This window comes from Cryptomeria japonica, chromosome 6 (assembly GCF_030272615.1).
Source record: "Cryptomeria japonica chromosome 6, Sugi_1.0, whole genome shotgun sequence".
NCBI lineage: Eukaryota > Viridiplantae > Streptophyta > Pinopsida > Cupressales > Cupressaceae > Cryptomeria > Cryptomeria japonica.
This window is the reverse complement of record NC_081410.1, coordinates 487,456,903-487,528,991: the sequence shown is the minus strand read 5'-3', so window position 1 is coordinate 487,528,991 and position 72,089 is coordinate 487,456,903.

The following is a 72,089-nucleotide window of genomic DNA, read 5'->3' as shown; positions in this document are numbered from 1 at the left end:
GAGAACTGTGGTCAATGGGACTTCCTCAATCCACTTTGTGAATTACTCAGTGGTTGTGATGAGAAACTTGTGACCATTTGATAAGGAAGGATGAATATTTCCTATGAGGTCAAGTCCCTATTGGAAGAAAGGACATGATGTGGTGAATGGTTGTAGCTCCTGGGCTAGTGAATGTATACGATTGCCATGAATTTGGCATTTTGGACATTTTCTGGCAAACTGATATGATTCTTTTTCCATGGATGGCCAATAATAGCCCATCCTTAGAAGTTTATTGGTGAGAGTAGGACCACTTGAATGTGTGCCACAAATACCTTCATGAAGTTCCTACAAGGCAGTTTCAGATTCATTACGATCAAGACACCAAAGAAGAGTACCATCAAGACCTCCGTGGTAAAGTGTGTCAGCGATTAGGGTATAACGGGCTGCTTGCCAAATAAAGTTGTGTTTCTAGTTTCAAGATAGGTCTAGTGGAAGGATATTGTGTTTTAGGTAGGTGTAGATCTTTCCATAGAGGGGTGAGTCAGAATCGACTATGTGGCATATGACTTGGGATTCAAAATTGTCATAGGTAGACAAAAACAATTGTTCCACCAGGGACTCATAATGATTCTATTTGTTTGGTATTTGCAAGAGTGAGGCAATGGTTGCCATGGCATCCAAAGCTTTGTTGTATAGCCTTGGAATCTTCTCAAATGTGATGTGTACACAGTATTTCTTAAAATCATCCACCATGCATTTGTAGGGCATCAACTTGTTGTCCTTCATTTGATAGTCATCATTGACCTAATTGATAACTAATTGAGAGTCCCCATAGACTTTCAATTCTATGATTTTCCACTCCATGACTACTTTGATACCTGTCACTAGAGCTTAGTACTCAGCGATATTATTGGTGCATGGGAACATCAACCTATAGGATCTCAAAATTGTGTGTCCTTCTGGAGTGATGAACAAGATGCCAACACCTAATCCATGCTGTGTATAAGACCCATCAAAGTATAAGATTCAGTGCTTTGGTGTAATAGTGAGTACATTCGTATCTAAAAATTCCACATGTAGTGGGTGTTTGTCTGGTAGTGGTGCTTCTACCAGTTGATGTACTATTTCTTGTCCTTTGATAGCCCTCTGTTCTGTGTACTGAATGTCAAAATTGCTTAGGATCATGACCCATTTTGCTAACCTCCCTATGAGAGAGGCTTTGCTGAGTATATATTTTAAGGGATCAATATTTTCTACCAACTTGATTGTGTGAGATATCATGTAGTGGCACAACTTTTGAGAAGCAAACACCACTACCAAACAAGCTTTTTCAATGAATGTGTAGTTGAGATCATATCCATTCAATGTCCTGTTGATATAGTATGTTGCCCTTTCTTTGCCTGCTGAATATTCTTGTGCTAACAATGCTCTTAGTGATTCCTTTGTAGCTAATATGTAAAGAATAAGAGGTTTGCCTACTATTGGTGGTACCGAGATAGGTGGATTCATCAGATATTGCTTGAGTTGATGGAATGATTCTGCACATCGATCTTCCCATCTAAAAGAGACATTCTTATGGAGTAGATGAGTGAATGGAAGACAGTTGTCAGATAGTTGAGAAATGAATCTTCGTATGGATTGTAACCATCCTTGTAGAGATCTTAATTGGTTGATATTTCTAGGAGGTGGCATCTCCATGATCTCTTGTACCTTTGTGGGGTCCACCTTAATTCCTTTTTCTGAGACTATGTATCCCAAGAGTTTTCCTGATGTTACATCAAAGACACACTTCTTTGGATTTAGTCGTACATTGAATTGCTCCAACCTCTAAAATTTTTTATCCCTAATCTCTAGATGTCCTTCTCTTATGAATGATTTAGCCAATAAATCATCTACATAGTCTTCCATGAATGTGTGCATCATGTCATGAAATATTGTGGTCATTTCTCTTTGATAGGTCGATCCTCCATTATTCAAGCCAAAAGGCCTGACATTCTAGCAATAAGTACCCCATGGATAGGTAAATGCTATTTTATCTTAGTCCTTTGGTGCTATTTTGATTTGATTGTAGCCAATGAAACCATCCATCAGTGATAACATAGCATTTCCTACTGTTAGATCTACAATCGTGTCGATGTTGGGTAAAGAAAAGTCATCCTTCAGACAAGCCTTGTTGAGATCCCTAAAGTCTGTACAAATTTTGATGCTTTTATCTAGTTTAGATATAGGTACAATATTGGAGATCCATTCTTCATTTCTGCTTTTACCAGTATAGTGACATGTGGGTTCATTTTCCTTAGTTTTTACTTGATAGGTTTAGCTATGGGAGCTATAGATAAGTGATGCATGATCAGATTTTGATCTACCCCTGGCATATCTACATAAGACCAAGCAAAATGGACTTTCTTTTCTTTGAAGAATTTGATGAAGTCAGATCTTTCCTATTCTGTTAGTGATTCTGGTAGATGTATGGTTTTTGTTGTTGCTTTAGTGCCGATATTGATTGATTGAGTTGGTTCAATCAAAATTGGTGATCTCTCTTAACAATGTTTAGATAAAATGTCAAGCCTCTCATCCTCAGGCACCTGAAAGAGGTTTTCACCGTCAGATAGATCCTTTTTAAAATTTTTTTTATGATCTAATACTGCCATTAAATGGTTTTTACCATTAGATCAATTTTTGATTTTATTTTTGTGACTAAGAGATTTGGCATTCTCTTGATTGAGAACTTCGTTATGAGATTCCCTGGTGGAACATATTTTTGGGCTTAGAGAAAAAATATATTGGACAATAGTTTCATCATCTAGGAAGATAGGTATGTTAATTTATTTAGGTTGTTTCGAATCTATGAGTTCAAGATGTATGAGAGGTAAGGGATCATCTGGCAGGTTAAGGTCTATAGCAGTGAGAGTCATGATGGATATGTTGTCAAAATTGGCATCAATGAGGCCAAAGTCTATGATGATACCCTCTTCTAAATCTATTTCGCTCGAAACCTAATCGTCCTCACTAGAATCATTGATATGTTGTGATCCAACTTCACTAGTCTAGTCCCCAAACCTTGTCCATCATAGGGTATGGGTTTATATGAGTGGATTGTATCTACCTCAATTTCTTTAGTGACATGAGAGAAAGTATCCCATTCATATTCATTTGAGTGTCTTAGAATCACTTTCGAAGGATACACCACTATATCTGATAGGAATATTGTATGGTGAAGAGTTCGCTGATAATTGATACAATTTTTGTCGCTTGTGTTGATTCAGGTTCTATGCTTGCTTATACTCTTTGGATTTGTTCATAAAAAGACTCCTTTTTAATGGAAAGTTATTCTTTTTGTGGTTCATATTCATCTTCTCTTTGTTTTCTAACTATTCTTTTTGTTACTGATTCTGTACTGGCTTGATCAGGTTCTGTTATTGATTGCACATGATGTATCTATTTATAGCAATATTCCTCTCTTTTAATAGCAAGTTCCTCTTGTTGTTTCTCATATTCTTCATCCTTTTGTTCTTTGTTTATCTTTTCAGTTGCTTGATTTATCACTTCTTGCCATGATTCCTCTTTATGTGTTACATTTATTTTCCATCGGGGGTTTTGATGATGATCTTGTTTTTGTACAAGTTGAATATGTTGGTCATACCCAAGTCCATATTTATCTTTGTTAATTTATGAATGTGGTTGAATTAGTTATGTGATGTCTTCTTGACATTTTCCAATAGGACCCTTTCCTTGATATCCCATCCGTTGCATGATTCTAAATCCATTGCCATACCGTTATGTGGGAATAGTGATGTTAATGGCTAATGCTCTAGTTTCTTCTTTATCTTTGTAGAGACAATTCAAAACATCCTTTTCTTCGGTTTCATCTACTAGTGTTCCTGCTTGAATGAACATACCATCAAAATTTCTGATAGGTTGTGAAGATTGCTGTTTTGAAGTTGATGGTTGTCCATGAGACCTTGGTGAAATTGACAACTTCGATAGACATAGGGATTAAAAAGAGTATTCCCCCATGCCTTTGTCTTTCAACTTCATACTTTTCTCAAAATCTATGGATAGAGTTTTGAGTTGATCCTTGTTGTTTGATGATGTGGAAGTGAGAGATTCCCTTTTATGGGGTACAAGAAAATTTTGAACTTCTTTGAGATTATTGCAATATTGGAAAGGATTAGTGTTTGCTGTGATAGTAATTTCTCATCCATCATATGGGAATTTCAGGTACTAATGATATGTGGATGGCATCACCTGCATGTCATGGATCCAAGGTCAAACCAAAAGAATGTTATAAGACAAGTCTATGTCCAAGACTTGACATAGAGTATCTCTCTGAATTGGCCCTACTTAAATGGGTAATACCATGAGCCCTTTTGATGATATTTCCTCATCATCATATGCCTTGATTGTTATCCTTTTCTTAGGATCAATGGCTATTTATGATAAACCCATTGCACATATAATTTTTAGAGGGAAAATATTTAGACTGGCTCCTCCATCTATTAGTACTCTTTTCACTTGATGTTTATAGACTGGGAATTTGATATGGAGTGGAGTATTATGCAGATGATTAAGAGAGACATCATCATGCTCTGAAAATGATAGATTGTGAGGCACAGTTAAATTTCCCACCATGGCTTGGAATTAGTCAATATCCAGGTTATTTGGAACTGTAGTGTCAACAAGAGCCTTTTCCAGAATATTCTTGTGTGTGGGTGAGATCTTGAGAAGATCTAATATGGATGCATGGGCAGTTGTCTTCTTCAATTGGTCTACCAAGTTGTATTGAGTGTTTGGAGATGTTGTCATTGGGCCCATGTAGTCACATTGACCAGGACAAGTTCTTGTTTGTTGTTTATTGTAACGATGTTAATCTGATTGTCAGATGCCGATATGTGATTGATAACATTGTTGTAAACATGATTAATATGGGATCCTTTTTTGTTTGAGGATCATGATGCACCTTTGTAATAATTTAAAAGTGGATTCTTAAAGGCTTCATGATCATCATTTGTCTTATGACCGTTTACCATTATGTCACTGTTATCTATCAAATCTTGAACTAAGTTCTTCAACCTTAGGCAATCATTTGTGTGATCCCCTTATTTTCTATGATATTCATAATAGTGTGCATCATTCCACCATGACAGTTTGAATTGAGGCTCAAAATCCCTCGTGTTTGGAAATGTAATGAGTTTATTTGCCAATAGTTCTCAAAATGCTGATTCAAGGGTTTGTCCTAAAGGTGCGAACTTTTGTTGATATGGTGCTTATTTTGGGTTAGTGTTATTCTTATTCTCTTGGTTGATGTTTCCATGATTGTTCATTCCTGGATTGTTGGTTCTTTGATTGGTATTGCTTTGAGTGTTGGTTCTTTGATTGATATTGTTTTGAGTGTTGGTTGGTGGAGTAATGCTGGATAAGTTTAACATGAATTGTTTTGGTTTAACATTTTCCATTACACCATCATTAACAACATTCTTATTTCTCATCTGAAATATGGACTTGTCTGAGTTGTTATAGTAATTGTTGTTATAGGTGTTGTTTAATGAGCTAGCACCATCTTTAGAGAACTTCAAAGTTCCTTTCTTGATTGAGGCTTCTCCTACCTAGATGTCATTTTCGATCAACTTTTTAAAACTAGGTAGACATTGTATTTTAAGTTGATAGCTCAGCTCATCATTAAGATTGTCTATGAAGATTTCCATTTTCTCTTTTTTAGGTATAGTTCGGGGATATCTAGATATCAATTTTCTCCATCTTTGCAAGAACACCATGAATGTCTCATTGTTCTTTTGTTTTATGTTGCAAATATCAAGCATGGTAATTTACTGTTGAATGTTATAGGAATATTGGGAAATAAATTTGTTTACCAACTCCGAAAATGATCTGATGGGAGGTGTGACTTTTGAAAGCCATTCCATTGTTTGTCCTCCTAGGATTCTTGGAAATAACTTCATAATGTAAGTGTCATTATGGGTGAACTCCAATATCATCATGCAAAAATCCCTTACGTGATCATGAGGATCATTCTTACCATTTTGTTTGTCATTCTTTGGTATTTCAGAGTTAGGTGGGAATGGTGCCATGTTCAAACTTTGATCAAATGGATAAGGAAAAATATCCTCTAGGGAATATCTTGTGGTTGTTCCTTATTGAATGTCTTCCATTTGTTGTTGAAGTTCTTGTAGTTGTTGCATGAGTGTAGAGAGAGGATTGTTTCCAGTGTTCGTATCTTGATGGCTAGTGTCACTTTGATTATTAGTATTAGTATGATCATGTTTATTGGAACTGTGTGTTCTTGATTTTGTCCTTTTGAAGTTCTCAGTTTGTTTTGGTTATTCCATATCAAAATTCTCAAGGATTTCGATACCTTTGCTAGATAGCAGGAGGAAGTATTTTTGTTTATCAGTTTTGATGACTTTTTCAAGAAGTTTGTGTAAGCTAGGGTCTTGTTGTTCCTCCTCAATAACTTCATCCATTATTTCTTCCTCATATAGATTCATGTAATGTTCCCAAGTGTTAACTTCTTAGTGTCTCATGCTTGATTCTGATTCTTCTTCCCACTCAATGTTTTTATAGGACCGTGTACATGTGAGATTGACTTGATTTGACTCAACATGTGATTGGATTCTTAGGCAAGTAAGCCAAATTTGATCCTTCCACCAAAGTTGATATCTTGTGATAGTTTTGACCTTTACATGAGGACACATTCCATCAAGGATTCTTCATCAAAATCAATATTTTTACCGTGGAGGTAATCATGGAAATGATGTAAAATTTTCCCCTGTTTTAAAAGGAGTTTGTGGTTGATATAGAGAAACTTTCTCCTTTTGATAAGCTCCCTAAGACTAGGTTGTCTCTTCTTCAACTTAGTCTTTTGACGAAGACTTCTTCTTCTCAAAATATGAGGAGTGGTCATACAAATGATCACAATGTTGATGTTGTTGGTTGATAGGGATACTTCATTTTGATACTCAAGCTTACTAGTCCTAATAGAGGGTTTTTTAGATATGCCCCTATGACAAAGTACGTCAAATGATATGGATAAATTTCCCAATATGGAAACCAAATTTGACAAACTTGAATACCTAGCTAGGTATTGTTGTTGAGATAGTTTGGATGATAACTTGTGATCACTTGGTTTGATACTCTAATCTCTTTGGATGAAAGTATTGCCTAAAGATAGTTGAAAAGTTGATAACCACCTCAAAAAGATGCTTTGTTGGATTTGAAAATCTCCTCCACTTATGATTTCTCTTTGTTTGAACTAATTTTTGAGTTGGTTGATTGATATTTTTGCAAGATGTTTTAATATTTGTGACAAGAATACATAGCACACATGAAGGCAATGGTCATCCTAATGCTAAACATTTAGTGTATGTTCTTTAAGGATGTGTTCAAATCCCCAATTTTTTCATTGGTTTGGATACAAATAGGACACACCAATTAGACTTTTTATTCAAGGGTCATTGACAATACCATAGCCCACATCTTGATACTCCTTCGGCTCAAACAACCATGTCACTCCTAGGGGTGCCCATTTTTTTGCCTTTTTGGAGAAATTAACCCAAAGAGAATTTCTCCTCAATTGAGTAGTTATCTTGGGAGATGTATGGTGAGTGATCTTGGGGGCAAATTCTTCCCCGCCCTTGCACCATGATATTGCCAATATATGGAAACTGACTCAGCTCAAGGTTTCTACATCTATGGTTCACAGTAAAGGTTCTGTTCGACGTGGAAAATGATAAATTCAATTAAGAGACTTCCCAACCTTTAGAATAAATTCTTTTCACATCACAAGAATACTAGGGGAAGGCTATAAACTACACACTGCTGTTGGAGGGGATTTTCATTAGCCTTCACATTTGATTATAGTGGGTTGGTAAACATGGCTTTAGCCATTGCCCACTTGGGTCGTTCCCTTCTCACTAGCCCCCTCAAGGAATTTGGGAAGGCAGGCCCTCTAAAGGTTTTAAATACTTGAAAGTAAATACAACATGAAAAAAGTGGGCTTGGATTTTTGGTCACCCAATTAAGGGGAGAGCATATACCTATCACTCAAGACAAAGCACACAAAGTTCTTTTTACCCTTTCAAAGCAATTGTTTTCTAAGTCCTAATTGGAGATGTTGCTCCAATCAAACATGGTGTTCTTTTAGTCCTAAATAGCAATGGTTTTCTAAACTAGGAATTGGAAATCCTGGTCAACAAAATGAAAATAATTGTAATAAAGTAAATCAATTTGCAAAAGCGACAAGTTGATTGTTCTTTTTAACTTGAAAATTGTTGGCAAATGCACACTCCAATGAGAAATTGTAGGCGATTGAAGGTTTTGTCATTGATGGAAACCTTGCAATTATATGATACTGGCAAGACAAATATACCGGCACCGACAATGACAAACTCTACACCAACACACAGAATACCGCCAGTGAAAGGATGGATACCGACACTCTGGCTGACAGAATTTTTTTTGATAATATATTTTGTAACTAATTATAAAATCATTGTAAGCCAACATGGCGAGTTGTAATATGACTCATATATTTCTGAGATCATTGTAGAACATTTAGTATGAATGTGATAGGCAAAAGTAAGCAGACCTAATTATGCGAATTATAGGTTAAGGGTTTATATATGAAGCAGAGCTAAAATCAGTACTGGATCTGGCATAACAGATGCTAATTTGAAGCAGTACAAGACATTGGATTTGTATAATTCATTTTTGTAAGTCAGTGTGACTTCCTTTGTAATTGAGCAGTGAGCTCTAGGCACTTGGCCTTCCTGCATGTGTAGACCCCTCTTGTAAAATAGTAATATTCCCTTATTGGCCAGTAAGTGAATATTGTGGGTCACAAATCCCACCGAGGTTTTTCCCACACCAGGTTTCCTCGTTAAACTACTGTGTTATGGTGTGCTTTTCATGTGGTTGTTGTTATTCTTGTTTACTGCATTATTTTTGGTTTACCGGTACAAAGTATTGATATGCGTTACATGTTTTAATTCAAGTAAATTCAAAAACCAGTTAGATACTAATTCACCCCCCCTCTCAGTATCTTTGGGAATCCTAACAATTGGTATCAGAGCCTGGTCCTCTATTTTCAGAAGCCTAACAGCTTGAGGAAGATCTTGACATTGGTAGAGATGGAAAACTTGAAGAAACAACTCTTTCAGACTATGATGCAGAAAAGTTGAAAAATATCAAACTTGAAGATGATCTAAAGGCTGCTCAGGATATTATTCAAGCACTTCAAGAAAATCTTACCATTGCAAGAAATAAAGGAAGAGAACTTTGTGAAAAAGATGCAAAATGAGAATGATGATAAGGAAACTCTTAATGATCTAGTAAACAAGCTAAGAGTAGAAAACATTACAACAAATAATGAGATGCAAGATATGACTATGAGATTTTGCAAAGAAATTGAAGATAGGAAGAAAAATGAAGAAGACTTGACTAGAAGACTGAAAGATGCTGCAAATGAAAACACAAGACTTAGTCATGAAAATGATATGTTGAAGACAGATCTGATGCATACACAAAATGACACAAATGAGCTCATGAGACAGAAAGGAATCTTGGAAAGAGAACTGGCTACTGCAAATCAACACAAGGAGAAATTCAAGAAAAGCTCAGAAGAACTTGGTGACATGCTAAAGAATCAAAAACCTAATGGTGACACTAATGGCCTTGGCTTTGAAGTTGGTGAAAGCTCCATTATTGCAAACAATCATGATCATAGCAAACTAGTAAGATAACCTACTGCTTACAAGTTTAACAAGTATGGTCATAGAGTAGATCAGTGTAAATCTAGAAATTATCAAAGCACTAATACACCCACCGGTCAATGTTCTAAATGCAACAAAGTTGGTCATAATTCAGAAAATTGCAGAATGAATATGAGATGTTATGTTTGTGGAAGATTTGGGCACTTATCTAATCAATGTAGAACACATACTGACATAGGATATGGGAAAGCTATTCAAAAGAACAATGTGACTTGTTATGCCTATAACAAGATTGGACATATTGCTAAATTTTGCAGAAGTAAGGCATCACCGACAAATAAGAAAGGTCCTAGTTTGAAAGGTAAAGAATAGCTGAAGAGGTAAAGCAAGAATTTTCAAAACAATGGATCAGAAAGTCAGATCATTATGTCGATATGATCACACCTCCACTGGCAGAACATAGTAACACTCCACCGGTAGGAGACTCCTCATCTAATTGAAGAAAAATCCTTTGAGGGTTTAGCAACAAATGAAATACATGCTATTATTCCCTCAGTTGATGGTGAGAAGTTGAAATTACTTCTATACCGGCAGATGAGTTAAGTTGTAACTTAACTGACAAGCATGAAATGTGGTAGTTGGAAAAAATAACATTATAAAGCAAGTGTTTTGGCCCTTTTTATTCACTGAGCATTCAAATCTTTGAGAGCGCAAAAATTACTGAGCGAAGGTATTCCAAGCAAAGAAGTGAAGAAATCTATCAAAGCATTCATCCTTAAGGTAGATTGAGGTATTTACAGCTATGGCATCTTCATCCACTCCTGAATTTATTGCAAACCCTACTATTGTTGAAGTTGTTAAGCGACCTAGACCCATTTTTTAGCTAGTTATCGAAATTGCTAAGAAAGATGACATCGTAGGTGCATTCTCCCAAATCCCTAAAGGAGTAGTATATGATCAAGACCCTAGAATGTATAAACATTGTCATATTGATGAACTAGGTGATGATGAAATTAAAAATATGTATGAAACTGTAATCTGTGATGAAACCAGAAATGTCAAACCTGAACACAAGATAATAGAAACCCTAGGTTTCACACAAATTCTTAGTATCCCAGATTTTCCCAAGGATATAATAAGGATTGTGCTAAGCAGGGTACATGGTGAATTTTTCTGGTTAGACTCTATTCACAAGATCACAAAAGAAGCCGTAAAAGCCGTAATAGGGTTACCCTCCACCGGCAGCAGACTTGACAAAACTAAGAAGGTCTTAAATGACTTAGTGACAAACCTAACCGGTGCAACATTTGATAAAAGATCACTAAGGGTAAACGATGTAAAGGATACAAATATTAGATTTATCAGTATGATCTTAGGTTACAAGGCTACACATCCAATTAGGTTAAACTCAGTTTCTAGCCTATGTATTAAGAGTGCCTATGATATGGTAAATGATAATGCAAGGATAGACATATGTGAATGGATTAAAGATGAGCTAATAGACAATCTAGGAAAGATCAAAAGGGAAAAGAAAGGAACATTCAGATTTGGAAACCTACTTGTTTACCTGATGCTATACATAACCAAACAAGTATCTGATATTGGTGCCAAAGATTTTGGATTTGATATACCAGTAGGAAAACAACTATCAGAATTACTAAACAATATGGGAGAAAACAAGGAGAAAACCATAAATGAGCACTTTCAGGCACTAAAGGCTCAAATGAAAACAAGAGTAAGGTTATCACAAGCTATTGTGGATAAGTACCAAAAGGAAATCTATTTTGTAATAAAGAAAGATGAAATTTGGATGGAGGGAGTTATTCCTAGAACCATTTGTGTTACTGAAATGGGGTATGAAACTGATGACAACATAATAGAAACTTATGCAAAAGCCCTACTGGAAGCTCCTAAGGAACCTGAAGAAAAAGTATTTGGTAGTGCTGAAACTATAGAAAGCAAAATTCAATCAAGGAAAAGAGTTAAGAAGGTTGAGGCAACAGTTAGAAAAGGAACCCGATAGGCAAAAGCTATTAAAGAAGATGTGCTAAAACAAACTGATATAACTAAAAATAAGTTGGAAGCACTTCAATCGGAAACTCACCTTTCACCAGTTGGAACTTCTTCAGAAAGTGAAATACCTGCTGTATTTAGGAGAGTTGAAAGGAAAAGAAAACTTTCACCAACACCTTCTCCTACACCGAAGAGGACAAGATAGAAGCAACAGGCAGTGAGGCCCCCAACAAAGAAATTAACTCCAAAGAAAAAGAAGATGAATCCTAAGAAGAAGACACAACAAACTATTGCTCCCATTGATAAACTTCTCAGTGAGATTACAAAGGATGGAAAGTGAAGAACATCAACAAATTATATGACACACTATCCGCTGATGACAAAGAAAAGGTAGAGAAAAGTGTAATCTTACACTTAGATATTTTCAAGAAATTTTTGATGCAAGTTGTTGATGAAATACCAATAGATCTATATAATAGACTAGAAGCTAGAAGAGTAGCTATTGTTGAGCTAGATAAGAAAATAAAGATTGAAAAACTACTTGCAGTGAACCCTATTAACTCACTTGATGAGATAGATCAATTAATCTCTGAGGCTAACCGGTTAGTATTCTCAATTGGTCACTGATATGTAGCACTGATGGCAGGAAGAGTGAATCAAGTAGCAGAGGAAACAAAAGATGCATGGGACATATTCCTAGTAGAAAAAGAGAAACAATAAGAGTATCAAAAACCGTAAACCTTTAAGGTATATCAAAAGGATAAGGACAAAGGAAAAAGTAAGGTAGGTGGACCTCCTAGTATAAAGATAACAGACAACTTAACCCCACCGCCTCTAGATACTCCACTAGTAGACACCACTGACAATCAATCGACAACTGAGAGTATGGACACACAACATGAGGATACAAATACTGATTCTAAGGTGTTGTATACAATGAACATTGACACTCAGGAAGTCAATATTATGGTGGATAAGGAATCAACTAAGAAATTAGATGTGGCAACAGAGCCACCAGCAGGAAATATTGCAGTAGAAAACATTGAAATTGGGGAACTAAAACAAACTGAAGGATCAAGTGAACCCCCAGACACTGGAAAGGAAAAAACTATAGATGTGCATACTGATGCATCCACTGAGCCACTGACAACTACTGAAACTGAAAAACCAATTGAGTCACCGGCAATAGGCAGCACAGAGGAAAAACCAACGGTGGACAACACAGAGAAATAGGTAGAGCAACAGTCTCCTTCACAGGTACAGACAGAGACAGTGCCACCGACCCAAAATGAAAAGCCTAAAATTTTGTTTGTAGAAATGCAAACTCAAACAGATCCTCCAGAGAAAGAGGAAAGCAAAGCTATAACTACAACCGGTAGATTACAGATTGTAAAAACTCTTGGACAAACATCCGGTATAGCCATGACAAAATTCAGACCTACTAATATAACTGAGGTCTTATTAGATTCAATAAAGAAAATAACAGAGTGCAATGCACAAGCCTATAAGGCTATAGATGACACTTTACCAATTTTGAAGATGATAGCTCCAAAGTGTAACATAGACAATAAAGATTCTTTGAGCCAATTAGACACATTGTCTAAGTATATAACTAGTAACCTAATAACACTGGACAAAATAAATGAGGATACATTTAAGGAGAGATTGATAAAGGAAAAAGAAAAATTCTTTGAGGATATAATTAAGAAGAATAAGGAAGAGATGGACACCCTTTTATCGGAACTCACTGAAATCATTTTTGACTTCAAGAAATTGTACAAGGACACTTGCAAAATGGATGTATTAACAAAGGATCTTGACAAAGAAATCAGAAAAGCACAGGATAAGATTAATAATATTTCTAATAATCTAATTGGAACATCAGACTCGTTTTTGGAATTAGAGAAGAAAATTGTAGAGCAGGAAGAGAAAATCAAGAAACTGGAAAATGAAAAACAAAGAATAAAGGATAAAGAAAAGGACTTAAAATGTAGATTTGGTCAAAGGCTAGAGTATCTTATTTCTTTGAGAAAAGAAATATCTGAGGCTCTGAGTCCCAGACTAAAGACACCAGAAGAGAAAATGCACATACTCACCAGTACAGTGCAGAGGACTCAAGAAGCCATAAAAGATTGCAAAACATTCAGCAATGGAATAAATTGTTTTGACAGACATTTTTCAGATTGTAACCCACCAATTACAAGAATCTAGGCATGACTCCATTGACAGCGAATGATAACCGTTGTCATTGATGTCAAAGGGGGAGTAGAAGAAGGAGAAAAATGGTTCATTTTCTTAGGGGGAGCACATAGTTTTGGTAAGACACTTTTGGTAGACTAATTTTTGGGGATGTCAGTTTTGGACACTTTTTGATTTTTCTCATGAGTGTTGCCATCAATGCCAAAGGGGGAGATTGTTGGCAAATACACACTCCAATGAGAAATTGTAGGTGATTGAAGGTTTTATCATTGATGGCAACCTTGCAATCATATGATACCGGCATCGACAACGACAAACTCTACACCGACACACAGAACACCGATAGTGAAAGGATGGATACCAACACTCTGGCCGATAGGAATTTTGTTGATAATATATTTTGTAACTAATTGTAAAATCATTGTAAGCTAACATGGCGAGTTGTAATATGACTCATATATGTATGAGATCATTGTAGAAAATTTAGTATGAATGTGATAGGTGAAATTAAGCAGACCTAATTATGCGAATTATAGGTTAAGGGTTTATGTATGAAGCAGAGCTAAAACCAGTACTGGATCTGGCATAATAGATGCTAATTTGAAGTAGTACAAGAGATTGGATTTATATAATCCATTTTTGTAAGTCAGTGTGACTTCCTTTGTAATTGATCAGTGAGCTCTAGGCACTTGGCCTTCCTGCATGTGTAGGCCCCTCTTGTAAAACAATAATATTCCCTTATTGGCCAGTAAGTGAATATTGTGGGTCACAAATGTCACCGAGGTTTTTCCCACACTGGGTTTCCTCATTAAACTACTATGTTATGGTGTGCTTTTCATGTGGTTGTTGTTATTCTTGTTTACTGCATTATTTTTGGTTTACCGGTACACAATATTGATATACTTTACATGTTTTAATTCAAGTAAATTCAAAAACCGGTTAGATACCGATTCAGCCCCCCCTCTCAGTATCTTTGGGAATCCTAACACAAATAAAGATTGATTGTGAATTTTACCTCTGCCAAAAAATGAAAGATTGTTGTTCTTTTTAGAGCCCAAATTGAGGTGTTTTTGCTCCTAACTTGCAAGAAAATGAAGGTTTGATTTGTGATTCCTTTTAACCTTTGCAAGTGTTGTTCTTTTTAGAGCCTAAAGACAAGTTTGATTTATTTTAGAGCACCAAAACAAAATTGTGAGGTTCTTTTTACCAAAAAGGAAATATGAATTCTTTTTAACCAACTTTAAAGAAAGCTAGAAAGAAATAAAAAATACTAATTTAACTCCTTCAACCTACAAGAATTTGTTAGAAACTTGCAAGAAAAGAAGTTATCAAATCATAAAATCTCCTTGTGGACTTAGACAAGCCTAAATTCCAAGTTTGGGTTACAATTTTTGCCTCTGTTACAAATGCGCTACAACAGAGGATGTATGCACTAAAATATTTTACATATGCACTAAAGCAAAGGAAAAATGCACTACAAAGTACTTCAAATGTGCTAAAACAAACTACATATGCACCAAAAAAAGTTTATTAGACAAAAAGCCAGAAAAGACAGAAAAATCCACAGGAAAAAGATGCACTAAGAGAATGTTCATATGCACTGTAATAGAGCACATATGCGCTAGAACTGTGCACATATGCACTAGAATAGAGTGCATATGTGCTATTTTGTGCCATGTATGCAATAAAATAGTCGATGTATGCGCTAAAAGATTCTGTCAAATTTTGGGCCGGACCTGTGCAAAAAGGTTAACATTTTGATAAATTTAGGGGCCGAGCCCCATAGTGGGCACCAAAAATGTATGTTGATAAGTGTGGAATCTGCAAAAGAGAATCAAACAACATCAAACACACACATGAAACATTGTGTTAGAGTTAGAAATCAAAATAGAAACTAAACTAAGTTAGCTTCAAAATAAAAAAACCCCAAGCACGTCTCATGTTCCTCTATCTCCAAGGATCTTCAAGATTCAAGGTGTCTCTCACTTGGAAGAGCACTTGATCTTTTAGATGTCAACCTAAATAATAAGATTGAAGGATATGCCAAGATCAAAATGAATGTAAATAAGATCCTAGATAGATGATCAAATGATATAAAAAGATGAAATGCAAGATGGAATGCAGGATATGAGACTAAGATTGATTCCAAATTAAAAGATTAGGTGTGCTAATTAAACTAACAAGGATATTGCTATGAAATTGATATACAATGGCTATGAGTTAAATTATCATGAAAACGAGATTAGCATGATATTATCAACATGATGAAAGCTAAACTAGCATGCAACTAAGATGATCTAAGTGCTTCAAGATGACAAATTGAGCTCCTTGATAACCTGCAAAATGATGATAAGTTTGATGCACAAGATGATGGATCCCCATGTTGGCATGATTAGCATAATTGATGTTGATGAAGAATGTTGATGAACCAGTAAATGACTATTGGTAATGATATAGTGATGAAGAGATTGAGATTATTGTCTTAATGACTTTGATCAGTTATTTGTGTTGTCATTGATGGAAAACTATGTGGAAACTATGTTTTTCATGTTTATTGTGTCATCTAAGTCTTTTTGGTCTACCAAAAATGCCTTACTGGTAATGAAGATAATGGACTCAAAATCAGGACTTTAACCGGTAAATGTGGAAATGTTTTGATTGGTTCCAAAGATTGGTAATGAGTCAAGTGTTGAGGTTTGGAACATGTATTTGTATCATTGTAATGTATCTTTGATCAGAACCACATCATGCTTTGATTATCGGAAGTCATGTTTATGATTTCTGTTGTATTTTCTATAGGGTTTAAGAACCGGTATTCAATTCTTATAACTGGTAATGATTTTGAGTTTGGTGGTGTCTTAAATTATGTTTTTAAGTTGGTGATGACATGGCTAAAACCACGTGAAGTGTTTGAATGATGTTTTGGCATGATCAAAGAGTGAATTTCTTGTGAATGTGCGAAGTGCTTAGCGGAATGAGCTAAGGGTTTGAAAGTGTATTAGATCAAGGTGCGGTGATCATTTAATGACTGTAATTGATTTATAATTGATTGTAATAATCCATATAATGATCTGTGATGAGTTGTAAAGATCTGTGATGATCTATGTTGTAAGTCTTAGTGTTTTATAACAGACTAAGATGTAAAGGTTATTTTGGTTGGTATAGTTGATGTTTGGTGTGGACCGATGATTTGAGAAAATAGTATGAAGCCGAACTAGTGTGGTGTATCTACAAGAGTGTAGTAGATTGGAGCTGAATTGGATCTGAACAAGCAAGTAGTTAGTAGTATTTCCAGATCATTCATCTGTTGTTCTCTAACAGTTGCAGTAGATAAAATCCCTTAACCGGGTAGGCTCCAACATACCTTAAATTGTAAATCCCTTAACTAGGTAGCTCATCATCTGAGTCTTAAATCCTCTTGTGAGGTTTCTTCTAACAGGGCAAAGCTCCCGATAGGGCTTATCATAGCAATCCCTTAAGCGGGTGACTCCTAATAGGGTTTTCTCCTAACAGGGCATCATTGTAAGCTCCTAGCCAAGCTAGGCTCCTAACATGGCGCATTCCGAAAGAGTGCACAATTTTTGTGGGTACCAATTCCCATTGTGGTTTTTCCCTATTTGGGTTTCCACTTGAAAATTCTGGAATTCATGCGGTGAATGTTTTTGATGTGTTGATTTGATTTAATTTCAATTCATGCATGATGATGAACACTTAATGAGAAGTTTTGATAAATAAGTTCAACAGCTAGATATCAGTGATTATCGATACTGGTAAATAGTTTATTACTGGTTTGTGATTGATTTGGTTAAGTTTTATCAGTTTAAGTTTAAGTTATGAATTGTTGTTAATACTGATTCACCCCGTCTCTCAGTATAACTGGATCCTCTTGAATTAATAATTGGTATTAGAGCATTAGGTCCTCTGTGTGCAAAAGCTTAACATCTTGAGGAAAAGATCTTGACAAAGATGATGAAGAAGGAGGGTACCAAGTTTACCAAGGACAACTACTGGATATGGAGTGATCAGATGTAGATATATATCAAAGGAATGGGTTCTTAGTTTTTGCATAAAGTGACAAACAAGTATGTGGCTCCTGCTACCAGTCCCCTAACACCTAATGACCTTAAGGAGCACCAAGAAAACATGCAGGTACTTGAAGCAATTGGAAGTACTTTGTCTAAATCTAAGTATATAGATGTTCATGGATTAGAGACTGCATTTAAAGTAATGGAGAAGTTAGGTTTGATTTATGGAGGTGATGAACATGTACAAAGGGCTAAGGAAGAAAGTCTTAGAGGTAAGTTTGATGATATGAGAATGGTTGATGGTGAGAATATAGCACAATATGGACAAAGGATTAAGGAAGTTGTAGGTGGTATTAAGAGTGCTGGAGGTAAAGTTGAAGAAGATATTGTTGTTAGTAAGATGCTTAGAACTCTCTTACCACAATATGCTATTAGGGTATCTGCAATACAAGAATTGAGATATGCTTCTAAAGATATGCTTTTAAGGCTTCTGTAACTGGTACATCTATGAAGAAAGGAAAGGATATTTGTCATAATCATGACTGCAGGTCTAGTCATGGCGGTAGCAAAGGAGATGGTGATGATGAAGATCATCTGATGGAACTTGAGGCACTATTGGCTAAAAGATTTCCTAGAGGCACCGATAAGTACAAAGGTAAACTTCCTCTGAAGTGTTTTTCCTGTAATAAGATTGGAAAAATTGCTGCAAATTGTCCTAATGGTGATAAAAAGGAAAATTTTAGGAAATTTAAAGGAAAAGGAAAGAAACATTGCTATGTTGTAGTGGATGAAGGTGTGATAGATGAGGAATCTAAGGAAGAGGACAATGAGGAAATTCTCTTTGTTGTTGTGAAGGAATATTTGACGAATGAAAAAGATTTTGTATCATACATGGATAATAGATAGTGGTTGTTCACACCACATGACTGGTGATAGAAACAAGTTCTTATCCCTTGAAGAATTTGATTGTGGTGTGGTAAGATTTGGTAACAACTCACCCTGCATAGTTATGTTAGACACTTGATCAATCCCAAAGACACTTAGAGGGGGGGGGGGGTGAATCAGTGTCTAACCGGTAAATGAAATATTTAAATTTGTTTGCAACTTTACAACCCAAATTAATGTACCGGTAAACAAGCAATAAAGCAGTAAAGAGAAATAATAGTATAACCATCAATGCACACCATAACACGGATATACACAGATATTTTGGTGAGGAAACCCAGTAGGGGAAAAACCTCGATGGGATTTCTGACCCACAATATTTACTCACTAGCCAATATGAATAAATATTACTGATACAATAGGGGCTTGCACATGTAGGAAGGCCAACAGCCTAGAGCTCACTGCTCAATCACAAAAAGGAGTCACACTGACTACAAAATTGGATGATTAAATCCAATGACAATGTACTGCTCAAAATAGCATCTACAATGCTTGATTTAGTATCGATTTAAGCTTTGTCAAATACCTCTACCATAAACCTTTCTTCACTCTGCTCTGCTCTTATTTTCTCATCAAAATTATTACATCAAAATGCATATACATATATTCACTCTCATTACACATCCTATCCTTCCTTCGGTTATATATGATACATACTTTCCACATTACAAAATGACCTATAAGATCTCATACATATATGAGTCTTTACAATACATCATGTTGGCTATACAATATAATTACAATACAAAACAATATAATTTCCATGTTGGCTGGGGTGCCGGTAAGATCTTCTGTCGGTGTAGACTGGGTGCCGGTAAGAATAATCTTGTTGTGCCTGCCGGTGTTGGTAGATGATGTCTATTTCCGGTGTAAGCTGTGAACCGTGTTACTAGTTGGTTTCCATCAATGACAACATCAACTATTCTCATCTGAGTGTAGAATGCCAACAATCTCCCCCTTTATAATTGATGGCAACACTCATGAGAAAAATCCAAAAATTGATATCCAAAAATGAAGTCCAAAACTGATTCAGAAATAGGAGTGCTCCCCCTGAGCAAATGATCTCTTCTGTACATTTTTCTCCATACTACTACTCCCCCTTTGACATCAATGACAAAGGATGTCAAAAAGAATCAAAGAATTTAAAATTCTACCTCATAGACTGTATCCGGTTATGTACAAATTGAAAGATATCTGCCAAAATCAGATTAAGACTCTACATGAATTTGGTTCTGTCAGAGATAATGGTTTCAGTCTATTGGATCATACCGATCAGATAATGCATATGTTGCTCCGGTGATCTTTCTCCTTGAATTGTTTTCTTAGATAGCTCAGTTCGCTAAGTTATAAGGTTATCCAATCTAGGACCAAGTTTTTTTTTCAGCTCACATGCCTTCATTCTTATCTTTGCTTTTTCTTTTTCTAGTTTCTCAATCTTTTCCTCAAAAACTACCATTTCTTGATAAAAAACTGAGGTAAGTTTTGAAGAACCTATCATATTGTCTTCTATATCATAAATATCTTTTTGTGTTTTCTTTATCTCTTCCTAAATGTCTTTTGTCAAGTTGTGAGGCTTGCATTCTTCCTTATACAATTCTTTATATTCCAAAATAGTGGAATTAAGTACCGGTAATAAGGAGTCAATATGCTCAGTACAATCCTTGATAGTCTTATCAAAGAATTCACTTTTCTCCTTGTTTACCCTTTCCTTAACAGTCTCCTCATTAATCTTATCTATAGTTAGCATATTTGAAGCAATAAATTTGGACAATGTGTCCAATTTACCTAAATATCCATCAATATGATCTATCTTACAAGCCGGTGCAATCATTTTCAATATAGGTAATGTATCATCAATGGCCTTAAATGCTAAGGCATTGCAATCTATAATCCTCTTTATTGAATCCAAAAGTACATTAGTCACATTAGTAGGCCTATAAAATATGGTGGAAGTGCTAGGCTCAGCAATAGATTTCTTTTCTTTAGATACTTGTCCAATTGCCTTAACCACTTCTTCCTTGTTTCCATCATTGACCTCTTCTTTATTCACTATTTCTGCCTTTTTCTCATTCTGTGTTTCAATTTTGTTTTCAAGCTTACTGCCATTCTTACTTTTTGCCATGCTGACAGTCGGTTTAGCTAAACTCTATTTAGGTTCTTTCTCTGTTGGTTTTTCTACCTTCTGCTGAGTGTCAACATTTATAGGTTCAATTTGTGCTTTTACCTCTACTTGTGCTTGTGCTTCTGTTGGTTTCTCAATGTTAGGCTGAGTAGCATCTAGGATGGTATCAGGTTTCTCAACTTCTGCTAGTATCTCAATGTTTTGAGAGTCAACAGTGTTGATCAGTGACTTAGAGATCTCAATATTTGTAGCATCAGTTTTATTTACCTTTGTGGTTTCCTTGTCCATGACAATGTTGAAGTCTTGTGTGTCCACATTCATGGTAAAAATAACTTCAGATTCTAGATTAGTGTCATCTCTTGTTATTTCCTCTACCTTCTCTTCTGGTTGACTTTTAGTTTGTATTGGTGCCTCTACAGCTATTGGTGGGGTGTCCTATGCCGGTGGAGGAAGGTTATCCTTGACCATTATATTAGGTACACTACCAATTTTGTCTTTACCTTTATCCTTTTGATATACCTTTACAAAAGACATCCATTTTCTAGTCTATCCTTTTCTTCGTTCTTTTCTCTTTCCATAAAGAATATGTCCCATTTGTCTACTATCTCATCTAAAATTTCCTTTACTCTCCCTGCCATAAGGTTAACCTGTCGGTGATCACTTACATAAACTGTTTTGTTTGCCTCTGAGCTTAAGTCAACAATTTCCTGTTTGGAGTTAACAGGATGCACAACAAGGAGAGCCTCTACTTTCAATTTATTATCTAATTCCATAACTGACATTATTTTAGCTTCTAACCTCAAATACAAATCATTAGGCAGATCATCTACAACCTCAATGAGAACTTTCTTGTAGATATCTAGGTGCGGAATAATGCTTTCCTCTATAGTGTTTTTATTTGAATATTTGAAATAATGATACAATTTATTTACATTGCTAAGGTTACCTTCTTGTGTGATTTCATTTATCAACTCTTCTAGTGTAAGAGTATTCAGTGCCTTAGGTTTTGATTTCTTCCATGGAGTTACCTTCTTCTTCGGACCACTAGGCTCTCTTACAACCCGTTGCTTCTTTCTTTGTGTCCTTGAATTCTTGGGAGATGGAGTAGGTGCCGATGAAGGTTTTCTTTTCTTCCTTTCAACTCTTTTAAATTCAGCTACTTCACCTTTAGAATGCCTTTTCTCAATTTTGCTCTCTTCGAATTCTTGGATGTTTGGTGAATTGAAATGAGAGGTTACAATGCGTTTATAACCAAAATTTTGACTTATAACCGTAATAAATGCTTGCCGGTGAAGTGAAAAACTCCACATATCTGTTAGTAAAAAAGAAATATATCTTCTTACCATCAACCGAGGGCAAATGCATTATTTTCAATTTGTTGCCTTACCCCTAAGGATTATTCCTTAGTTGGATGAAGATTCTCCTGCCGCTGCAGGATTACCCTGTTCTACCGGTGCAGTGACAAATTCATCACCTCTCCGATCTCTCTTCCTAATCCATTATTTTGAAAATTATTGCTTGATTTTAATCACCTTTTCTTTTCCTTTGTTATTAGATCCTTTATTGTTTGCCGGTAGAGTCTTGCTTCTACAAAATTTTGCAATATGCGCAATCTTGTTACATGCATAACAAGTTACATTGTTTCTCTGAATAGCCTTTGCATAACCTTGACCGGTTTGAGTTCTGCATTGATTAGATAAATGTCCAAATCTACCACAAACATAGCATTTCACATTCATTCTATAATTTTCTAAGTTATGACCATTTTTATTGCATTTGGAACATTGACCGGTGGGTAAGTTTGTATTCTGATTATTCCTAAATCTGCACTGATTTTCTCTATGACCAAATTTCTTGCAATTAAAACATTTCCCATTAAATTTATAAGCATTAGGTTTCCTTACCGGTTTGCTGTGATCATGGTTGTTTGCAGTCTCGAAACTTTCTCCATGTTCAAATCCAAGTCCAATTATTTTTCCATCAGGTTTTTGACTTTTCAATATATCATCAAGATTATTTGAACTTTTCTTGAATCTATCTTTGTATTCATTTGCAGTGACCAACTCACTTTCCAAAGTGCTAACTTGTCTCAAAAGTTCCTCTTTGTCATGTTGCATGTGAATCAAATTAGTTTAAGCATATCATTTTCATAACTAAGCCTTTGAGATTTATCTGATCTTTCATTTAGTCTTCTGGCCAAATCTTCTTCATTCCTATTTCTATCTTCAATATCTTTGCATAGTCTCATGGTTAAATCTTGCATCTCATTCTTCATGTTACTGTTCTCTTGTCTCAATTTGTCTGCAATATCTCTGAGAGTTTCTTTTTCTTCATCATCTTTATTTTGTAATTGCACATGTAATTCCTTTCTCTTATTCTTTTCTATAACCAGGTTATCTTGAAGTGCTTGAATAAATTCCCGAGCAGTTTTGAGTTCATCTTCCAGTTTGATATTCTTCAATTTTTTTGCATCAAAGTATTCAAGAGCTCCTTCCAATTGTTGTCTCAAGCTTTCCATTGATACCAGTTTTAGAATTTTCCTCAAGCTGTTAGGCTTCTGTAAATAGAGGACTAGGCTCTGATACCAATTGTTAGATACTTGATCAGTCCCAAAGACACTGAGAGGGGGGGAGGGGGTGAATCAGTGTCTAACTGGTAAATGAAATATTTAAACTTGTTTGCAACTTTACAATCCAAATTAATGTACCAGTAAACAAGCAATAAAGAAATAAAGAGAAATAACAGTATAACCATCAATGCACACCATAACACAAATATTTTGGTGAGGAAACCTGGTAGGGGAAAAACCTCAGTGGTATTTCTGACCCACAATATTTATTCACTAGCCAATATGAATAAATATTACTGATACAATAGGGGCCTACACATGCAGGAAGGCCAACAACTTAGAGTTCACTTCTCAATCACAAAAAGAAGTCACACTAACTACAAAATTGGATGATTAAATCCAATGACAATGTACTGCTCAAAATAGCATATACAATGCTTGATTCAGTACCGGTTTAAGCTCTGTCAAACACCTCTGCCATAAACCTTTCTTCGCTCTTCTCTGCTCTTATTCACTCACCAAAATTATTACATCAAAATGCATATACATATATTCACTCTCATTACATATCCTATCCTTCCTTCACTTACATACCATACATACTTTCCACATTACAAAATGACCTATAAGATCTCATACATATATGAGTCTTTACAATACATCATGTTGGCTATACAATATAATTACAATACAAAACAACATAATTTTCATGGTAGTTGGGGTGCCAGTAAGATCTTCTGTTGGTGTAGACTGGGTGCCGGTGAAAATAATCTTGTTGTGCCTGCCAGTGCTGGTAGATGATGTCTATTGCCAGTGTAAGCTGTGAACCGTGTTACCAGTTGGTTGCCATCAATGACAACATCAACTATTCTCATCTGAGTGTAGAATGCCAATAAGTTAAAGGTAAAGGATCTATTTCATTCAATGGAAAAAGTAATGCATATGATATCTTTTGGGTAGATGGATTAAAACATAACTTATTGAGTGTTGGACAATTAAATGATAAAGGATATCTTCTTGAATTTAAGAGTGGAGTGTGCAGGATCCTTGGAAGTAGAGGAGAGTTGATTGCTACTGGAAAGAAGACTAGAGGTAATCTTTTTCATCTGAATACTAATGTGAATATTTGTTTGGTGGCTAAGATTGAAGACAACTGGCTATGACACAAGAGGGTTTGTCATGTGAACTTTGACAATTTGATAAAGGTTAGCAAATCAAGTATTGTGAGAGGTATGCCCCAACTTGTGAAACTAGACAATGTGTTGTGTAAGGATTGTCAGATGGGTAAGATGACTTCTATATCTTTTAAGAGTAAAACTTATTTTGAAAGAATATCCTTGATTTAGTTCACACTGATCTATGTGGTCCTATGAGGACTAGAAGCTATTATGGTGATAAGTACTTTATGATTTTTACAGATGATTTTTCAAAGATGATACGGGTAGCTTTTCTGAGAGAAAAGTTTGAGGCTTTCATTAAATTCAAGGCATTTAAGCTTTAGTTGAAAAGGAAACTGGAAGGTGTTTGAAATTTCTGAGATCTGACCTAGGAGGTGAGTTCACTTCTGATGAGTTTGTGAAGTTTTGTGATGAATAGGGAATTAAGAGGCAAATGTTAGCACCCAAAACTCCACAACAAAACGGATTGTTGAGAGAAGGAACATGACAATTGTGGAAGTTGCTAGAACAATGTTGATACAAGGTGCAATACCTAAGATGTTTTGGAGGGAAGTAGTTAGTACAATTGTTTATACTTTAAACCAGGTCTTGTTAAGAAAGATAATGATAAAACACCTTATGAACTTTGGAATGGTAAGATTCCTAATGTCAACTACTTAAAATTTTTTGGAAGTAAATGTTTTATTAAGAGAGATGATGTTAATGGAAAATTTTATGCCAAGTGTGATGAAGGGATATTTCTTGGATACTCTACCAAGAGTAAAGCATTCAATTGTTATAACAAGAGAACTAGGAATATAATTGAAAGTATAAATGTTAAGGTTGATAAATTCTCTGAGAAACCTGATAAGACCAATAGATCTGATCTTGAAAATGATGAAGAAAAGCTTGTGTTTATAGAACCCGAAGTGTAGAAGAATGAGGAACAAAACAATGCAAAAATAGGTGCTCAACTGGTAAATGAAGAAAGTGATCAAGAAGATGATGAACAAGAAGCAGAAGGCACATCACCAAAATTGGTAATACCAAGGTATGTTATATTAAATCATTCAGAAGACCAAATTATAGGAGATAAGAATGATGGTGTACAGACTAGAAGGAAAATCAGAGAAAAATCTTGTCTAATTTCTACTATTGAGCCTAAAATAGTAAGAGAAGCATTAAAAAATGATGACTGAATTAATGCTATGAATGAAGAATTGGATTAGATAGAGAAAAAAAGACCTAGACACTTGTTCCTAGACCAGAAGATTGTTGGAATTGAAGGAATCCATGAACACTGAGAGGGGTGGGGGCGTGAATCAATGTTCAGCTGGTAATGTAAGATTTTACCTTATTATAACATACACATATAAATTGGTAAATGAAGAAACATATAACATGAAGTAAATAAACCAACCACATGAATGAACACCATAACATACTAAATTTAGTACGTGGAAAACCTCAAAGAGGAAAAACCATGGTGGGATTTGTGACCCACAATATCAATTCACTGGCCATATAAAAGATATTACATAGCATGGAGGCCTGCACATGAAGGAAGACACATTGCTCAACACAAAAGAGTCTCACTGACTACAAGCTTCTGCTGAGATAAAACAATAATGGTGAACACACAAAATGCATCTGCAATGCCAAAAGAGTTTCGATTATAACTCTATTCTGTACTGGTTCATAAACCTTGAACCCTTTTATCGGTATCTCATTTCCTCCAAGAATGTTTTACAAACCATCTATTGATTATTGCATGATATAACTTTCACATACAAATGACCTACATACATATCCTTCCCATCACACTATTCTACTTCCTTGTCCTATATCAAAATGACCTAATAAACTGACTTATATACCCTTTACAAACAATATGCCTTATGTCGGCTTACAATACATTACAAAAGATATTCAATGTCGGCCCTGTACAATAATTACAAAATGATTTTACAAATAAAACCTTTCAGATCCCAAACTGATGTCGGCTTCATTGAAGTGCTAGATGCCAGTGCCGATGATGACCCTGAATACTCCAATGTCGATATCTGTTGGTGTATGCCTCCAATGCTAGTATCTGCCATTATATGCCTTTTATATAATCTTGTTGCCATCAATGATAACATATTAATCCAATGAGTGTCAATTTCCAACAATCTCCCTCTTTGGCATTGATGGCAACATTCATGTGAAAAATGGAATCCCTGCCGATTCAAGTGAAACTGAAACATGCTCCCCCTGAGCTGATTGATTATGTTTGCAATATACTCTCTGTCCGATATCCTCCCCCTAGGATTATATACATATTTTTCACATACATATACTCCCCGTTTGGCATCAATGCCAAAGATCGGTGAAAGAATTGTTAGGAATCTGTGCAAAAGAATGAATAATTACAGATTACTTACTAGAGCTTGACCAATTTCAAGATTTTCTAATAAGATTTCTCTAGTAATTGTATATAGGTATCCCAGCCAGTTTTGAATGTTTTAGATATGGATACAAGTCCACTCAGCAAATGTGCAAGTGATTCTTTCTTAGTGAATTCTACCGGTGTGGGCTTCACAAGCATATCCATGCATTCCCTCTTATGTACACCAAGTGAATCCAATATTCGACTCACCAAACCTCTGAGACTCCTTGCTCTTCAAATGATCTTGTCTCTTTCCTTTTCAAAAGAAAAAAATTAGTTCTCCAAAGTCAAAATTTGTCCATCAATAGATGTTGTAAGTGAAGTTAGTCCATCAAAAGAATTAGTAATATTAGCAATCTTTTCTTGTAACTAATTTATCCTCTTATCTACATTTGCTGTAAGAATTTCTATATTACAACAAACCCTGTAGATGTTAGTACACTGTTTCAAAGAATTTTCAATAAGTATAAGTTTCTCTCCAATCTTCCTTTTCTCTATCTCAATAATCTAGTTAAAAGCGACTTTGTTAGCCAAAGTAAATCTTTCAAGTGCTTGCCGGTCAAAAATCTGCTGTAGTGATTGAAAGTTTTTAGAGATGTTCTCTATCAATACCTTAAGCTTGCTGGAAGGGCTTGCTTCATTTTCAATCATACAATTTTGAACGAGTATGTGCAAAATTGTTATTGACTAATCTATTATTCCTTTGTCTGCAGATCCCTCCATTATCTTTTGAGCATCCATCATCATTATCTCTATGGGACTCATCTCTGTGATGGATTTCTTCTCAATTTGAGAAGTGTCAATTGCCAAAAGTTTTGTTGAGGAATCAACTATTGGTTTAGTACTGGTGTTTTATCAGTCTCCTCTTCCTTTTCTTTCTTTTCCTTATCCTCTCCTGGTGTATCCCTTTTCTCATCCTCTTTTCCACCGGTGGCTTCACTACTTGATGCAGTATCTGTTACTGCAAGTGGATTATTATCTATAATATTATCAGTATCCTGTACATTATCTACATTACCTTGCTTGGACTGTACAAATGTTGTCTCTATCTGTATAGTCTGTACACTCTTATTATCTACCGTTTCATTCAAAATTTGATCTGAACTTCCCAAAATTCCTTTCCCTTTAGATTTGTTCAGAATGGTGGGAGTTATTGCCTTAGCAAATTATTCTTGGGAAGTAAGGAAATTAGGATTCTTTTGGAAGAATTTAGCCCAACCATCTCTACTCTCATTTATTATTTCATTGACTCTACCCATCATTAAGCTTATTTGCCGAGGTTTGTTGCTAACGATTGTTCTATTTGCAACTTCTATACATCTTTTCATTTCCTCATTATTTATAAAACCACAAATGCCTAAAAGTTCAATTTCTTTAATCTCTTCATCCCTCTTGATTGCATCTAATCTCCTTGCATCCAGCTTACCATACAATGATAAAGAATTTTCCTTCAAAATTTCTACCAAAGCCATCTTATATATGTCTAAATGTAACAAATTGCTTATTCCATTTTATTTTGTTCATTGTCATCTAAATGTTCATAGACTTCAAAATTCCATCTTTAGTTACCTAATCTATCAATCCTGCACAAGTCATTAGGGAGATGATAGTAACATTACCAGATTCAATTGCTTCATCTATCTCACTCTTTTTCTTCTTCTTGCTGGGGGTTGCAGGAGCGGATGAAGCAGACTTCCTCTTCTGAGTAGGTTCCTTGCCAGAGGTGTGGATGTTGTTGTCACCTTTCTTACTAGCTTCCTCCTTGGTTTCACCTTCTTCTCTTCTACCAGAGGCTTGTCAGCTTTCTTCATCTACAACCTTCTAAATGCAAGAGGTTGATTATCCTCTGTATCAGAAACAATAGGGGATATGAAAGTCTTAGGCCTCTTTACCTCTGGAGCACTAGCCACTACTGGTTGATCTACCGGTTTAGATCCAAAACCTAGTTCTGTATCTATCCTGTGAATTACATTTTGAATGAAGGCAAACATTTTGTCTATTTTCTTTTCCCTCCTTTTCTTATTGAAGCTAGTTTTAACTTCAAGAGCCTTTACCTCTGTAGTGCCAAAGTGTTTAGCCTTATCATCCAAAGGAGCAGCAATAAACATTTTAGCATATAGTTCCAGAATGCTATCATCAACTTCATACCCCAATTCAGTGACCCATATTGTTCTTGGCTCTACCTCTTCCATGAGAGTCTCATCTATTTTTACCATGAAGAAAATTTCAGTGGAGTATATCTCCACAATGTGTTTGGAGATTCTCTCCCTTAGTCTCATGTTCTCTTGAAAAGTTTTAAAGAAGCCCCATAACTTTTCATCCCTGTTGCTACCAAGACTGGTGATTGCATCTTTAATATGCATGCCTACCAATATGTCACGAGCCCATTTTTCTTTCCCAAACCCGATATCTCATTCATGAAATACAACATCAAGCAAACAATAAGATTGCCAAACCGGAATGTTCCTTTCTTAACACCTTTGATTTTTCCAAGATTTATCATTAATTCATTTCTTAACCATTCACACAAATCGTACTTTCCATCACTCTTTGTCATTTGATATGCAACATGGATACAAGAACTGGCAACAAAGTTCAATCGACTTGATTGAGTTACCTTGTAGCCGATGATCATGCTAGCAAATTTTACATCAATATATTTAATGGTGCTTATCCTCATTGACCTTCCATCATGGGTTGCGTCGGTGAGATTTTCAACCTTAGTGTTGGAGATCTTCTTCCCTTATTCTTGCCCGACTTTGGGTAAGCCGGTGACCACCTGAATTTCTTCTTTGGTGATCATGTGAGGCCGGTCCAACCAAATGAATTCATTATGGACCCTGCTCAGAACATATCTAATCATTTTGTCCTTGAATTCCGATATGTACAGGATTTCGGTTAACCCTAGGTCTTCAATAATTTGATATTCTGAATTGATTGTTCCAGAGCTGCCCAGTATCACAGATTGATACATTCCCTTGATTTCCTTAGTGAATAAATCCTCCAAAGTGTAGTGAATATAAGCCCTAACATCTTCCACATAAACTATGCCATTGAGAACCCTCGAGAATGCGACAGCAGAGTCTTCCTTCATTGCAATTTGAGGAACTTCCTTGAAAATAGGTCTAAGCCTATCCTTAACCTCAACAATAGTGGGATTCACAATGAAAGGAGTAGATGATGATCTGGATGCCATTTCAAAGGAATACCTAGATAACAATCACCGGTTTGAAAGATCTAGATTACTTCTCAGATAACTGCTAAAATATTTTTAGAATGCCTTTGCTTGCTCTTGATAGCCTATGATTTGCCTTTGCTTTGCTATGGTTTGCTTGAGTGTTGAGTGAGTGAAAATGATTCCATTTTCCCTTTTTATCAGCGAGTAAATCCTAATCCTTCACTGTCATAAATGCTTAGCAGTGCGCCCTATCGGATGCCAGTTTCAGAGTTTTATGCCAGATGAACCTCCAAAAATGATCAATACAACTCTCTAGATCTCTTCTAGGGAATATGCAATATTTGCAATGAATTTTCCAACCCCTAAGGCATATGCCTCAGTTACCGGCTGAATTTCCTGCCGGTGCAGGAATGCTCTGTTATTTCGGTGGAGTTACTGGTGTAGTTGTATCTCCACTTTGTTCTTTAGACTTTCTAACCCATCTCTTGGTGTGATCTTGTTGTATTTCATCTACCTTCTACTTTCCTTTCTCATTTGCTTTGTCATTGCTAACCAGTTTAGTCTTTCTTCTGTAGTACTTAGCAATATCACCTATTTTATTACATGCATAACATGTAACATTGTTCTTTTGAATTGTTTTGACATATACAGTGTCATTCCTTGACCTACATTAGTTAACCAAATGTCCAAACTATCCACATGCATGACATTTAACATTCATTCTGCAATATTTTGACTTATGATCATATTTATTGCAATTTGTGCATTGATCGGGAACTGAATTGTAGTTTCGATTTGCTCTATTTCTAAATTGTTTAGCCATATGCCCAAATTTATTACAAACAAAACATCTACCATTGAATTTGTAAGAATTAGATTTCCTTACTGATTTCCTTTGGTCTGATGAGTTCTGCATACCATTTGTCTGATCTTTATTTGTAGTACTGGAGCTTTCACCTTGTTCAAATCCAAGTCCTTTAGAATCATCAATCTGCCTTTGTCTTTTCAATAAATCATCCAATTGTGCAACACTAATCCTGAATTTTTCTTTATACTCACTTGCAGTAGTTAGATCATTTCTCAGAGTCATTATTTGTCTCTCAAGCTCTTGTTCTTTATTTTAGGATTTTACCAAATCAGTTCTCAACATATCATTCTCATGAGCCAATCTGCCACATTCTTCAAATTTGTTCTTCAGAGATACATCAAGATTTTCTTCCTTCTTCTTTCTATCCTCAATATCTTTTGACATCCTCATAGTCAGGTCTTGCATTTCATTCTTCATGAGCATGTTTTGTTGACTCAGCTTCTGACATTGCTCCTTAAGTGCATTTTTCTCTTCATCATCCTAGTTTTGCAAAAGTTCCTTCATACTAGCTTGAGCTGATGATAACCTTTCTTCCAGAACAAGAAAACATTTCATTAGTAGAATTCAATTCATCTTGCAACTTTAAGTTCTTCAACCTTTCAGCATCATAATCCTCAAGTGCCATCTCAAGTTTCTTCTCCATAGCCATAGTCAATGATTTCGGTTTCAGGATCTTCCTCAAGTTGTTAAACTTCCTTCGAGGCACCAAGCTCTAATACCAATTGTTGGAATTGAAGGAATCCAAGAACACTAAGAGGGGGGGGGGGTGAATCAGTGTTCTACCAATAATGTAAGATTTTACCTTATTATAACATACACATATGAACTGGTAAATGAAGAAGCATATAACATGAAGTAAATAAATCAACCACATGAATGAACACCTTAACACACTAAATTTTATATGTGGAAAACCTCAAAGAGGAAAAACCATGGTGGGATTTGTGACCCACAATATCAATTCATTGGCCATATGAAAGATATTACATAGCATGGGGGCCTGCACATGCAGGAAGGTACACTGCCTGGAGTAAACTGCTCAACACAAAAGAGTCTCACTGACTACAAGCTTCTGGTGAGATAAAACAATAATGGTGAACTCACAAAATGCATCTGCAATGCCAAAAAGAGTTTCAATTATAGCTCTGTTCTGTACCAGTTCATAAACCCTGAACCCTTTTACCGGTATCTCCTTTCCTCCAAGAATGTTTTACAAACCATCTACTGATCATTGCATGATATGAATTTTACATACAAATGACCTACATACATATCCTTCACATCACACTATTCTACTTCCTTGTCCTATATCAAAATGACCTAATAAACTGATTTATATACCCTTTACAAACAATATGCCTTATGTCAGATTACAATACATTACAAAATATATTCAATGTCGGCCCTATATAATAATTTCAAAATGAGGCAAGATTTATACAATTTACCAGCTTCATACAATGTGTCAGAAATAATATGCAATTTCTTATTCAGACTTACCCTATCATCTTCAATCATCTTCTAGAATGTTTGTTTTCTAACATCCTTAAACCTATCCAAAAATTTATGTGTAGTCGTCTTCTCCAAAGAATCAAAACTGGTATTTACACTATTAACCAGTTGCAATAATTTACCGAAGGGCCTAGTATTTGAATCTAACTGTACACTAGGAGCCACCTTCTGCAAAGAATCTATAGACATCAAAATTAGCTATTTATCCTTTGATTCAGACTTCGCCTGATCTTGGCTAGCCTGAGCTTGCACATCAGCTGTGAGCATAAGCTTCTCGGCAAGAGACATCTTCCCAAGATCAATAGAACCATCAAGATTAATCAAAATTTGAGGTGGGGTCTATAACTAAAGGAGTGGTAATTTCTGAATCAACTATGCCTTTTCCTTTATCAGCCTCAACAACCTCAACCTCTATTGTCTTAGCATCCTTCTTCTCTCCCTTATCCCCTTTATCTGTTGCATCGATGTCGCCACTTGGTGTAGAATCAACCTGTTGAATCTCAGGGGCTATAGAGCTATCTACCGCTGAAGGGGCATCACCAGTCTCAACATCAAGTGTGGTATTACCTTGGTCTTCCAGTTGATCTTCAAACTAAGTCTCAACCTTCTGACTTTCAGAAACACCTTTCTTATCTTCCGACTGAGGTGGTTTAAGTGTGCATCTTTGTACAAAGGGTCATTTGCAATTATCTTCCTCCATATCTCCTTTGTTTCTTTCCTCACCCCCTTCACATTTCCAATCATTAATCTATTAATCTTGTTTTTACTTCTAAATTCCTTTTTGTTTGCCTCTCCAATCAATCTTTTAGCTTCACTTTATGAAATTCAAGTGAATTTTTTTTATCAATTCTCTCTCCTTCATCTCCCTATCATTTTTGCTTGCAGTCATCCTTCTAGCATCTATCAAACTGTACAAATCCTTTGGAATGGTCTTTTCTAATTATATTAATGTCTTACTGAAATTATGTAAATATAATACAACGGCTTCCTCAACTTTTCTCTTATCTCCTTCATCAAAATTTTCATAACAAACTCCAATATTCTTCAAATTGTCATCAACTATTATTTCATCTATCATCTGATCCACTGTCAATGAGGGAACATATTTAGATTTACCTTTTTGTGCACTAGACTCTGGTTGAGTCTTGACTTTCCTTTCTCTCTTGGGCCTTGCAGTAGGAGCAGGATCTGATTTTGCCTTTTTCCTTTGCTGGGCTCTATTGAATTATGGCTTTCTCAGTACTCTAACAAATTGTCCCTTCTTCTTTGCCTTTCCTGCCTCCTCCTAAGACTCAGTTTCTGAGGCCACCGAAGATACTGCAACATAGGTTCTTTTTGTCTTTTACTTCTACTTCAACACACCTTTTTCGGATGGGCTAGGTTTTGTAGGCTGTGCCACTGGAGCAGGAGAAAACTTAGTCTCTTTAGGTTTGTCCTTGGAGGGAAGCAGATCAACCTTGGGTTTCTTGGTTTCCTCTTTGGTCTCCTTTTGTGCATATTTCTCCCTTGCTTGCTTCACCTCCTCCTTGGTGAAACCCATTTGAGCAACTACTTCTTCTGCCATCTTAGTGACTTTTCTCTTCTGGGAAGGAGCAATGAATTGCATATGGAGTTCAGGTATTTCTCCTTGAATGTATCGAATCTCCCTTCTTTGGGATCCATTGGTTGACTTAGAAGGTGTTGAGCCTATGCCTCAAGTGTAACAAAGTCAACTTCATACTGCATGGGCATGATCCATACTATCCAAGGCTTCATTGCTTCCATTAGACATTGATCCTTGTCTACCATGAAGCAAATGGTTTTCTCATATTTTTCAACTACCTCCTTAGGAATCCTTTCCCTTCTCTTCATTGCAACTTGGAAGGTTTTGAGGTATCCCCAGAGGGAAGATATCCTCATGGTTGCATCTCCAAATCCCCACAGTCCTTCCTTGATTTGCATGGCTACCAGTCTATCATAGGCCCATTGGACCTTACCTTTGATACCGGGTATCTCGTTCAGGAAGTATAGTGCATAGATCATACCTTTTATCTTCCTTAAGCATCTGGTACGTAGAGTAAATAGTAGTACTTGAGACAAAGTTGTACCGAGTGGATTGGTAAACTTTGTATCTAACTACCATTGATGTGAACTTCACATTATTTTGCAAAATATCATTAATAGTTATGGCTCTACTATCAAATTTGGATCCTGTGGTGGCTATGACGATGTCATTTGACACTTTCCTCAAACTAGGCACATCACCAGTTTTTGCTAGACCAGTTATAGTACGAATTGCCTGCTTGGTGATTTTGTGCAGTCTGTCAAGCCATATGAACTCATCATGCACATGGCTAAGAATGTAGTGGATCCATACGACCTCGACAAAAAATGGAAAATGCACAAACTGTGAGAAACCCTTGTCCTGAAGAACCTTGAATTCAGATTTGAGATTTCCCAAACCATTAGCCAAATGCTTGGTGTATAAGTCCACATGTCTGTGTTTCCAAGCTCTTCAAGGGTAGAATGAATGTAGGCCCTAATATCCTTGTTATGTAGCATGTCATAGGGAACCAATGAAAATGAACCTTCTGGATCATCCTCAACCGACTTAAAAGGGTGTTTCTTGAAGACTAGATGAGATCTATCCTTAATCTCAAAGAGGAGTCGCAATACCAGAAACTGAAGCCATTTCAAATGATAGGGTTTGCAATGTGACCGGTTTTGTGTTAGACAGTTCAAATAATAGGAAGACGACTGAGAGTGGGGAGGGGGGGGGGAATCAGTTGTAACCAGATAACCATTACCCAAAAGATCAATATCAGAATGCATAAACCAATTACCGAGATAGAAGATATATCAATAGTACACACAATAATTAGAAAATAAATACCATCTACATGACACCAAGATTTGTACATGGGAAACTCGGTAAAGGGAAAAACCACGGTGGGAAGCCTACCCATGGTTAGATAATACTTCTCTAGTAAGTATGTGATTACAAATGAGGGGCCTGCACTTGCAGGAAGCCCAACAACCTAGAGCACACTGCTCATCACAAAAGGAGTCTCACTGACTACATAAAAATCTAGACTATAATCCAGAAGATAGAATGAACTACAATGATAGCATATCCTATGCTTGAGTACAGTTTTAGTTAAGCTCAATACTGGAGGACTAAATCCTCTTACATAAACCCAACTCAATCACCAATGATCGACCAAGTCCTCTGCATAAATTATTATTACATTATTCACTCCTTATATCTTTTTCATCCTCACAAATGATCTACAATGAGATCTTACATCATATATATACAAACCCTCGACCACAAATAATAAGGTCAACCACCAAATAATAAAACAATTACATAATTACAAAACTTGTCGTCTTGAGACCAAAAACATAATATCCAACCCATAAGACATTCCAAAAACACATCGAAAAGTGCAATAAACATGTTGCATTAAGCTGGTCCATAATGTAGATAAACTGAGACCCAATTTAGGCCCACACATGCTAAATCAATGATCCCAATCATCCAAGTCTTGAACACGATCACCATTAGCATCATGAATCTCTACTAGAATCCGCACCAACACCACTTATGCATAACATCAAAGATCTTCAATAAAGCTTTGTCGGTGAAACCCTCACTAGAACAACAAACCAAGCTTACCGGCATACAGGATAGCATCTGATCACTAGATCAAAACCAATTGACTGAACATGATTCTGAGTAGCATATCTAAGCTAATTCCATAAGCCAAACATATCGAAGCATACCAAATCATCATGATCTAATCCAACCAGAAACCAAACAACCTACTAGGACCAGAGGGATACCGGTAAAGCATCCAAAATAGCTAGTGTTGACATCAATGACAAAACATCAGTGCAACACATAATCAATTCCTCCGAATGACCAACAATCTCCCCATTTTTCATTGATGGCAACACTAGATGTGAAAAACATCCAAGTGCCAAGAAATACCAACCAAATCTCCCATAAAATAATATAGCAATGAAGTTCTAAAAATTCTCCCCCTAATGTATATATCCCTTAGTTTTTTCACATGAATATCTCTCCCCCTTTGACATCAATGCCAAAAATTTGACAAAAATATCAAAGAAAAAACAAAAACCACTAAATCATAAAACTAAATACTCCCCCTAAGTAGTAGCATCCCCACATTAGTCCAGAATGAATAATATCTCTGAAACTGCATACCAAACTGATGCCAAATAACATCAATTAGTTCTCTGCCGGAAGGGCAGAAACCTCTAATCTGTCTCTGAGGTACTCAAATGATTATTTAGGAAAAGGTTTAGTGAAGATATCTACAATCTACTCTTTAGTGTTTACATAAACCAGTCTAACCTCATTTTCTTTCACCTTCTCCTTCAAAAAGTTATACTTGATAGATATGTGCTTTGTCTTAGAGTGAAATATCAAATTTTTTGATGTCTATAGCAACAAAGTTATCACAGTGAATAAGTACCGGTCCAATGCAATGCACTTTAATGTCCTTCAACATTTGCTTCATCCATAGAAATTGTGTGTATTTTGTAGCAGCAACAACATACTCAGCTTCAGTAGTAGATAAAGAAGTGCACGACTATTTCTTGGTGATCCATGAAACAAGTTTCTTCCCAAGAAAGAAAGCTCCACCGGAAGTATTTTTTGGTCATCAACATCACTGCCCAATCTGCATCTATATATGCACATAAAGTAAAGTCATCATCTTTAGGGTACCACAAACCATATTCAGATGTACCTTGCAAGTATCTAAAAATCCTTTTCACTGCACTCTCATGATTTTCTCTAGGATCACTTTGATATCTTGATGCAATGCAAACAACATTCATTATATAAGGCCTAGTCTAAGTCAAGTATACTAGACCTCCAATCATAGACTTGTATCTTGTAGGATTTACTGGTGCAGATTCATCTTTCTTTGTCAATTTCTCACTTGTAACCATAGGAGTACTTACCGGTTTAGAGTCTTCCATACCAAATTTCTTCAACATCTCCCTAGCATATTTAGTTTGACAGATGAAAATATCTTTATCAGTCTAAGTAATCTGCAAACCTAAGAAAAATTTCATTTCCCCAATCATAGACATTTCAAATTCTTTCTCCATATTGTTAGAAAATTCCATGCACAACTTATCTTCACCTCCAAAAACAATATCATCAACAAAGACCTCAATAATCAGTATATCATCATAAGTGACTTTATACTATAGATTACTGTCAACATTACCTTTAGTGAAACCAAGCTTCAAAAGATATTTATCTAACCTTTCATACCAAGCTCTAGGTGCCTATTTCAATCCATATAAAGCTTTCCTTAACTTGCAAACCATGTTTTTATCATCTGAAAGTGAAAAACCATCAATTTTATTAATATAAACTTCCTCATCAAGATCCCCATTCAGAAAGGCACACTTAACATCCATCTGATAAACCTTGTAGTTTTTATGTGCAACATAGGCAAGAAATAATCTTACAGCTTCAATCTTCATTTAATTTATTCCTAAAAACCAATCTAGCTTTATTCCTTACAACTTGTCCATCTTCATTTAATTTATTCCTAAAAACCCATTTAGTTCCAATAACATTTTTATTTTTAGGCTGGGGAACCAGGGTCCGTGTTATTCTTCTCTATTTGATCTAATTCTTCTTCCATAGCTTTCAACCAACATTCATCTTTACATGCTTTAGTTACTGATACCAGTTCAACTTGAGAAATTAAACATACCTCATTAGTTGCCAATTTTCTTCTTGTCATCACTCCATTGTTCTTATCCCCAATGATCTGATCTTTTGAATGATTCAACCTTACATACCTAGGAGTCTTCTAACTCTCTATTCCTCTTCCTAGTTCTTCAGTTACTGTTGAATTTTCTAATACTACTAGAGTAATTGGTTCAACATTCCGTTCTGGTAAAGGTGTTACCAATTCAATTATGATCATTTCCACTACCGGTTCTTGCTCATAAACTTTGATTTGACTTCCATTCAGCTCATCCACCTTGACATTAGCACTCTGCACAATTATCTATAATCTCTTGTTATAACATCTATATGCTTTTCTCTCATTAGAATAACCAAGAAATATTCCTTCATCACATCTAGGATCAAATTTGCCTATGAAATCATCTCTCTTGATATAACATTTACTACCAAAGATTCTGAAATACTTAATAGTAGGTGTATTGCCAAACCATAATTCATAAGGTGTCTTACCAGTTTCTCCTTTGATATGTACTCTATTGAATGTGTAAACTATTGTGCTCACTACTTCTCTCTAGTAGATATGAGGTATATTAGCTTCCATCATCATGGTTCTAGCAGCAACCAAGATAGTTCTATTCTTCCTTTCCACAACTCCATTCTGCTGAGGTGTCCAGGGAGCAGAAAATCATTTCCTTATGCCTGATGGTATGATGAACTAATAAGGATCTGGTCAACTACTAAGGGGGGGGGGGTGAATTAGTGGATAGAAAACTAACAAAATTTTCACCAAACAAAAAATAACCTCTCAAGACAAACTCAAAAACTGACTGGTTCAAATACTGAACTATCAAATGCAATATCACTATCAAGTAAACCTATTGACTGTCATAACAGAATAATAGTAAACAATTCTTAAACTCTCAAAACCTTTTAACCAAAATATCCAAATACTTTACTGACAAAAGTAAAATCATATTTCAAATTGTTGTCAGTCATCATATCATAACTAAGTGGATTTAGCAATTAAGCAAATTAACCATAACAAACATAACCACAAAAACATTCACCACTTGAGACAATGATTTTTACGTGGAAACCCAAATGGGAAAAACCACGGTGGGGATGAATACCCACAAGTATTCTGAACTCTTCTGAAATTTGCCCTATTAGGAGCCAAGCCTGTTAAAGCTTTACAATAAGTCCTGTTAAGAACATATTTTGTTAGGGACCACTCGGTTAAGGGATTGACTATAATGCCCTATTAGAAGAAATGCCCTATTAGGAGTAACCTCACTAGAGGATTTGAAATCCAAACTAATGGATCACCTAGTTAGAGGCTTTAGATAACACTAACCTTGTTAGAGCTTACTTGGTTAAGGGATTTGACTATTGTAATTGTTAGAGAACAACAGGGGTTTGTTGATCTAGTAAATAGCACTACTCTTCTTGATCAGATCCTTTTCATTCTCCTATCTGCCTTTACACATATTGCAGATACATCTCCAGGTTCGACAACCAATCACTCTTACATTCAACCAAAATTGCCAACACTACAACAAAACAACTCATCGACCTTATAAGCAAAATAATAGGTCGGTAACACATCACAAACCTAAGATCTCATAGAGATTACAAACAAATCGGTACAAGTATGACCATTGGATTACATAATAATCATTGCACATCAATCAAGACAACCTCGACTGCTCCTTGATCACCACTTCATTGATCCATGTAACCCATCATGCGGTTTCCATTATATGCAATGTACTTTCTCATTCCCAAGACAAAACCATTATCTCTACGCACCAAAAACCACTTGAAACTCTTCTCATACAACATGCATACATGGCATAATCATTACTACTCATCATTTGATCATAAACCAATATAATTGATTCACCAAGATCCATCGGTTAGGGTTTGGCACATCAACATGTAGGGTTTACCAGTTGATCTTACCATTTCTCTAGTAATAATGGTTTCCTTAACAAGCTCACTTACCAGTTTCAAAACAACATTATTACAACATCATTACTGGTTACAATTGACATCAATGACAACATAATAGTTCATTAATGAAATCTTCATGCAAATGCCAACAATCTCCCCCTTTGGCATTGATGGCAATACAAGTATCAATACCCTTGATTGTTATGATTGTGAATAGGAATCTTGGTTTAAATTTTACCATGTACTCTCCTTCAACTGAGTCTCCATGTCTTCAGCTGGTAACTGGCTATAGATATTCTCTCTGTCAATCATATGGTTCTTATCCCCAATCATATAGTTCTTCTCCCCCTTTGACAATAATGCCAAAGTGAAAGTAAAACATGCAGTGTCATACTTCACTATTTTGCATTATCAATCTACAACTTAATGCTCCCCCTATGGAATAACTCCACTCTACACCAATCCTGCTTCAAGATTATTCAATTAGCTTTGGGACTAATGTATTCGACATCCTGCTCAATTGATCTCGTTTAGGGGCACAACCCCTAGCTGACTTCTAAGATACTCAAAATTAGTCTAGGCAGAGGTTTATTAAAGATATCTGCTAGCTGCTCCTTGGTGGATACATGCTCCAATAACACATCTTTACTCTACACTTTTTCTCTCAAGAAATAATATTTTAGCTCAATATGCTTGGTTCTAGCATGCAACACTGGGTTCTTTGAAATATTAATTGCACTAGTGTTGTCACATAAAATCTTTACTGGATCTGTAATCTTCAGGTTGAATCCTTCCAGAATGTGTTTCATCCATATTTCCTGGGTACAATTCATATACGCTGCAACATACTCAGCTTCAACAGTGGACTGTGATATACAACTCTGCTTCTTGCTGCTCCTAGATACAAGTCTTCCTCCAAGAAAGAATACACCACCAGTTGTGCTCTTCCTATCATCAACATTACTTGCCCAGTATGCATTCATATAAACCTTCAAATCAAAGTTACTTGCATATGGATACCATAATCCATAGTAAATAGTACCTTTAAAATATCTAAATATCCTTTAGGTTTCTATCAAGTGTGTCTCCATTGGATTCTTCTAAAATTTGGCAACTAAACCAACTGCGTGAGCAATATCTAGTCTACTGTGAACAACATAATGGAGTTTCCCTATCATTGACCTGTACTCCTTTTCATCAATAGATGTGGTTTCATCCTCCTTAGATAGTTTACAAACTATAACCATTGGTGTCCCAACTGGTTTATAATCACTCATTCCAAATGTCTTCAATACCACTTTCACATACTTAGACTGTGTGATAAAAATACCACTCTTCATCTGTTGAATTTGCAAACCTATAAATTTTTTTATCTCTCCTACTAGAGACATTTCAAATTCACTTTTCATCTCATTTGCAAAGTCATCACTCATGTCATCATTGCCTCCAAATATGATATAATCCACAAACACTTCACTTGCTAGTATCTTATCTCCTTCAGATTTGAGATATATATTGTTGTCTTCACTAGTTATTTGAATACCTATCTTCATCAGGTGTGAATGTAGCCTTTCATACCATGCTCTTTATGCTTACTTCAAAGCATATAGTGCCTTGTGCAGTTTACACACCATATCTTTTGCATCAGTTAGAGCATAACCATGTAGCTACTCAATGTATACTTCTTCTTCTAGTATTCCATTCAGAAATACCGACTTCACATCCATCTGATATACTTTAAATCCATTATATGCTACAAATGCAAGTAGAGTCCTAACACCTTCCAATCTAGAATCAGGTGCATATGTCTCACCATAGTCTTCTCCTTCTTCTCATGCATAACCTTTGTATACCAATCTAGCTTTATTTCAAACTACTACTCCATCTTCATTCAGTTTGTTCCTGAATACCCATTTAGTACCTATCACATTTTTATTCACCAGTCTGGGTGCTAGGGTCCATGTATTGTTCTTCTCAATCTGGTCAAGCTCCTCTTCCATAGCTTTAATCTAGTGATTATCTCCAAATGCTTCCTTAGCAGTTCTAGGCTCAATAGTGGAGATCATGCAAGAGTTCTCTCTGATTCTTCTTCTAGTTAACACTCCAGCATCTTTATCTGCAATAATCTAGTTAGGATTATGATTGAGTCTCAAATACCTTGGAATGACATGATCATTATCTTTAGGTTCTTCTTCCTCACTTTCATCATCTTCTAAATCTACTTGTTCCAGTTGAATAGGTACTATAAAATTCACTTCATCGGCTTCTGGCTTTACTGATTCTAGTTCCAAAATTAGAATGCAAGGTTATTGTTCCTTTTTCTTCTCACTGGTTTCTTCTGAGACTTTAAGATACTCATCCACTTAGACATCAACACTTTCAATGATTCTCTATGTCTAGTTGTTGTAACATTTATAGGCCTTACTCCTGGTGGAGTAACCAAGAAATATGCCTTCATCACTTTTAGCCTCAAACTTACTAACATAGTCACCTCTCTTGATAAAGCATTTACTACCAAAAATCTTAAAATAACTGACATTAGGTGATCTACCATACCAGTATTCATAAGGAGTTTTATCCGTACCTATTTTTACCAATATCCGGTTCATAGTGTAGATAGCTGTGCTGATAGCCTCTCTCAAGAAAGGTTTGGCTACTCCTCCTTGTATAAGCATTGTTCCAGCAACTTCAACAACTGACCGATTGTTTCTCTCTACAATACCATTCTACTGTGGTGTCCTCGGTGCAAAAAGATGCCTCTTGATTCCATTGTCTTCATAATATCTAGTGAATTCCTCTGAAGTAAATTCACCTCCTTGATCAGTCCTTAGGCACTTTATCTTCTTACCACTTTCCTTTTCACCTAAGTCCCTGAATGCCTTGAAATTACTAAAAGCTTATGTTTTTTCCTTCAAGAATGTGACCCACATCATTCTTAAGCAATCATCAGTGAAGATCATAAAATATCTATCACCCTGAATACTTTTAGTCCTTATTGGTCCACAAAGGTCTGTATGAACCAAATCTAACAAATGTTCTGTTGAGAAGGATTTGCTCTTAAAAGTTGAGGATGTCATCTTTCCTAACTGACATTCCTTACACAAAGCATTCATTGATTTGTCCAGCTGAGGAAAACCTCTTACCGACTTGGACTTACTGACCTTAACAATGTTATCAAAATTTATATGACAAAATATCAAATGCCAAAGCAACTATCATCTACTTTAGCAATTAAATAGTTGTTGACTTTAGGATTCTGGCGAAACATGTTCCCTTTTGTCTTCTTGTCGGTTGCAATCAGTTCACCTTTGCTCCCATAGATTTTGCATATTCCATTCTTGAATTCCAATGGATAACCTCTGTCATTGAGTTGAGATACACTTAAAAGATTGTGCTTTAATCCTTCAACCTAGTAAACATCATCTGCATTTCTCTTTCCATTAAGAGAAATGGTTCCCTTTCCTTTTACCATGCAGGGTGAGTCATTTCCAAATCTCACAACTCCTCCATCAAATTCCTTCAAAGTAAGAAATTTACTCTGGTCATCGGTCATGTGGTGTGAACAACCACTATCTATGATCCAATCATCAGAACTATCCATGCAAGAAACTAATGCCTTCTGATCAGATGTCTCCTCTTTAATGGCAACAAAGACAATGTCTCCATTAGCATATCCCTCATATTCCTCATCAGTGATACCACCATCAACTGCAATGAGACAATCTCTTTTTCCTTTTCCCTTGTACTTCTTGTACTTCTCACACTTATGCTCATTGTCACCATTAGGACAATTGGCTGCAATGTGTCCAATTTTGTTACATGCAAAACATTTCAAAGGTAATTTACCTTTGTACTTACTAGTACCTCTAGATAACTGCTTGGCCAACAAAGCTTCAAGCTCAATCAGACTGTCTTCATCATCTTCTCTGCTGGATCTAGATTCATAACTGTGACTAACATCTCCGCTTTTCCTCATAGGTGGGTTAGAAGTTGAAGCTCTAAATGTAGATTCAGATTTCTGAGCACTACCATCATAACCATTTAATTCAAATGCAGTAAGATTACCAATGATGGAGTCAAGAGTTACCTTAGTTTTATCAATAGACTTTGGCTCATGAATGGCTGCAACTTGGATAGCCTAGACCGGTAGAAGGGTTCTCAACACCTTACTAACCACTGTGGCATCTTCTACTTTACCACCAACACTCTTGATCTCACCAACTATCTCTTTGATCCTCTGACCATACTGTTGTATATTCTCTCCTTCAGCCATCCACATGTCATCAAATTTACCTCATAGCTTCTCTTCTTTGGCAATCTTCACATGCTCATCACTGCTATAGATTTCCTCAAGTTTCTTCCACACCTCATAAGCAGTCTCTAGACCATGGACATCAACATACTCTGAATCAGACAAAGAACTGATAATGGCCTCCAATGCTTGATTATTTTCTTGTTGCTCTTTCTTTTGATCATCAGACATAGTTCCACTAGGTGCAACATATTGAGTAACAACATATTTCCAGCATTGACTTCCTAGACTCTTGATATATATTTTCATTCTATCACTCCATATTATGTAGTTTTCCCTATTAAACTTTAGACCTTCTTTCTTCATCATGTTCCTTCAAGATATTTACCTCAAGCTATTAGGCTTAGACCTTAGAGGACCTAAAATACTCTGATACAAATTGATGGTATGATGAATCAATAAGGATTTAGTCAACTAATGAGAGGGGGGGGGGGTGAATCAGTAGATAGAAAACTGACATAAACTTTTCACCAAACAAAAACAACCTCTCAAGACAAACTCAGAACTGACTAGTTCAAACACTGAACTATCAAATGCAATATCACTGTCAAGTAAACCGGTTGAATGTCATAACAAAATAATAGTAAAACAACTCTTAAACTCTCAAAACCTTTTAACCAAAACATCCAAATACTTTACTAATAAAAGTAAAAGCACATTTCAGATTGTTGTTAGTCATCATATCATAACTAAGTGGATTTAGCAGTTAAGCAAATTAACCATAGAAAACATAACCACAAAAACATTCACCACTTGACACAATGATTTTGACGTGAAAAACCAAATGGGAAAAAACACAGTGGGGATGAATACCTACAATTATTCTGAACTCTTCTGAAGCTCGCCCTGTTAGGAGCCAAGCTTGTTAAATCTTAACAATAATTCCTATTACGAGAAGATCCTGTTAGGGACCACCCAGTTAAGGGATTGACTATAATGCCCTATTAGAAGCAATACCCTATTAGGAGTAACCTCGGTAGAGGATTTGAAATCTAAACTAAAGGATCACCTGGTTAGAGGATTTAGATATCACTAAGCTTGTTAGAGCTTACCTGGTTAAGGGATTTGACTATTGTAATTGTTAGGGAACAACAGGGGTTTGCTGATCTGGTAAATAGCACTACTCTGCTTGATTAGATCCTTTTCATGCTCCTATATGCCTTTACACATACTATAGATATATCTCCAAGTTTGAAAACAAATCACTCTTACATTCAACCAAAATTGCCAACGCTACAACAAAACAACTCATCGACCTTATAAGAAAAACAATAGGTTGGTAACACATCACAAACCTAAGATCTCATAGATATTATAAACAAACCGGTTCAAGTATGACCATTGTATTACATAGAAATCATTGCACATCATTAAAGACAACCTCGACTGCTCCTTGATCACCACTTCATCGATCCCTATAACTTGTTGGGACTCATTAAATTTGAGTCAAGTCTTGAGGCCCAATTCAAATTTTTGCTTTACATTTCCAAATAAGTCAGTTTGAGTGGCCTAGTTTGTGAGAGGGCAAAATGGAGATGGTTGATTTTCAGAGGGTAAGGCTTGAGATTCATGTCCCACACCTTTCATTTGGCCTATTCAGTGATGTGCAACTTTCAGAATTCAATCTGGATAAGTTTGTGAGATACCCATTTCGAGGGGTGAGCTGAAATTGCATTTTAGGCACAAATGTAGATTTTATTGAGTAGCCTACTTTGAGCGATTATATATTTTTCCTTTTTGATTATCATGAAGAAATTCAAAACGGATTCAATTATATGCATAAATGTGAGTCAGCCTACAAAATTTCAAGTCCTTATGAATCTGTTTGCTCAGTTTTCAAAGCTCAATCCGTTTGTAGTTTGTGTGGTTTGCATAAGTGTAAAAATGCCCTGGTGAATGTCATATCAAAATGTTTATTCTGGGCTATTGTTGATCTAAAAGGAAAGCCATGTTTCAAATTTCAAGCCTCTGCCAATCCATTTGATTAGTTTTCAAAAGGGTTTATTGGGCATCTTTTTCAATCTTCCGTACTTTTGTTGCCGTATCAGTAGATTTTGGCCGTTTTCACGAGCGCACCATTTGCACCCAGTCAGAGCTTTGGTCAAACTGAGAATCCAAATATTTAATATGTACTTCAAGGTACTTGTGTTTCAAATTTGAGGATCTACGGAGGTCGTTTGATATTTTTGAGAAGGGCATCATGTGTTGCCAGAACATTGACTTCATCAGGTCCGTAGTGTCGACAAAGCCAGTTGGGCATTTTTGAAAACTAATATCTTTTCACTCAGGACTCGTCTTGAAAAACCGTTTGGTAGAGTTCATCCTTGTATATCAGAGTACATGCCTGTAAGATGGCAAGGTCCAGAAAGGTGTTTTGACCACTTTGAAAATTACGTCTTTGCGATTAAATACGAAAATGTGGCATAATTGCCTGAAAGTTGTAAAATTCAAATTTATGATCCGAAAATGATGTCGATCATTTCCAGAGGTGTGTTTAAGGTTCCTGAAGCATTTCAGAGGTTAGTTGCATGAAAACAATTTTTTTTTAGTTGGACCCACTTTGGGGCTTGACCTGGCTCATGCTCGTGGATTGATTTTATTGGCGACTTGGTTCTCTGAGGGAATTTCAGAATATTTAAATGGTTGTTCATTGGTAAATGAAGTGTCCAGGGTAGTCTTTCCAGAGGATTTTAAATTGTTCAAAAAAAGGAGAGTGTGATAGATCTAAAACAAATGCTTTTGGTTGGTGTAAAGCCAAATTCCACAACCTTCCCAACATTCTCCTTGTTGTGTGATATGTCGAGGAGTGCAATTTTATTTTAAAACTTCATGCAATGCAGATTGGACAAATAGAATGCTAGCCAAAGCATGCTCACATGGTGGTAAAAGGGGTAGCAGCTGAAACTTTCAAACAAATACAAAGGGGCAGCAGTGAAGTTTCAACAAATGAGAAAGAGGCAATAATGAATCTTCCAAGCAAAATGCCATTGGTAGGTGTAAGCCAAACTTCACAATCTTTGCTAGTCCTCCCTATTGTGAGCTATGAATGGAGGAAGGCAATAAATTAAAAACAAAACCTACAACACCAAATGCAAATTAGTGTGTGGCAATATCCTCCCTGCTGTGCAAACATAAGTAAATAGCAATGATATCCCTTCCTGTGTGGCTACCATTTGAGCTTTTTAAAAAATTAAATGGGCTGCGTGGTTGTTGAATGGGGCATTAAAAATTTTCAACAAATTCACCATGGCTACAGACCAAGACATGAAACCTTTAGGCAAACACTATTGGTGGGTGTTTGGCCTCCGTGGTTTTGTAAAGACCATAAAAACTTCAGTAGATGTATAATGGCATTTGGAGGAGTTTAAAAAAAAGAGAACTCAAGTAAATGCATTTGGTAAGTATGAAACTCATTGAAGCTCCCAAACAAATGCACATTGGCAAGCAATAAACCTTTGGCAATTGAAATTAATGTGGAAAATGTGGTGTTTGGAGAGGTAGTTTTAAAACTTCAAGCAAAGTAATAAAGGCAACCAATGTATTTCCAACCAAATTTGTTTCTATGTTAAAGCAGCAGGACGTGGATGATTACAAAGGGCATTGAAACCCCCAGGCAAGGCGCCAAAGAAGAGAGTAGCTCCTTCCTGCCATTAAAACTTAAAAAAAATGCATTTTCAGGCAAAACTGTTTATCCCACATTGGCTGGGAAGTGTTCTTTTTTGATATTTATAAGCCAATCTCCAGCCAAGTATAATGTCAAAGCCTCAAGGATTTTGACGGATGGTGCCCAAGGGTACCCAAGTGGACCACACGCGCGTGGGCGTGTTTCTCAAGGCAAACAAGGAGGCTGACTGGATGGTGATAGGTGGACCCCACATGGGCATGGAACCCGAGGCAGGTGAGTTTTGCAAACAAAGGGCGGCTTAACCAGTGAGCAAGTTCGGAGAAGATCGACAGTGCGCACAATTTTGTTGGGTGGAGATGATCGAGAGTTAAGCTTCGCGAAATGGCGAAAAGAATCTGCGAAAAATGAAGTGTTAAAGACCCTACAGGTTCAAGATGATCCGACGGTGCGCGCGATTTCGCGGAGTGAAGATGTATGTCAGATAAGCTTCACGAAATGGTGAAAGGCGAAATGGCGATGAGCGAGGTGACAAGTGTCATCCTGGTGGCACCCAGTGGATCCCACGAGCGAATCACAAGATGCCACGTGGCAGGATGTCAGGGCAAAAATCAAGCAAAAAATTAAAATTAAATATATAGTTTCGACTATAGAGAAATTCAAAAAATTTAAATGATGGATCCATATTCAAGATTAATTCGCTCAGAGGTCCATTTTTGCCCAAAATGGTAAGTATTATATATTGCCTAAAAGCTCTCGAGATGAGGAATTCAGTTATGGAGTTAGTTTCAACAAATGTGGGATATTTTGGAAGCAGTTTCCACGAGAAAGAAGAAGATAATGAATTTCAGTTGGAGAAAGGGGACACATGGCATGTTTTGATGGATTATGATATTTTTCCCTCTCCTTCTTATTCCCAATTCTTCTCAATTGTAAGGGTTCCAATTTTTGAGAAATTCTCTAAGGGAGATTTCCAAGAGGGGTTTCAGTCTGGTGCATTTTAATTTTATGAGTTGTAATTGTTGATGTTCTCTTTCTTTCTGTCATGGAATAGACATGTTTAGCTGCAAATTCTTAGTTGCATGTCATATATATGCAAGGCATATATACATTTCCATTGGATTGTCTTCAGGCATTTTTTCAATTTCAATAAATTTAGTTTTCAAGGGATTTTGAATTTATCTTCTCCAAGGGAGAGTGTATTTCTTGTTCTTAGGCATCCTTTACATAAAGGATTTAAATTCAATGAGCAGAAATTGGGAATTCTAAATTAATGTTTGGATTTGTATGATCTTTTGATTTGAAGTTCAGAATGTATGCATTAATACAGGGATATATTTTCAGTGAATTTGATCTGCAGCTTGGATTCCATTTGTGGCCATTTGTGTTGACTCTATGCCCAGATGAAGACACTGATCTGTTACAATTAGAAGTTATTTGCACAAGAAATTTAAAATCCAATCAGAATATCTTTAGTTTATGTTATGTTTTGAAATGTTTCATCTATCTCATGCTGAAGCATAGTTGAGTTTTATGTGTAGATCTAGCCCATCTCCAATAAACTACTTGTTTTAGAGCCCTGATGAGATCTATCTGTTTATGTTGATGCTGTCATAGGTGTGTAATAAGTTTAATTCTAAGCATCAAAGGTATACCTGCCTAGGTTTTACAAAGCCTGAAGAGTAGAAAGATTTATATCCTTGTCATGTTGTCCAAGCCCCGAGGTTCTTGATAGATTGAATTGGCTACTTCATAGATCAATTGCAGGTGTTCTTGGGTTATCACTTTTGGTGAACAATAAAAATGGTGACTTTGCTGGGGAATGTGTTGTAATAATTCATGTTGAATTGAATCCCATGAGTCTAGCCAAAATTCATTTGGGGAAGAGTCTTAGAAGTGTACAAATCTGAAAGTCATTTTCAGATTTGGAATTGTATACCTTGAAAACTTTTGTTGCTAAGAAATTCAAAAATATTGTGTGACTCTGCTATGTGGTGAAACCCAGAAATCTGAAAGTGTTCAGAGTGAAGATCAGTGGCTAAGTTTTATTCCTCTTAGGGAGGTGGCGACTTTGTAAGAACGAACCTGAGATTTGGAGGAGGTCTTCAAATTTTCAGTCAAAAGTGAAGTGAACAACAACAACAATTTTTTCTCCAGGTATTCCTCAAAGTATTAATGAGACAATTCATGTTCCTTATGAGGTGAAAAAGTCACCGTTAAAAGGAAAAGAAATTTACAGTATGCATACTTCATATTTTTGAAATAAATTTCAGTTAAATGATCAAAGAAGTATGTAGTTATGAAGTTAATGACTGCAAGGTTTTAAAAGAATTTATAAAATAGTAAGATGCCTGATAATGGTTCAGTGAATGCTATAAAACTGATGGATCTAGATGTAGTTCCTAGATCCGAGAATCCTTTGTCAAATCTAAAAGAGATCAATAGAAAAATTATAATATGTCTTCAAATGATCCAAGAGAGTTTTTTCTGGTTGTTAAAAAGGAAAGTAGGGACAAGAAAAAAAGAAGAATCATCATATGTTTTCTATGGAAGATTTTTAGCTGCATCAAATGAGCTTTCAGCTAATGCTAGACCCCATGAGTTTGTTTTGATTGAGTTATTCTTAGAGCTTTATGAGCCTGACTCAGTTAATTGGTCTACTGCCTTCAGAGAAGAATGTGTTGAATGTATTAAAGAATGGATAGATATGATTGGAAGAATTCAATCTGAAAATATACACAAGATTAAAAATAATGAAGGAGATGAGCCCTTGATTGGATGTACCTCCTATGATGTTGAATGTGATTATTCTCAGTATGACAGTTTAGATGTGTATTTAGAGTGAGAAGAAATTTATGAGAATAGTGATTGTTCAACTAATCATGAGCTCATTGAGGTTTCAGATGCTAATGATGTAGATCACCTTGTTGTTGATTTCAATCCACAAAATGTTGGCAAACAAAGTTGTGAAACTATGTTGCAACATCTAGCAACACATTATGAGCAGCGTGATAAAGGATATGATGTAGATGTAAGTTGTTGCGATGATGAAATAAATGTGCATAGAGACATGAGCACTGCAGATCCAATACCCTTATCAGATTGGGACAATGTTTACAGCTCAGAGGATGAAGCCAAGGAAAATGAAAATGAAGAAGGAGGTTCACTATGTAGTGAGCAAATTTCAGAACTCTTAGCTGCTGATTTTCAGAGATGTGGATTAAAAAATGTGCCCAATCTTTCATACCCATTCAGTATATGTTTTGATACTGATGATATTTTTGAGGGTGTAAAAAATGATACATATGATGTTGATTCTCTTCCTATGTTTGATAGACAAAATGATAATGCATATATGGTTGATAGGTATGATGATGTAGATTCATATGTTGATATGAACTCTGGCTTTGATATGCATTATGTGGATCTACCTTTTAAAAGACATGATAGATCTGAGGTGTTTTTCTCAAATTTGCAAGGAGGAAATGAACCATTGGCAAGTAAAAATCATGTATTTTCATGTGTGCAAAATGTTGATAGTTTTTGTGATCAACAAGTTGAAGTGCAGTCATGTTATGAGGAAGTTTTCCTCTCTAGTTTGCAGGATATTATTGTGAAAGAGTGTTTATTATTTCAGAAAACTAGCAATAAGGATCTGTCTGATATTCCCAACTTTCAGAGGGAGTCGGATTACTTCTCGTTTCAGCAGAGAAGTAATGGTAAAAAATATGGCACTCTTTGCTCACCTAGTGACCAACCCTCTCAACATGTGTTTGATTTTCAGAGATATCATGATCATGAACATGCTACTGATTAGAAATGGAAGTGTTTTTGAGCAGGCAGATGTGAATGATGATTTCAACTTACCTTTGGTTAGTGGAAACGAAAATCAAGTGTTTGACAAAGGTAAGAATTAATTTCAGTTTTGATGGCCCAGGGCCATTTATAAGTTGTATATTTTGTACAGTTGCTTTGCTTCAGTTGTGTGGTTTTCAATAAAGTGCCCTGCTGTTTGGGTAGAATAGGGAAGCCCTATTTTTGAAATGAGATGAGAAGAGAAGAATGATCCATTTTTAGGTGGTCTGCTTAACCATATATATTTGGATTCTTATGTTGATCTTGCAATCAACAATCCCCAATCAGAGCCACTATTGGGACTCATTAAATTTGAGTCAAGTCTTGAGGCCCAATTCAAATTTTTGCTTTGCATTTCCAAATAAGTCAGTTTGAATGGCCTAGTTTGTGAGAGGGCAAAATGGAGATGGTTGATTTTCAGAGGGTAAGGCTTGGGATTCATGTCCCACACCTTTCATTTGGCCTATTCAGTGATGTGCAACTTTTAGAATTCGGTCTGGATAAGTTTGTGAGATACCCATTTCGAGGGGTGAGCTGAAAGTGCATTTTAGGCACAAATGCAGATTTTATTGAGTAGCCTACTTTGAGCGATTATATCTTTTTCCCTGTTGATCATCATGAATAAATTCAAAATGGATTCAATTATATGCATAAATATGAGTCAGCTTGCAAAATTTCAATTCCTTATGAATCTGTTTGCTCAGTTTTCAAAGCTCAATCCTTTTGTAGTTTGTGTGGTTTGCATAAGTGTAAAAATGCCCTGGTGAATGTCATATCAAAATGTTTATTCTGGGCTATTGTTGATCTAAAAGGCAAGCCATGTTTCAAATTTCAAGCCTTTTCCAATCCGTTTGATTAGTTTTCAAAAGGGTTTATTGGGCATCTTTTTCAATCTTCCGTACTTTTGTTGCCGTATCAGTAGATTTTGGCTGTTTTCACGAGCGTACCATTTGCACCCAGTTAAACTTTTGGTCAAACTGAGAATCCAAATATTTAATATGTACTTCAAGGTACCTGTGTTTCAAATTTGAGGGTCTACGGAGGTCGTTTGATATTTTTGAGAAGGGCATCATGTGTTGCCAGAACATTGACTTCATCAGGTCTGCAGTGTTGACAAAGCCAGTTGGGCATTTTTGAAAATTAATATCTCTTCACTCGGGACTCGTCTTAAAAAACCATTTGGTAGAGTTCATCCTTGTATATCAGAGTACACGCCTGTTAGATGACAAGGTCCAGAAAGGTGTTTTGACCACTTTGAAAATTACGTCTTCGCGATTAAATGCGAAAATGTGGTGTAATTGCCTGAAAGTTGTAAAATTCAATTTTATGATCCGAAAATGATGTCGATCATTTTGAGAGGTGTGTTTAAGGTTCCTAAAGCATTTCAAAGGTTAGTTGCATGAAAACAATTTTTTTTTTAGTTGGACCCACTTTGGGGCTTGACTTGGCTCATGCTCGTGGATTGATTTTATTGGCGACTTGGTTCTCTGAGGGAATTTCAGAATATTTAAATGGTTGTTCATTGGTAAATGAAGTTTCCAGGGTAGTCTTTCTAGAGGCTTTTAAATTGTTCAAAAAAAGGAGAGTGTGATAGATCTAAAACAAATGCTTTTGGTTGGTGTAAAGCCAAATTCCACAACCTTCCCAACATTCTCCTTGTTGTGTGTGATGTCTGGGAGTGCATTTTTATTTTAAAACATCATGCAATGTAGATTGGGAAAATAGAATGCCAACCAAAGCATGCTCACGTGGTGGTAAAAGGGGCGTCAGCTGAAACTTTCAAACAAATGCAAAGGGGCAGCAGTGAAGTTTCAACAAATGAGAAAGAGGCAATAATGAATCTTCCAAGCAAAATGCCATTGGCAGGTGTAAGACAAACTTCACAATCTTTGCCAGTCCTCCCTGTCGTGAGCTATGAATGGAGGAAGGCAATAAATTAAAAACAAAACCTCCAACACCAAATGCAAATTAGTGTGTGGCAATATCCTCCCTGCTGTGCAAACATAAGTAAATAGCAATGACAACCCTTCCTGTGTGGTCACCATTTGAGCTTTTTAAAAAATGAAATGGGTTGCGTGGTTGTTGAATGGGGCATTAAAAATTTTCAACAAATTCACCATGGCTACAAACCAAGACATGAAACCTTTAGGCAAACACTATTGGTGGGTGTTTGGCCTCCGTGGTTTTGTAAAGACCATAAAAACTTCAGTAGATGTATAATGGCATTTGGAGAAGTTTAAAAAAAAGAGAACTCAAGTAAATGCATTTGGTAAGTATGAAACTCATTGAAGCTCCCAAAAAAATGCACATTGGCAAGCAATAAACCTTTGGCAATTGAAATTAATGCAGAAAATGTGGTGTTTGGAGAGGTATTTTTAAAACTTCAAGCAAAGTAATAAAGGCAACCAATGTATTTCCAACCAAATTCGTTGCTATGTTAAAACAACGGGCCATGGATGATTACAAAGGGCATTGAAACCCCTAGGCAAGGTGCCAAAGAAGAGAGCAGCTCCTCCCTGCCATTAGAACTTACCAAAAATGCATTTTCAGGCAAAACCGTTTATCCCACATTGGCTGGGAAGTGTTCTTTTTTGATATTTATAAGCAAATCTCCAGCCAAATATAATGTCAAAGCTTCAAGCCTTTTGATGGATGGTGCTCAAGGGCACCCAAGTGGACCCCATGTGTGTGGGCATGTTTATCGAGGCAAACAAGGAGGCTAACTGGACGGTGATAGGTGGACCCCACGTGGGCATGGATCCCAAGGCAGGTGAGTTTTGCAGACAAAGGGCAACTTAACTGGTGAGCAAGTTCGGAGAAGATTGACAGTGCACACAATTTCGTTGGGTGGAGATGATCGAGAGTTAAGCTTCGTGAAATGGCGAAAAGAATCTGCGAAAAATGAAGTGTTAAAGACCCTAAAGGTTCAAGATGATCCGATGGTGTGCGCGATTTCGCGGAGTGAAGATGCACGCCGGATAAGCTTCACGAAATGGCGAAAGGTGAAATGGCAATGAGCGAGGTGACAAGTGTCATCTTGGTGGCGCCCAGTGGATCCCACGAGCGAATCACAAGATGCCACGTGGCAGGATGTCAGGGCAAAAATCAAGCAAAAAATTAAAATTAAATATATAGTTTCGACTATAGAGAAATTCAAAAAATTTAAATGATGGATCCATATTCAAGATTAATTCGCTCAGAGGTCCATTTTTGCCCAAAATGGTAAGTATTATATATTGCCTAAAAGCTCTCGAGATGAGGAATTCAGTTATGGAGTTAGTTTCAACAAATGTGGGATATTTTGGAAGCAGTTTCCACGAGAAAGAAGAAGATAATGAATTTCAGTTGGAGAAAGGGGACACATGGCATGTTTTGATGGATTCTGATATTTTTCCCTCTCCTTCTTATTCCCAATTCTTCTCAATTGTAAGGGTTCCAATTTTTGAGAAATTCTCTAAGGGAGATTTCCAAGAGGGGTTTCAGTCTGGTGCATTTTAATTTTATGAGTTGTAATTGTTGATGTTCTCTTTCTTTCTGTCATGGAATAGACATGTTTAGCTGCAAATTCTTAGTTGCATGTCATATATATGCAAGGCATATATACATTTCCATTGGATTGTCTTCAGGCATTTTTTCAATTTCAATAAATTTAGTTTTCAAGGGATTTTGAATTTATCTTCTCCAAGGGAGAGTGTATTTCTTGTTCTTAGGCATCCTTTACATAAAGGATTTAAATTCAATGAGCAGAAATTGGGAATTCTGAATTAATGTTTGGATTTGTATGATCTTTTGATTTGAAGTTCAGAATGTATGCATTAATACAGGGATATATTTTCGGTGAATTTGATCTGCAGCTTGGATTCCATTTGTGGCCATTTGTGTTGACTCTATGCCCAGATGAAGGCACTGATCTATTACAATTAGAAGTTATTTGCACAAGAAATTTAAAATCCAATCAGAATATCTTTAGTTTATGTTATGTTTTGAAATGTTTCATCTATCTCATGTTGAAGCATAGTTGAGTTTTATGTGTAGATCTAGCCCATCTGCAATAAACTACTTGTTTTAGAGCCCTGATGAGATCTATTTGTTTATGTTGATGCTGTCATAGGTGTGTAATAAGTTTAATTCTAAGCATCAAAGGTATACCTGCCTAGGTTTTGCAGAGCTTGAAGAGTAGAAGGATTTATATCCTTGTCATGTTGTCCAAGCCCTGAGGTTCTTCATAGATTGAATCGGCTACTTCATAGATCAATTGCAGGTGTTCTTGGGTTATCATTTTTGGTGAACAACATAACTCATCACACGATTTTTATTATATGCAAGTTACTTTCTCATTCCCAAGACAAAACCGTTATCTCTACGTGCCAAAAACCACTTGAAACTCTTCTCATACAACATGCATACGTGGCATAATCATTACCGCTCATCATTTGATCATAAGCTAATACAACCAATTCACCAAGCTCCATCGGTTAGGGTTTGACACATCAACAGGTAGGGTTTACCGGTTGATCTCTCTATTTTTCTAGTAATACCAATTTCCTTCACAAGCTCACTTACCGGTTTCAAAACAACATTATTATAACATTATTACCGGTTACAATTGACATGAATAACAACATAATAGTTCATCAATGCGATCTTCATGCAAATGAAAATAATGCCATGCCTCTCACATAAGTTATTAAACTCACTGGATGTGAATTCTCGACCATGATCTGACCTTAAACATTTAATCTTCAATCTTGTCTTAGTTTCAACTTTAGCTTTAAATATTTTAAACTTTTCAAAAGCCTCATATTTATCCCTTAGAAAAGTAACCCACATAGTTCTAGAATAATCCTCAATGATTAGCATAAAATATCCATCACCTTGAAAACTTTTAATTCTAGCAGGGCCACACAAATCAGTATGAATAAGATCAAGAAGATCATTAGATTTGTCTTGTATACTCTTAAAATTTGTTTTGACCTATTTTCCCATTTGACATTCTTTACATACCGGATTATAAGGCTTCACAATCTTCGGTATATCTCTAACTGCCTTAGTTGAACTGATCTTTACCATGCAATCAAAATTCACAAGACGTAACGTTTTATGCTATAGCCAACTCTCATCAATTTGTGCAATCAAACATGTCTTCTCACTAAAATTCAAATGAAATATATTACCTTTTGTCTAAGTACCACTTGCAATCTCCAAACCAGATCTATTAATGATTTTTCATTTTCTATACTTGAATTGTAATTGAAATCCTTTATCCACCAATTGTCCTACACTCAAAAGGTTATGCCTCAAACCTTCAACATAATAAACATGATTAGTATTGTGCTTACCATCTAATGATATAGTTCTCTTTCCTTTGATCATACATGCTTTGTCATCTCCAAATCTAACTAGACCGCCATCAAATTCTTGCAAAGATAGAAACTTCCTTTTATCTCCAGTCATATAATGTGAACATCCCCTATCAATTACCCATTCATCCTTATCTTCAATTTTAGCAACAAGTGCCTTTTCCTCAGATACATTCTCTTCTAGTGCCGGAACATATTCCTTGATAGCCAGGAACACCCATTCCTTTCCATTGTCGGAACCAGTAGCAGAGTCTCTGTGCTGGTTCATCATTAGAATCAGTCAAGCCTTCCTCATCCATGTTGTAGCATGATTTATCTTTGCTTTTCCTGTACTTATACTTCTTCTAATATCCAGGGTTAGGCTTAAAAGATCTTCTAGCTCTTTCTTCAAATCTTTAATTCCTTTCAGGACATCTAGATGCAAAATGACCTATCTTATTACATGGAAAACATTTAAAAGGTTCTTTTCCTTCATACTTACTTCCCTGGTCCTTTAGGTACTCTTCTAGCAAATAGGGCTTCAAGTTTCTCAAATTCTTCATCTGCTCTCTTCATATCGTCCAATTTATTTGCATACAAAGCTTTCCAATCTTGCTTGCCGGTTGATGATGTAGATGCATGAAAAGCAGGTTCAGACTTCATAGCTCCAGAAGGTTAAAATTCTTCAAGCTTAAAAGCAGATAATTTCCCAACCAAGGTATCTCTATTGACATGAGTATTATCCATTGTTCTCAATTCATTAATTGCACTATCCTTCATCTTAGAAGTCGGTGGTAAAGCTCTCAGAACTTTAGAAACCATTTCATCTTCACTCAGAGTTCCACCACGACATTGAATTCCTATAACAATTAATTGCACTATCCTTCATCTTAGAAGTTGGTGGTAAAGCTCTCAGAACTTTAGAAACCATTTCATCTTCACTCAGAGTTCCACCACAACATTGAATTCCTATAACAATTTTATTTACCCTTTCCATGAATGTAGTAATCCTTTCATCTTCTTCCATCTTTAGGTTTTCAAATCTCACCCAGTAACCATCAAGTTTAGCAATCTTAATAGTAGGGTCACCTTCAATAAGAGTCTCCAACTTGTCTTGTATAGCCTTTGTAGATGATTTTGTTGGCAATTGATGTTGGCATTTTGGCACTTAGTTGTCATTGATGTCAACTGGTGGAGGTTGAGCATGGTAGACGACTGCCTGGATAATGATGAAGAGGCAAAATGTTAAGATGTACAACCGGTACAGGATGCTATATCGGTCAACAGGTGTAGAACACTCTACTGGCAAAGGGTTTTACCAATATGTGTTTGTCGGACCGACTGACCATTGGAAAGCCGTGTCCTGATTAGAGTAATGTTGTGTAAAGTTGAGGTGGCAAGTAGGCAAGTAGGGTGTAGTTGGAGAAGTTTCACTCGCTGGGTTGATGAAACTGATATTCATCATTAATGAAGGAACTGCATATCTAGGAATCGTATCAGACTGATTGTGGATCGAGGAAGAAGGAATGTAAGAGGAAGATCAGGGGAGTAGTTGACGTCTAGATCGAAAATAGAAGATCGGATTGAAAGATCACCTCGAGAAGGAAACAACAAGAGCATTAATGGAAATATGTAAAATGCAAATCTAAAAAGAAGGATCACGTTTCCTAGATTTGACAAAGCACGAAAATGACGGTGAAGAACAAATGGACATCAAGTGTTGGCATATGGACACTCCAATGAGACATTGTGTGTGATTGAAGGTTTTGTCATTGATGGCAACCTTGCAATCCTATGGCACCAGCAAGACATTATACCGGCAAATCATTACACAGGCAACCTTGCAATCCTATGGCACCGACAAGACATTCTACCAGCAAAGCATTATTCAAGCAAGACAGTGCACCGGCATCAACAAGAACAATCTACACCGGCACCGGCACAGAAGAAAAGATGTATATCGGCACAGAGGCCAACAGGATTTTTGATATGTAATATTTTATTTATTATTGTAAGCTGACTTGGAAAATTGTAAAATGACTCTTGTATATAAAAGAGATCATTGTAGACATTTGTAATATATGAAAAAAAAAAGAAAAAAAGAAATTTATTAGGCAGACCTAATGTGCGAATTATAGGTCAAGGGTATATGTAAAGAACAGAGCAAGAACCGGTATTGAATCTGGCATTGAAGATGCTATTGTAAAGTAGTACAGAATATTAGATTTGTATAATCCTCATTGTAAGTCAGTGTGACTTCTTATTGAGCAGTGTGCTCTAGGCAGTTGGCCTTCTTGCATGTGCAGCCCCTATTGTAAGTAATATTCTCTTATTGGCTAGTAAGTGAATATTGTGGGTCACAAATCCCACTGAGGTTTTTCCCACACCGGGTTTCCTTGTTAACATCTTGTGTTATGGTGTTCTTTTCATGTGGATGTTTTTTATTTTGTTTATTACATTAATTCTTGCATACCGGTATACTGTTACATTATGTTCTGCATGTTCTGTCTTAAGAAAATTTCATTACTGGTCAGATACTGATTCACCCCCCCTCTCAGTATCTGTGGGAACCCTAATAATTGGTATTAGAGCTTGGTCCTCTATTTTCAGAAGCCTAACAGCTTGAGGAAGATCTTGACACCGGTAAAGATGATAAATCTGATGAAGCAACTTGAAGGAGCTCTTACTAACTATGATACAAAGAAGTTGAAAAATATCAAATTAGAAGATGATTTAAAAGCAGCCCAGGACATTATTCAAGCACTTCAATAAAATGTTACTGTTACAAGAAATAAGAGAAGAGAACTTTGTCAAAAATTGCAAAATGAGAATGATGAAAAGGAATCACTTAATTATATGATAAGCAAATTGAAACAAGAGATCATGACAACAAAAAATGAAATGTAGGATATGACTGAGATTTTGCAAAGAGATTGAGGACAGAAAGAAGAATGAAGAAGAATTGACCAGAAGACTAAGTGATGTAGCAAATGAGAACACAAGACTTAGCTATAAAAATGACATGTTGAAGACAGATCTGATGCATACTCAGAATGACTCAAATGAACTAATGAGACAAAAAGAAATCTTGGAAAGGGAATTGGGAACTGCAAATCAACACAAAGAAAAATTCAAGAAAAGCTCAGAAGAACTTGGTACCTTATTGAAGAATCAAAAACCCAAATGTGACACTTCTGGAATTGAATTTGAAGTTGGAGAAAGCTTCGGTACTGCAAATACTCAGGATCACAGCAAATCGGTAAGACCTCCTAATACTTACAAATTCAATGGAAAATGCTTTAACTATAATAAATATGGTCATAGGGCAAATGAATGTAGATCTAGGAATTATCAGAATATCAATCCTCCCACCAGTCAATGCTCCAAATGCAACAAAATTGGTCATAGCTCTGAAAACTGCAGAATGAATGTAAGATGTTATGTTTGTGGAAGATTTGGACATTTATCAAATCAATGCAGAACACAAATCGGCATAGGTTATGGGAAAGCTATTTAGAAAAATAATGTAACTTGTTATGCATGTAACAAAATTGGTCATATTGCTAAATTTTGTAGAAGTAAAGGTACACTGGTAGACAACAAAAGTACTAGTTTGAAAGGTAAAGAAAAGGTTGAAGAGGTTAAGCAAGAATTCTCAAAGAAATGGATTAGAAAAGGTGATCTAAATATTAGGAATACTCCTCCACCGGTAGAACCAACAAATGCTCCACTGGCAGGACAATGTGATGCTCCACTGGTAGGGCAAAGCAGTGCTCCACCGATAGGAAGTTCTTCATCAAATTGAAGTAAATTATATTGAGGGTTTGGCAATCTAATGACATATGTGCTATTATTCCCTCTGTTAGAGAAAAGAAGTTGAAAATCACTCATTACTAGCAAATAAAGTTAAGCTAATACATTACCGGCAAGCAATTAATGTGGTAGGTAGCAAAAAAGACTTTATAAAATAAGGTTTTGGCTCCATTTCACTTCACCAAGCATTCAAACTTTCAGAGAGCGCGAAGATTTCTGAGCTAAGGCATTCCGAGCAAAGAGGTAAAGCATTTCAGCAATCAATCCATCCAAAGGCAGAAAAAGGTATTTATCATCATGGCATCCTCCTCTGCACCTGAATTCATAGCAAACCCTACAGTAGTCGAGGTTATAAAATGCCCTAGGCCCATATTTCAGCTAGTTCCCGAGGTAGCTAAGAAAGATGACAATATAGGTGCTTTTTCCCAAATTCCAAAAGGTGTTGTATATGTTGAAGACCCTAGCATGTATATTCATTGCAACATAGAGGTATTAGGAGATGAAGAAATTAAAAACATGTATAAGACTATTATATGTGACAATTCCGAAAATATAAAACCTGAACATAAGATTTTTGAAACCCTAGGATTCACTGAAATCCTCTGCATTCCTGAATTTCCCAAGGAAGTGATTAGGATAGTTTTAAGCAGGGTACATGGTTCATTCTTTTGGCTTGATTCAGTTCACAAAATTACAAAGGAAGCTATGAAAGCAGTAACAAGGTTACCTTCCACCGGTAAAAAACCCGACAAGACTAAGAAGGTCTCCAATGAACTAGTAATGAACTTAACTGGTGCAACATCATACAAAAGGTCTCTAAGGGTTAATGATGTGACAGATATAAATGTTAGATTTGTTAGCATGATTTTAGGGTACAAAGCAACTCATGCAAACAGACTTAACTCAGTTTCCAATTTATGCATTAAGAGTGCTCATGATATGGTAAAAGAAAATGTGAAAATTGATGTATGTGAATGGTTAAAAGATGAGTTGATTGATAACTTAGCCAAAATCAAGAAGGATAAGAAAGGAACTTTTAGATTTGGAAATTTACTTGTATGCTTAATGCTACATATAACCAAACAGGTTCCCAGTATAGGCAACAAAGATTTTGGATATGACATACCGATAGGAAAACAACTATCAGACTTATTCAACAACATGGGTGAAAACAAGGAAAAGAATATCAATGAGTATTTTCAAGCACTAAAGGTCAGAATGAACAAAAGAATCAGACTATCACAGGAAATTGTCAACAAATACAAGGATGATATATGTTTTGTAATTAAAAAGAATGAGTTCTGGATGGAAGCAGTCATCCCTAGGACAATCTGGGTAACAGAGATGGGTTATGAGACTGATGATCATATCATTGAAACTTATGCCAAAGCACTTCTGGAAGCACCCAAGGAACCCAAGGAAGAAGTATTTGGTAGTGCTAAGACCATAGAAAGTCAAATTCAATCTAAGAAGAGAGTGAAGAAAGTTGAGGCATTTGTGAGAAAAGGATCCAGACAAGCAAAAGCCATAAAGGAAGATGTATTAAAGAAAACCGGCATAACTGAAGATGAGTTGGCAGCCCAAAAACCTGAAGCTCATCTATCACTGGTAGGTACTTCTTTAGAAGGAGATATGCCAGCAACTTTTAAAAGAGTTGTTAGGAAAAGAGATCCCTCACCGGCAACCACTCCTTCACCTAGAAGGATAAGGCAGAAGCAACAAGCTGTGAGATCTTCGGTCAGAAAGGTCACACCTAAAAAGAAGTTGACCCCTAAGAAGAAGAAAAAGAAAAACACAGACTTGGCCCCTCTTGATATATTACTGAATGAGATCACAGAGGAAGGAAAATTGAAGAACATAGGGAAAATTTATGACACCCTATTGGATGATGAGAAAGGGCAAGTTGAGGAGAGTGTAATATTACACATGGACATGTTTAAAAAGTTTTTGTTGCAAGTCTTAAATGAAATTCTTGATGACTTATACAAAAGACTTGAGGCCAGAAGGCAAGGTGTGATAGAATTGGATAAGAAAATAAAAATTGAGAAATTACTTGCTGTATATCCAGTAAACTCACCTAAAGAAATTGATGACCTAATTGCTCAAGCAAACCAGTCAGTATTCTCTATTGCACACCAGCAAATTTCACTGATGGTAGGTAGAGTTACAAAGGTTTCAGAGGAAACAGAAAATGGTTGGGACATATTTTTGGTTGAAAAAGAAAAACAAGAAGAATATAGGAATCCAAAGCCTATTAAGGTATATCAGAAGGACAAAGGGAAAGGTAAAGTTGGTGGACCACCAAGTATCAAGGTTAGAGACAACTTACCCCCGCCTCCTTTAAATACTCCACCGGTAAAATCAACAACCCCTGAAAATCAACCGGTAGCTCAGAGCATGGATACAGAGGATAATAATCCTAATCCTGAAGTCCTATATACTGTGAATGTTGATACTCAGAAGATCAACATAGTGGTAGATAAAGATACAACAGATAAATCAGATATAGCCAAAGAGCCTCCGGTAACAGGAAATACAGAACAACCAGCAGTGGATACAGGGAAAAAGGTGGAATCTGAAACACAAACAGAGAAACTGACAAAGCTAAAGGCTCCAGAATAGATGCCACTGGTAAGAAATGAAGTAGGAAAACCAGTGCTTAAGGAAATGCAGACACAAACTGACCTGCCAAAGGTCAATACAAGCATGGTCACTTCCACCAGTACTCAGTTTGTTGGGTCACCATCAAAGTCAACAAATGTGATTGAGGTATTACTTGAATCTATCAAGAAAATAACTGATTATAGCTCACAAGCTTACAAAGCAATAGACAATTCAATCCCATTTTTAAAATCAATAGCTCCTAATTGTAATATAGACAATATAGATTCTTTAGGACAGCTGGATACACTTTGTAAATACATTTCTGGAAATTTTGAGCAAATAAAGGTAGAATCTGTAAAGGAAATTGTAGAAAAGGAGAAACTGAAATTATTTGAGGAAGGAATAAAGAAGTGTAAGACAGAGTTTGATACACTTCTACCGGAACTGTGTAATTTGTTAAAAGAGTACAAAAACCTGTATAAAGATACATGTAAAACAAATTTTTTGACTGTAGATATTGACAAGAAAATAAGCAAGGCACGGGATGAGATAAATAAACTTGCAGACAATTTTGTCAACTCACTTGATTCATTATCAGTTTTTGAAGAGAAGATAGCAAATTTTGAGGAAGAATTGCTCAAATTGGAAAGAGAGAAAGAGAAAATAATAAACAAGGCAAAACTTTTGAGATCTAAACTAAGTCCAAGATTGGACTATTTAGCATCTCTGCAGAAGGAAATTTCAGAGGCATTAACACAGGGAAGCAAAACACCGGCAGAGCACTTGCAGTATCTCACCGGTACAGTAAAAAGAATTGAGACAACAATAAAAGACAGTAAGAAGTTTATGGATGGTATAAACTTAATTTTGGGAGATCTTCTTCAGATAATAACTACCCAACTACAAGGTTGAGGTTATGGACTGGTACAACTACAAACTCTACTAACCTTTGTCATTGATGTCAAAGGGGGAGTAGTAGGATGAGAAAATTCAAAACATAGGAATTATATGCTCAGGGGGAGCTTTCACATTTTTGGATAAACATTTTTGGTCTACACATTTTTGGATATCTTTTTTTTGAAATTTCTCATGAGTGTTGCCATCAATGCCAAAGGGGGAGATTGTTGGCATATGGACACTCCAATGAGACATTGTGTGTGATTGAAGGTTTTGTCATTGAGGGCAACCTTGCAATCCTATGGCTCCGACAAGACATTATACCGGCAAAGCATTACACAGGCAACCTTGCAATCCTATGGCACCGGCAAGACATTCTACCGGCAAAGAATTATTCAAGCAAGACAGTGCACCGGCATCAACAAGAACAATCTACACCGACACCGGCATAGAAGAAAAGATGTATACCAGCACAGAGGCCGACAGGATTTTTGATATGTAATATTTTGTTTATTATTGTAAGCCGACTTGGCAAATTGTAAAATGACTCTTGTATATAAAAGAGATCATTGTAGACATTTGTAATATATGAAAAAAAAAGCAAAAAAGAAATTTATTAGGCAGACCTAATGTGCGAATTATAGGTCAAGGGTATATGTAAAGAACAGAGCAAGAACTGGTACTGAATCTGGCATTGAAGATGCTATTGCAAAGCAGTACAAAATATTGGATTTGTATAATCCTCATTGTAAGTCAGTGTGACTTCTTATTGAGCAGTGTGCTCTAGGCAGTTGGCCTTCCTGCATGTGCAGGCCCCTATTGTAAGTAATATTCTCTTATTGGCCAGTAAGTTAATATTGTGGGTCACAAATCCCACCGAGGTTTTTCCCACACTGGGTTTCCTCATTAAACATCTTGTGTTATGGTGTTCTTTTCATGTGGATGTTTTTGATTCTATTTATTACATTAATTCTTGCATACCGGTATACTGTTACGTTATGTTCTGCATGTTCTGTCTTAAGAAAATTTCATTACCGGTTAGATACTGATTCACCTCCCCCTCTCAGTATCCGTGGGAACCCTAACATGAAGGAGATAAGATCTTGCATATCTAATTGGATTTAATTTGCCTCAAGGATGGTGTAGAAACCCTAAACACCTGGATTTTGAATCTTCCTTTTGGCAGGAACCTATTTAATAAGAAAAGGGAAGAATGGACTGGAAAAGATGATGCTGCAGTGAAGAAAGTATTGAGGAGAGGAATTGGAAGAAGAAAACTTGAGAAGGGATTTTGATCAACTTATAGTGTGAGCAAGCAGGCAGACCGGTCAGAGGATCCTACTGGTAATTTCATAGTCAAGCAATTGAGCCTTATTGGTAAGGCGTGGCAGAGAAGGCAACATCCCACTGTGACACAATGTACTGAGAGATTGTGTGAGAGAAGGAGAGAAAGATAATAGAAAGTTAATTGATTCAAGAGCTGTAGAATTCATTTACAGTAAGAAGCCTAAATTCTACTCAAATAATATTTCAATATACATTGCCAAGTTGGATCTTGGTGTAGGGGTTAGACTTCAACAACTTTTCTCACTGGGGTTTTTCCCATATTGGGTTTTCCTTGTAAATCTGGTGTTGTGTGTTGGTTGTGTATACATGATCACTTTTCTCTTCTTTCTTATATTACTAGTTGGATTGTCCATGTGATTAAGTAAATAATTGATATTCTCATGTTAGATCAGAAAAGGAATAGACCTAGGAACCACTAATTCACCCCCCCTCTCAGTGGTACTCCGTGTTCAACAATTGACACTCATTGGATTCATTTTGTTGTCATTGATGGCAACAACATCTGATGGAAGTCACAAATCGGCACTAGGAGGCATATACTGACATTGGAAGCATTCAGGCCTACACCAGTACCGACATCAATACTTCAAGGAAGCCGACATCAAGGAAGATTTATTTAGTAAATCATTTTGTAATTATTGTCGAGGCCGACATTGAATAGATTTTGTAAATGCATTGTAAGCTGACATAAGGCATATCAGGTGTAATAGGTATATAAGTTAGTCTGCTAGGTCAATTTAAAATATGAGGAGATGATGGTATTGTGATGGAAAAGAGATAGACATATATAAGTATAGCAGAACTATGAGATGCGAAATATATGTATGGAGATCATATTTTTATGTGAACATTATATCGTGCAATGATCTATAGATAGCTTGGAAAGCATTCTTGGAGGAGAAGTAATACTAGTAATAGTTAAAGTTTGTGAACTGATACAGAGAAGAACCAAAACCGAAACTCTATATGGCATTGCATATGCATTCTTGAGTTTATTTTTCAGTAATTTACTTTGGCAGAAAGCTTGTAGTCAATGAGGCTCTTTAGTGATGAGAAGTATGCTCTAGGCAGTGTGCCTTCTTGCAAGTGTAGGCCCTTGTTTTATGTAATATCTTTTCATATGGCTAATGAACTGATATTGTGGGTCACAAATCCCACCATGGTTTTTCCTCATTGAGGTTTTCCATGTATAAATTGTGTGTTATGGTGTTCATTTATGTGGATGGTTTATTTGCTTCTTATTATATGCTTATTTGTTTATCAGTACATACATGCATGGTTTAGAAGGTGAAAGATTTTGACAGAACACTGATTCACCCCCCTCTCAGTGTTCTTAGATCCCAACAATTGGTATCAGAGCCTGGTACCTTAAAAGAAGTTTAACAGCTTGAGGAAGATCCTGAAACCAAAATCTTTGAACATAGTTATTGAGAAGCAACTTGAGATGACTCTTGAGGATTATGATGCTGAAAGGATGAAGAAATTGAAATTGCAAGAAGAATTGAATTCTACAAATGAATTCATTCTTATCCTGCAAGAAAGGTTATGATCTGCTCAAGCCAAGAGGAAAGAAATTCTATAATAACCAATTGATAAGGAGAAGAATGCTCTTAAGGAACAATGTCAGAAACTAAGTCAAGCAAACATGCTCATGAAAAATGAAATGCAAGATCTGACCATGAGGTTATCAGAATATATTGAGGACAAAAAGAAGGAGGAATATAATCTTGTTTTATCTCTGAAGAACAAGTTTGATGAATATAGAATATTGACTCATGAGAATAATCCATTGAGGACTGATTTGGCACACTCCTAGAATAATGAACAAGAACTTGAAAGACAAGTAACTAATCTGAGAGATGATTTGACTACTGCAAGTGAGTATAAAGAAAAGTTTAGGATTAGTGCTGCATAGTTGGATGACTTACTGAAAAAACAAAGACAGATTGATGATTCTAGAGGACTTGGATTTATACAAGGTGAAAGCTATGGTACTGCTAATGAATATCAGACAACTGGTATATAGAACTCATCAGAACAGAGGAAACCGACAAGGCAATCTAATGCTTAAAAATTCAATGGTAGATGTTTTGATTGCAATAAATTTGGGCATATGGCTAAACAATGTAGAAATAAGGCAAATCAAAATTCTGTTCCCGGTCAATGCAGAAACTGCAAGAAATATGATCATAGATTAGAAGATTCTAGAATGAATGTTAAATGTCATGCATGTGGAAAGTTTGGACATTTTGCTAATCATTGTAGGTCAAGAAATAATAATACCGGATATGTCAAATCAATTCAGAAGAACAATGTTACATGCTATGCATGCAAAAAAATAGGTCATATTGCTAAGTATTGCAGAAGCAAGACTCAACTGATTAATAATGAGAAAGGAAATAAGAAGGTAGATGAAATACAACAAGATCACACCAAGAGATGGGTTAGAAAATATGAAGAACAAAGTGGAGATGGATCTAGACTGGAAAATCCACTGGTAGAATAGGGTATTCCTCCACTGGTAACTAAGGCATAAGCCTTAGGGGTTGGCAAAGTCACTGCTAAATTTTGCATATTACCCTGGAAGAGATCTAAGGAGATCTGGAAAGAGATTTGGAGAAATGTGTTCATCATCGATGAAGGTTACCCCAACACATAACTATGAAACCGACATCTGTAGGGTTGTTGGTGAAGTATTAATTACAAAAATCTAGGGTTTTTATTCACTGGTAAAAGAGGGTAAGTGAATTCATTTTCACTGACCGAGCATTCAAGCATTCAGAGTGAAGTTAAGATGAATTAAGAACGAGCAAAGAATTGAGAAAGGATTTTGAGTGATTATCTAAAGCACTCAATCGTCTACCAACATTCACTCTCAGGTATTTCTTGACATGGCATATGGATCTTCTGCACCTACTTTTATTTCAAATCCCATCGTTGTTGAAGTAAAGGATAGGTTAAGGCCAATCTTTAAGGATGCTCCCAAAATTGCCAAGAAAGAAGACTCTTTACGAACATTTTCTAGGGTTCCTGATGGAGTAATGTATGTTGAAGATGTGAGGGCATACATTCACTACACTCTTGAGGATTTGGAAACCAAAGACATTAAAAGCATGTATCAAGCAGTGATACTGGGAGACACTGGAACAATCAAACTAGAATTCAAGGCAATCGAGGATCTAGGGTTAACCAGTATTCTGTACATACCAAAATTCAAGGATGAGGTGATCAGATACATTCTGAGCAGGGTTCACAATGAATTCATTTGGTTAGACAAACCCTACATGATAACAAAGGAGGATATTTAGGCTATCATCGGCTTACCCAGGGTCGAACAGGAACCTAGTAAGAAAATTTCCAGTGAGGATAAGCACAATAACCGACATAGACAAAAGGTTTGCAAGAATGATCATAGGATATAAGGTAACTCAATCCAATCGATTGAATTCTATTGCAAGTTCATGTATTCATGCCGCATATCAAATGCTAAGAAATAATGTGAGGTATGAGTTATGTGAATGGATGAGGAGTGAATTAATGCTAAACCTTACTAAGATCAAAGGAACCAAGAAAGGAACCTTCAGATATGGAAACTTAATTGTTTGTTTAATGCTTTACTTCTTGAATGAGCTACCCAGTTTAGGAAAGAAGCAATGGGCTCATGAAATACTAGTAGGTATGAAAATCAAGATAGCTATCACCAGTCTTGGTACCAATAGAGATGAGAAACTTTGGGGGTATTGTAAGACTTTTCAAGAAAACATGAGGAAAAGGGAGATAATTTCAAAGAATATTGTGGAGAAGTATTCCACTGACATATGTTTCATGGTGAAAATTGATGAAACTCTCATGGAAGCAGTTGAACCTAGGCAAATCTGGATTACTGAGCTTAGATATGAGGTAGATGATAGCATTTTTGAGCTTTATACAAAGATGCTGTTAGATGCCCCATTAGATGATAAGACATAACACTTTGGTATAGCAGGAGAGAAGTCTCTTGAAGTAAAAATGAGTTTTAACAACAAGAGAAGAGAAAAGAAAATAGAGAAGATGTTTGCATATGTACAAGATGTGTTGCATAAGATAGACACTCAGCTGGGCTCTAAATCTAAATAGGCAGTCAAACCGACAGAGGTTAATACTGAAGAAGTGAAGAAGCCACAAGTTCACATTTCCCCTATCACTTTTGATTCTGATCCTGAGGATAATGAACCTCTGGCTTTTAGAAGGGTGCAAAGGAAGAATATGGTAAAACCATCTGTAGAGAAATAAAAGGCAGAACCTAGGAGGAGACTTTTCAGAAAGGAAGCTCAGCTTACTACACCTCTTCCACCAGCAAGGAAGCCTATGCAGAAGAGGAAACTAGTGACATCGACAACCACAAGCAAAAAGAAGAAGGGTGATGATACTGAAACTCGAAAGACAACAATGAGCTGTGCTGAAACATTTGATGAAGTTACAAAAGATGGAATATTAAAGAATATATCAAAGTATTATAAAGATTTTGAAGAAAATGAGTAAAATGAGTTAGAAGAGGCTATTTTACTGTATATAGACATCTATAAGAAAGCCTTAGTTGAAATTTTGAAGGAGATACCTTTATCCCTGTATAATAAACTTGAGGCTAGAAGACTTGATGATATCAAGAGGGATAGGGAAATCAAGGAAGTTTCACTTTTGGAACAATGTGGTACTATAAATAATGAAGAGATGAAAAGATGTATAGATACTGCTAATAGGACAATTTTCATTAGTAAAAACTGACAAATAAGCCTTATGATGGGAAGAGTAAATGAAGTGATAAATGAGACAAGTAAGGGATGGACAAAATTTTTTCTGTAAAACTAGACTTTCTCACATCTTAAGAAGAATTTTCAAAGGAAACATCCCCCACCATTCCTGATAAATGAAAAGGAAAGGGTATTTTGGGCATTTAAACTCCAGTTTTGGCACAACCACAACCGACAGTTAAAGAGAGTGTACAGTATGTATCGACACAGACCAATTTTGAGAAAGAGAATGCACAGGGTACTAGAAACACTGTGGATGATACTCCACCGATAGTAACCGATACTGCACCAAGTGGCGAAGCCACCAGTGCAAAAGAGGTTGGGATGGACAAGGTAAAATCAATTGAGTCCATACCGACACGTAAAATTGATTCCCTAGCAAGAGTTTTGGCAATTGATACTTCTCAAGTTGAGAAGAAATCAGTCTCCAAGTTAAGTCCAACAGAATTAATTATGATGGCCACTTAGAAATTGCTAAAGGAAGGAGTTGTAGACAAAGGGTTAATTGATCAATCAGTCTCTATACTACACAGAATAATTCTTGACTGTCAGATTGAGGATGGAGAAATCCCTTCTAGTAAGCTCAAGACTTTAACATAGCACATATCAAATAAATATCAATCTTTGAGATAGATTGCAAACTGACATGCTTTGGACAGTTTCTCTGCAGCAAAAAGAGCAGCTTTTGATAAGTCATAGGAACTGGGAAGAAGAAAAAAGAAGACAAGCTTATTCCAATTGAATTTTTTTTTAAACAATGTACTAATATTTACAAAGTATGTTTTAATTTAGGAAATCTTACAGCTAATGTAGATAGTAGATTGAAAGAGTTATATGACAAAATGGCTAATATTGCTAACTCTTTTGATGGATTGACTGCACTAACTACATTTGTTGATGGACAAATTTTGTTCTTGGAGAATCGAGTTTTTTCTTTTGAGAAGGGCAATAAATTTAAGAGGATTGGTAAGCCCTAGACTTGATTCATTGGGTGTTTACAAGAAAGAATGCATGGATATGCTAGCAAAACCCACACCCATAGATACCCAGGAGAAGGAATCATTTTCTCACTTACCCAGTGGACTTGCATCAGTATCTGATACTTTCAGATC